Below are 72,089 nucleotides of genomic sequence, written 5' to 3'. Positions count from 1 at the left end.
ATCAAGGTTCACCGTTTACCGTTCGGATGGCAGGGTCTGGGTCTGGCGTCTACCTGAAGAACGTCTCCTGCCAGAATGCATTGTGCCAACAGTCAAGTTCGGCGAAGGTGGAATTATGGTCTGGGGGTGTTTCTCCTGGTATGGGCTGGGACCCTTGGTCCTCATTCATGATAAGCTCAACTCCGATGCCTACTGCACTATTTTGGATGACAATTTGCTTCCTACGTTGTGGCAGTTTTACGGGTTGGACCCCTGTTACTTTCAGGACGACAATGCCAGTTGTCATGTTTCGACGTTAGCCAAGGCTTGGTATGGTGCCAATGGAGTTCATCGAATGAACTGGCCTGCCCAGAGTCCAGACCTGAACCCTATCGAGAACCTCTGGGACGAGTTGCATCGCCGAATTCAGGGGTGAACTACCCCTGCGAAATCGGTGAGGGAACTTCTATGTCTTCTCCAAGCCGAGTGGAAGAAAATACCACTAGCTGTCATACAAAGACTTGTGGAAAGTATGCCCCGAAGGGTCCACGCTGTAATTACCTCTCGTGGAGACGCTACCAAATATTGATTTTGAATAAAGTTAGTTTTTCTTTCCTATCACAGGTGTCCAAATACTTATTGATAGTCAGTGTATTCCCAGCTATACATTATATTCTAACTATTTATTCAGGGCATGTAAAAGAATCCTGCAACACACAGCATTATTTTAAAAATCTATTCTAGATGTAAAAATATTGAATATTAGACAATCATGTAGAAATGTGCGATATGTTCCCATTAGGCCATACGCCACCAGATGTTTGAGGACGGAATTTAATTACAAACACTTAAAAAATGCGCTTGGTTGCTGATACCGTACTGTTATAGTGGACCTGCATTTAATAATTTTCGTAAACATTTACATTTTGAGTTACATCTACAATGAACAAAAATGCACATCATTTATATCTGCAACTGACAAACATTCATTTATAACTTCATATATTGCATACGCGGCTGCAGAAAAAATAGTTTTGCAAAATGAATATGCATACTCCCAGAAATTTTCTCCTTTAAGCTCTCGAGATCTCAAAAAATCTCCTGTTCAATTAAAACGAGTTACACATATTTGCAACTAAATAAAACTGTAAAAAAGAAGTACGTAAATGAAATGAAGTCAAGAATTGAAGGTTATGCAGCAAGAAGGGTCCAGTTCCACATTTTTAAATTTTCGGAAAATTTAAAACCAAAAACATTTTCAAGAATATGTTTTTTAGCTTATGTTCTAAACATCTGTGCTCATTTAAAAATGTTTTTATGGCTATTACCTTAGCAGACTGTGTGTTCAGTTAGGCTACATTATTATCTAAATCTAGAAGCTAGGCTCTTATTGCCCTATTGGTCATTAAATCGCCCATTTTAAGGTGATTAAAAATTCAAGAACCAATGCCTGTGAGATTAAGTTTACTAACAAATGAAAGAGAACTTTTATAACATATTAAAAAATAAAATAAGGAACATAATAGGGGAGAAAGGATGACACCAGTATATAGTTCCAAAAACTACGTATTCAGTTTCAGTACGTATTCTTGTCAATATTACATACAATCATTAACTCAATGATGATTATATAGCTATTCTTCATTATTCAGTTTCTTCAGCATCATTGCTTGTGAAGTTGCATTTTCTATGAACCAGTATTTCTACGAGGAGCAACTCTTTCTCAAGTTTAAATATAACGCTTACTTTCATTGTGGCTCATTTAATTCATTTTTCACAGAATCCGATTCAACACCTTTCTTTTCTTCAATTGAATGTTCTTTGCTATTGTTCGCGGATAGTATACATCAGATGAGCCCCAATATATATATTGTCAATATATATATTGTCTTGTTTAATTTATATATATATATATATGTATATTGTTTTGTTTAAAAAATATATATGTGTAATATTAGCACAATTTTGAAAGCATTGATGTAAGAACACTGAGATGTAGATGCGTAGCAATGTTGCTTAGCGAAGATAGTTGATGCTTAGAACGTCCATCCATTTTGAAGAATAAACAGTCGAGCCAAATTTCTCTTGGCACTCCAATCGTGTCTATTTCCAGAACATTTTTTATACTATGGCATGATTAATTTGACTGACGCAGTTTAGATTGATAGCGCAATTTTAAGTCAGAGAGAAATGAGTCCACAAATTAAGTAAATGATAAAAGAGGTTATAGCCAATTAAAATTAAAAGTTTGCTTTCATATTTTTTATCTGACATATATATATATATATATATATATATATATATATATATATAATTAAAGAAAGGAGAACAAACTAAAAAAGACCTTTGTGGTCAAGAATTTTGCGCATTAAAACTGCAAAAATTAGAAAACAAGGTAAAAAGAAAATTCTTAATGCTTCCGCTTAAAAGTGGCTGTGATACTGTGGTTCCGGAGAAAATATTTTTTAATATAAGTAAAACAATGTGGAATGAAAAGTGTAAATACTAAATAAACGAAATTATCACCAGAATGCTTACAAATAAAAACCTTATTTAAAACTCAAATCTAATTGGAAGTAATATGTTGATTAAAGTTAAGACAAGCTTTAAACATTTGAATAACTATACAATTGTTATATAAAACTTAAGCAAAAGTACCAAAAAACAAAAAAGCGGTAAATGGTAAATTATCCAAATTCGAATCTCATTATTGACTCTTCAGGGAAAATACATAATTATTTTCGAATCCAGCTAATTCCATATCGCGTTTTGTCAAAACAGACAATTGAAACTGTACACCTAAGCTTGCTACTGTTATAGCTGCTGTTATAGTGGTGCTACTGTTATATTGAAGAGGGGAGCATGTTCAAATTTCGCTATTGTTAATTTATTGTTAGAAAGGTAGATATTTTGTAGTTTATATATATATGTGTGTGTGTATATAAGATTAAAAGTATGTGAATCAAAATTATAATTTAAACTAACGGCAACTCTTTAATTCTCCCTCTCGGTTCTAAAACTCGTAATAACGTCCCTGGATTGCGTCATTTCTAGATCATTCCATTTTGCATGGCCTGCGCAGCGCTGATGACGTAACAATTGGGAACGGAAACTTTTTAACTCAAACCAAAACGTTTCTCTTCGTGTGCTTTCATTTTGCATAAAGACGCACTTCAGCTTCTGTCTCTGCTCTGCTTGGGCGTAATTTCGCTATGATGCTTCTTATTGCAGTAATATCAAAAATGTAAATGTTCTTGAATAGACAAAACTTGAGTGCCAAGTGAACTGTAGCCACAAATATGAATTGGAAAATAAAAATGGAATTAAAACTGCCTTGACAGCCGAGTTCTTTAGATTTTACCAAGTCAACATATTAGCATACGATGCAATTAGAATTCTTCCTCTTCAATATGTCATCTATGTACTTCATCATCAGTACTTTTTACTGCTTTTCCACGTCTCGGTGTTCCTACATCAGTATTTCTAAGTTTTGCATATATTACATATATATAGTCCATAAAGAATTTTTAAAATTTCCCAATTTGGTAAGTCTTAAGGAAATACTAAATGAAATAAATGTTAAACTTTCATATAAGAAGGCGCAAAAAATTTTTAATTTAGTTCCGATATTTCCTTTTTGATTTATATATATATTAATTAGCAAAATTCACAACATACCTAATTACTGATTTTATTCGTATTTTCTCCATTACTGAAAATTATAAATTATGTAGGTAACGTTGAATGATATTTAATTTCACTCCTGAATAACGGTTTGAGCGCCTCCTGCAACAAATTCATTTGATAATTTTCCCCCAATTGTAAAAATACGTTGTTTATTGATACAAAGCTATTTAAATATGTAAATATTTATCAATATCGCTATTATTAGTAATACTGAAGTTGGTACTATTCATTGGTGAATAAAATGTGTTTCTTTTAAAGCCATGTATTGTATTAAAACTGTAATTTTAATGTTTTTTCATAATTTTTTGCATTATTTTATTTTACTTTAAGAGCTTAATATAAAGAAAGAAAAACATTATTTTATTTCTGAATGAATTAACCGAGGAAGCAACTGAAGAATAAATCCAAATTGGAGAGCAATCTGGTATTGAATACTAATACACGTAACAGATACGAGTTCTTTTTCCTGACGGGACAGCATTCGACTTTGAAATTTAATAACAAATATAGAATTTCTTGGAATAGCTTTTATCATTTCCTCCTTTCTAAAGCGTGTCTGATATTTTATATTCTGAATCACAAACACCAGAAATGTACATTATTGGCTCAGAATCAGTCTATACACGTACTAAGTTCAGACGCTATAGTCTAGAGAAGATTCAATAACAATTTGTTTTCATCCTTTTCTTGATTTTGAATTCTGCAATCTAATAGAACACAGTAACTCATGTTTTCGAAATTTCAATTTCAGCACCACGGTATTTTGATAAAACTCCTTTCAAATACTTTAATAAAAATATTTGCTTTTGTAAATATGTCCAGTCTTATCAGAGCGGTTTTTATGAAGGCATAAAAACGAGAAAAGATTTTTCTTTGTTGTATTTTGTAATTCGTCTTCTAGTAAAATATTCTTTTTTTAATGTTCCTTTATAGCATCATACTGAAGTAAAACTATCCGCCTCTAAATTTATCCACACACAAAATGCGGATTTTAAGACATAGCATAAGTTTGCTTGATAAAGACATTCCCATTTCGTTGGATAATCAACGGATGTGACTGATGCGTACAAAACTTTCTTACAAATGTAAAGAATTACATATACTGTAGGGTTTCCTTTAGTTCACCTGACAATTGTTTTTGGTATATTTTATGATTTCTCTATTTCTTCTCATATTTCCTCACAAGGATGCAAATTAAACAAAGGGAAATATTTAAACGAGTGAAACGAATATTTTAGACACAGCGTGATTTCGCTAGTAGTGCGCACGATTGCTAATTTTATTCTTCAGCTGTTAACTTAGTAGCGACTACGCGATCTGGCCGTTTATTTAGTCTAGCGCCGGCGTAGTTATCTGAGTTAGCCTGTTAGGTTAAATTAAATTGTAAAATCTAGCATTACTTCTTATCTTTCGAATTTATTATTAAATTTAACTTCTTAAGTTCTCACCGCAAGTAGTCGTTGTTTTTGTGAACACGGAGTCCATTCCTTACTGTTAAAGAGTTGTGACAAATAAAAGGGCTATTTACACCCTTTCCCTGCTGTATTCTTTTTCAAGCCTGTCCGAGAAGTCCTCAGGTCGTACTCTGAGATGTAGACACTTTGTATGATAGCAAAAAAAAACATTAGATCTTATAACTGATGCTCGAAAAAATCAGAACCACTGGTTGAAAAATCAAGCAACATTTGAGCTGGCCCAGCAACATCGCAGGTACCACCGGCTCCATACTCAATGGTAGGGTTTAGCTTTCCGGTAGACACAAAGCAGGCCTCCATTAAACCCGCTGTGACAATCGACAGAAAGACGTCGATCACGAACTTCTTGAAACAGCTGGACAATAACTTTTTGCTTTTCTTGGTTCCGATGTAATATCTACATTTTTATCTTCTAAAGTGACTGCTGAAGTACGTGTAGGAGCCATACACGAGAACCAGAGTGTGGCCCTGTACCAGAAGGATCACGTCCTCCCATACAAGATTTGATAGAACCACAACTCCAGGACCAGTCCGAGAGTGCGCCATCCCTCCCGGCCGCTACAGACTGAAAGCTTCCCCCGTCAAATTAATTGAAATTAATTTCATCGGAGAAGAGACCGACGGGCGACCAATCACGTAGAGATCCACAGCGCCGATCTCAACTCCGACTACTAAACACACGTTAGATTCCCACGAGAGGGGTCACCAGTCCCCCTCGCAGTACCTTTATTTAATTCACAAGATCATATGTCCCTCCACACCAACCGAGAGGAGCCAATGCCTCTCAGACGGTCAACACCATCCACCATGTAACGTCCCCACCATCAAGGACACCGACAAGACAGTACCATTACGGTCCCTGCCAAGCCTGAGCCTACTATCGAATAAACGATGGTTCTAATCTATGTGAAGATTGGTTATATGCTCTGCAGGGCGGAGATGTCTAGTCACGAGTCTAGCCAGTGATCTGGAAGAACCCCGAGTCTCCTCACAAAAATGGTCGGTTCCGTAAATTCCGCCCAGCCGGACCACAGAGTTGATTGTCCAGCATCGTTAGCCTATGCCAGCTAGCCTATATCTAGCCTTTGCCGGCATAGTGTCCAGCGGGCGCAACGAGGAGGCTGATGCTGAACTGAGAGAGACGTGGCAAACCACCTCCCCTCAGCACCAGCACCCTTACATCAAACCCTGGATCTCCTACCGCCAGAGGTCGGTTCCGAAAATTTATCCTCAGGTACGGGCACTGCCGGTCACAGGAACCATACAGGAGAATGTTAAAAGGAAGCCTTTATTAACTCTTTAATTCGCCATGCGTCGACTTGACGCTAACACACTACGCCTCACACTCAACTCAAATAACAAGAACTAAACTAAAGATTCGAAGATACTTACAAGCAGAAGAATTACTCTACAAGGCTCAGGTAATCCTATTGCCTAAAGTCTCATGGTTGGCAAGTAATAACTGTTTCGCCACGTTAACCCACAATAAAAGCAAAATCTCACGCTACAAAAGTACAGCGCTTGCCTAATACTCACTAAATTTCCCAACCTTTTCTCCTCAAGATATAGTTTTCATTCCTTCAAACACGCTACCAAATTTAAATATTCTGCCATTGACAATGAGAAGAATGAAAGCTTTTAGGAAAGAAAATATAACTTTAACAGGTTATTTAAAATAAATATATATCCCTACACCGGAAAGGCAGAAGATAACAGCAACAACCGGCTTACGAGGACAGGCACTATAAAACACAAGAAAATTAATCGGTTGTAAAACGTTTAAGGTAAAAAAAAAAAAAAAAAAAAAATTTCGGCAATCGCCAAAGAAGGCCACAAGATTCTAAAAAAGGGGAGGAAAAACGGCAGTTAGTCTAATCCGGAGGGCTGAAGAAAGGAAGCTGCAGTGACTCCGCTCGTATGAGAATGCCTCTAAATTATATTTAAACATGGTGGTAATAAAAATTTCGCCTAACCAGACATTCAAATTTTGCTAAATAATGTACCATTTGAAGACCTATTAAACACGGAAGCTAAACAAATTTTATCTCTGAAAATATTTTTCGAAATAATATCTACTATTTGTCGTAGAAATTACCAAAGACATTGCAGCTCAGGGCAAATTATGCAAATCTGTATAGGCAAAAGAGACATATAATGACCAATTCAAAAATGAGTCTCAAATGTTTTTTAAACAAAAAATACAGTTTGTTTCAGATGCATTTTTTATATTTTATACATTATATATTTTTAGATTTTTACTTTTTATATTTTGCGACTCATTTTATAGAAATTTGCAGGCTTTGGTGATTCTAGGTACAGATTTCCTCAGGACAGATGGAGCAGACCTCAGCTTCCAACTAGAGACTCGGAAATTGAAAATTGAACCAGTATGAATGTTTGGGCGGGTATCGTCGATGACTTTTTACTTGGCCCATACCTACTGCTGCAGAGACTCAATGGTCAACGTTATTTTATTTTTCTGGAACAAGAGTTACCAAGCTGCAAGATACACATAAATGTGAACAAAATTTGATGAAATTCCTTAGGAAATGTTTAGATATTTTCACCCGGTGTTTATTTCCAATTAAACGATGGGTTTCTAAAAAGATTATACCTATTATATTTAATCTTTGAGCTATGATTTTAAACATCAGGAAATTCAACAATTTTACTTTATAATTTTAAACTTACAATTTTTTGCTACTTTAAATTCAAATTAAAAAGCCGTCTACTTTTAGTACTTTGTTACGATTAAAGATTTTCAGTCTTTTCTTCAAGAAAATTTAATAGAATTGAATTTCACCCTTATCACGCTTACTTTCTCAGTAATTTGCGCATTTCTTTCGAGATTACTTTATCAAAACCCTGAAACAAGTAAGAAATAATTTTATTTTATGGAAAAAGCCTGCAGGTGTTACAGGAATGCCTTGAAGATAGCATAAGCAATTACGCTGATATGTGGCGTATGTTTTAAACTTGCAGTATACTGAGAAAGTTTCTAGTTCTAATGCAAAATTTTGCATGTTAAAGTTAGTAACTTCAAAAATAAATTTATATATATATATATATATATATACTTATATCCTTATATATGTGGGAAATTATACCGTCCAATGCTGAATGAGAATTGCCCGTTATGACGTCATCAGTATAGCATCACCTAGCGCAGTAAGAATCATCCCAGACAGCGCTGAGACCTGGTGGAGAGTGGAGGGCAGACGTGAGCAGACGGCTCACACGTCTTCAAGAGTTTATGAACTTAGATTGTGCTTTCGACGTTATGCCTTTACATCATAATGTTAATCCTGCATACCGTTAACTTCATCTTTATATACTTTTCTTATTTACTTTTATTTCTTTCTATTAAATAAACCATTTAAATATTACTTCGTGTTCTCATGCTGTGAATTAAGTCAAATTCTACAAAAAAATATGGCGACCAATTGTGCGACCTCGAATTCCAAAATGTGCGAGTAGTAGAACTGTCCTTTGAACTACTGAGTGAAAGTTATTCGATTTATTGGATTACTCGTATAAAGTGTGGATTACCCAATTGACGACGATCATCTGTCGGGTACATGATAGTGATGTCCATTCAACAGACATCGAGGACGATGCCTCTTCAGGCTGGCCGAAGCTGTGGGAAATCATACCGCCCAATGCTGAATGAGAATTGCCCGTTATGACGTCATCAGTATAGCATCACCCAGCGCAGTAAGAATCGTCCCAGACAGCGCTGAGACCTGCTCGAGAGTGGAGGGCAGACGTGAGCAGACTGCTCACACGTCTTCAAGAGTTTATGAACTTAGATTGTGCTTTCGATGTTATGCCTTTACATCATTATGTTAATCCTGCATACCGTTAACTTCATCTTTATATACTTTTCTTATTTACTTTTATTTCTTTCTATTAAATAAACCATTTATACTTCGTGCTCTCATGCTGTGAATTAAGTCAAATTCTACATATATAAGTATATAAATATATATATACATGTGGTAAATCATACCGTCCAATGCTGAATGAGAATTGCCCGTTATGACGTCATCAGTATAGCATCACCCAGCGCAGTAAGAATCATCCCAGACAGCGTTGAGACCTGGTCGAGAGTGGAGGGCAGACGTGAGCAGACGGCTCACACGTCTTCAAGAGTTTATAAAAGGACTGTTGGTGCATCATTATGTTAATCCTGCATACCGTTAACTTCATCTTTATATACTTTTCTTAATTAATTTTATTTCTTTATATTAAATAAACCATTTAAATATTACTTCGTGCTCTCATGCTGTGAATCAAGTCAAATTCTACAAAAAAATATGGCGACCAACCGTGCGGCCTCGAATTCCAAAATGTGCGAGTACTAGAACTGTGCTTTGAACTGTGAACTGAGTGAACTGTTGTCACAAGTTATTCGATTTATTGGATTACTCGTATAAAGTGTGGATTACCCAATTGACGACGATCATCTGTCGGGTGAGTACAAAACTTTCTTTCCAATATGAAGTTAGTAGAAATTCCAGAATTGGAAGCAGCTTTAAAGAACAGTAAAAGTTCTGAAATCAAAAGTTTGCATAAGCTTATTTTTAATACTGATGGAGATCGAAATAACCGGAAACGATTACGTGAATTTTCTGGCTTTGTATTTAAACCAGATTCTGAAGAATATAATAAGAAAATAGATGCAGTGCAGAATAGTTTTACTTTGAATGAGTTAATTAAAATTTGCAATGTACTGTGCATAAATTCAGAAGGTTTAAAAACGGAAGTCGTAACCCGAATTGTCTCTTTCCTATGTGATTTATCTGTATTATTTGAAAATATTTTGCATGAAGAAAATAGTGATATTGAAGATGAAACTATTAATAAAATTTCTGAAGTAATGCTTGATGATAATCAAAGAGACAATCCTGGTTTTAACGAGTCTCAAGTAAATAACAGTATGCAGCTTCCAATTCAAGATCATTTTAAACCTCATCTTAGTTTTTCTGATATTGAAAGTATTGTTAATCATTTTTCTGCTAATGCATATGAAAATGTTGATAAATGGATTGATGAATTTGAAGATGTTAGAAATTCTTTGAAATTAAGTGATTTGCATAAATTAGTTTTTGCTAAAAGATCATTAAAAGGTAAAGCGAAACTATTTATTCAGAGTGAACCTAAAGTTAATGACTGGTGTAAGTTAAAAAAGCTTTTGAAATCTGAATATGGTAAAGCTTTTAATTCTGCTGAGTTGCATGAAATGTTATGTAAACGTAAGTTAATGCCTAATGAATCCTTAGATGAGTATTTTTTGAAAATGAAAGAAATGTGTTCGCGAGGTAACATTGAAGATGCTTCATTAATTAAATATGTTATTGATGGTATTCCCGATTCTGTGGTTAGGAAAACTATATTATATGGTTGCGAAACAATATCTGAATTTAAACAAAGGCTTAAAATTTATGATAAAATGAGATCGGACAATGATAAGTTTAAAAATCCGAAAACGAAAGTAGACACTCAAGTTAAAGATAGAAATAAGCTTTCGTCATCAAACCGAAATCAATCTAACGTTAATAAGGTCAAATGTTTTAATTGCCTGGAATTTGGGCATTATTCTAAGCATTGTGTAAACAAATCGAAGGGTGTAAAATGTATAAAATGTAAGAAGTTCGGGCATTATTCAACGAACTGTCCAGAGCAGACCCCCGAGACACATCAAGCAGCTTTATTACAACGAATTTGTGACAAGGATAGAATTATGAAGACTGTAGAGATAAATAATCATTTAGTTGATAGTTTAGTTGACACTGGTTCAGATGTAACGATATGCAGCGTAGAGTTATACAAGCAGATTGGTTCTCCTAATTTAAATTGTAGCGATATCACGTTAAACGGAATTGAATCAAAACAAACGTACCCTATCGGCTTTTTTATTTCTGATATTTCAATTGATAGTTTTTCACTGCGTACGAAAATTTATGTTGTTAAGTCATTATGTAATCAAATTGTATTAGGTTTAGATGTATTGAATCAGTTTAACTTCTCTTTTACCGAGAATGGCCTTCAAATAATTTCTCATCGGAATAAAAGTAATGTAAACTTGATAACTGCTGAGTCATCTCGAAATTCTAACGTGCGTTGCGTTATGGGAAATTTGAATATTGCTATCTCATTGAAGAATGCTTATGATCCTTCGCGATCGTCTGGCGTCTCTGTTAATGTAAACAAAAGTCCCGAAAGCGGAAGTAGCGCGACGTTTAATTACCTTTCACATCTGGTGGATGCTATTTCTGTCAACGAGATTGATTTATCGCATATTTCAAATGCAGAACATAAAGAAAGACTGTGTAATGTAATTCGTACCAACCACGGCAAAATAGACAATCTGACTTCAAGATGCAAATAAATTTATGCGATGATATTCCTGTCTGTAAAAATAGAAGATACATGTCTTTCGCGGAACAAAAAATTGTTGACGATCAAATTAAGGAATGGTTGAAAGAGGGCATAATAAAGCCTAGCAATTCTAATTATTCGGCGCCTATTGTTTTGTGTAACAAGCGTAATAATTCGAAACGTTTATGCGTGGACTATCGGAAATTAAATAAGAAGATTATTAAAGACAAATTTCCACTGCCTTTAATTCCGGAAGTACTTGATCGCTTAGAACAGTCAAAAGTCTTCACGACACTAGATTTGAAAAATGGCTTTTTCCATGTAGACATAGACGAAAATTGCACCAAATATACCGCATTTGTAACACATAATGGTATCTACGAATTTCTTAAAGCTCCTTTTGGTTTATGTATTAGTCCAAATGTTTTTCAAAGGTACATTTATTCAGTATTTCGTGACTTGTTAAATGAAGGTGTACTAATTATTTATATGGATGATATAGTCATACCGGCTAATGATGAAGTTGAATGTTTAGACAAATTAGAAAGAGTATTCAAAACTGCTTCGGAGTATGGGTTACAAATAAATTTCAAAAAGTGCCAATTCTTAAAACGCAAAATTGAATTTTTGGCACATGTAATTGAAAACGGAACTATTCGACCATCGCCTTCCAAAACTGTTGCTGTTCGAAACTTTCCACAACCGCGTAACTGTAAACAACTACAAAGCTTTTTAGGACTAACGGGATATTTTCGTAAATTCATTCCTCAGTATGCTAAAATAGCTAAACCTCTTAGTGACTTAGAAAAGGTATTGGTTTTAAGTTCGATTCCGAACAACAGGAAGCTTTTTGCAGATTAAAAGAAATTCTCTCTCAGGCACCTGTTCTACACATATTTAGGCAAGGATATCCATTAGAACTTCATACTGATGCTAGTAGTCAAGGCTTTGGTGCGGTATTACTCCAATTGTCTGATGATGGTAATTATCACCCAATCCAGTATATGAGTAAGAAGACTTCACCGCAGCAAGAGAAACTCTGTAGTTACGAATTAGAAGCCCTTGCAGTAATAGAAGCTCTGAAGAAATTTCGAAACTATTTGTTAGGGACTAAATTCAAAATTGTAACTGATTGTAGTGCTTTTCAGAAAACTTTAGATAAGAAAGATTTAACTCCTAAAATTGCGAGATGGGCAATGTTTATTGAAGAATTCGATTACGAAATTGTATATCGTTCAGGAAGCCAAATGAAACATGCTGATGCTTTAAGTAGAAATGCTTTAATTTTAACATCATACACATCCGATGTAACTGAGAAGATTCGGTTAGTACAACAACAGAATGAAGATGAACATGTGAAATTGATAAAGAATTTAGTTGAGAAGGGAGAAGAAAATGGATTCTTCGTGAGAAATGATATTTTGTACAAATTTGAAAATGGTAAAGATCTTCTAGTAGTGCCAGAATCCTTACAGAATGAAATCATACAGAAGGTACATACAAAAGGTCACTTTGCTGTAGATAAAACTGTGAATGCTGTAGAGCAAGAATTCTATATTCCCAGACTGAAATGTAAAGTTGAAAAAGTAATTGCTAACTGTATAGAATGTATACTGTACAACAAGAAGCAAGGAAAATCAGAAGGATTTCTTCATCCTGTACCGAAAGAAAACGTTCCCTTGAGTACGTATCATATCGACTTTATTGGACCTCTTCCATCGACGAACAAGAGATACCAACACATTCTAACTGTTGTCGACGCTTTTACGAAATTTACTTGGTTCTATCCAGTGAAATCACCAACTACGCAAGAAGTTATTTCAAAATTGAAGCAACAACAGACTGTATTTGGAAATCCAGCCAGAATCATTTCAGATCGAGGTAGTGCCTTTACATCGAAAGAATTTTCAGCGTATTGTACTGAAGAAGGAATAGAACATGTCAAAATTACTACCGGTATTCCAAGAGGTAACGGACAAATTGAGCGAATTCATAGAATTTTGATTCCTGTTTTGTCAAAATTATCACATGAAGATTCAACGAAATGGTTTAAATATGTTTCAGATGTTCAGAGAATAATCAACAGTACAACTACGAGAAGTACAAAATATTCACCGTTTGAGCTTCTCATAGGCACGAAAATGAAGAATAAAGAAGATTTGAGAATTAGTGAGATATTGAATGAAGAATATCTAAAACAATTGATGCAAGAACGTGATGAAATGAGAGAAGATGCGAAAAACAACATTTTGAAGATATAAGAAGAGAATCGTAAACAATTCAACAAGAAACGTAAGAAACCGAAACTATACAAGATTGGCGACTTGGTAGCCATTCAGAGAACTCAATATGGGACTGGTTTGAAACTACGACCTAAGTTTCATGGACCGTATAAAATCATAGCTGTTCGATTAAATGACAGATATGAAGTCGAGAAAGTAGGATGCCATGAAGGACCAAATTTGACATCTACTGCGGCTGACCATATGAAGCCATGGTCAAATTGATTTAATGCTTGTATCAGCTCAAAACCTAAGGACCTGATACTCTCTTTTTCTTTTTCTTTTTTTTTTTTTTTTTTGTTTTTTTTTTTTTATTATCTTTGCAGGTACATGATAGTGATGTCCATTCAACAGACATCGAGGACGATGCCTCTTCAGGCTGGCCGAAGCTGTGGGAAATCATACCGTCCAATGCTGAATGAGAATTGCCCGTTATGACGTCATCAGTATAGCATCACCCAGCGCAGTAAGAATCATCCCAGACAGCGCTGAGACCTGGTCGAGAGTGGAGGGCAGACGTGAGCAGACGGCTCACACGTCTTCAAGAGTTTATAAAAGGACTGTTGGTGCATCATTATGTTAATCCTGCATACCGTTAACTTCATCTTTATATACTTTTCTTAATTAATTTTATTTCTTTATATTAAATAAACCATTTAAATATTACTTCGTGCTCTCATGCTGTGAATCAAGTCAAATTCTACATACATATAATAAGTAAATAAATACTTGCGCAATAGCTGCAAAGTAAGATTATGAACACTTATTTACTAAAGAAAAATTGATTATATTATCTCCTAATACAAATTTAGTAGAATGCATCTAAATGAGGGAACCTATAAGAAGGAATTTAAATTCCGAAAATTGTTTTTTAAAGGAACTTGAATGTAAATCATGAAAACACTTTTTAACCCTTTTTCGGCCCGTTACCTTTTAAAGTTGGAGTTTTAATAAAAAAAAAAGTAGGCAGTTTAATTAGGCCTAGAGAAGTACACAAGTAACATTTTGTGAAGATAGCACTTGTCGTTTTAATTCTGTGGGTGTGCTCACACTGATTGAATAGAGCTTCGAAACGAACGCTGAAACGAGCATTGCTGTCGATAAACTGACCGATGAGATGCAGAGAAACAAAGAATACAGACTCTCAGTTGTCCTAGATCACCGGTGAGACTAGGACACACCTAGGGTTCGCCGTTTGATTTTAAGAAGATTTCAAAGTAAAAATTTAAAACTAATATAGAATAAGGAGATTAGCATAGAGCCAAAAAATAACATAGAAATTTCCTTTCAAACAATTCCTTTTATACCCTAAAAAACAAATGGAAGATTTCTTTGAAAAGTGAGGGTCTTAAAAAACTAAACATGGCTAAAATATATGGACTGGTTTGTGTTGAGCTGCCATCTACTATAAATAAAGAAGGTTCATAGTAACCTATAGTAACCAACAAATCCTTTTTCATTCAATTTTTCTGTGCGTACAGAAGGAAAATTTTAGGTGTGTCCAGACCGGACATACTGTGCCGAAAAGGGTTAAGGAGACTTGAATTTAAATCATGAATAACAAAATTTCAAACTTTTATAAAGAAATTAAAAAGTTTAAAAAATTTTAAAAACAAGTAATTATCGCTATTGATCGGAAATTAGTTGACTTTTCAAGAGAAACATTTATTAATTATTGTTCATTGAACGGGAGTTGGTTTGTTCCCTTTGAAAAATCTTCTAATTTCCGATCAATAGCGATAATTATTTGTGTTTTTAATTTATTACATTTTTTAATTCCTTTTTCAAAATCAGAAATTTTGTTATTCATGATTTATTATGATTTATTATTCATGAATTTTGTTATTCATTCATGGTACAGGGCTTGCCCATACTCACTAAATTTCCCAACCTGTTCTCCTCAAGATATAGTTTTCATTCCTTCCTGGCATTGACAATTAGAAGAATGAAAGCTTTTAGGAATGAAATTCAAGTTTTAGGAATGAAATTCAAGTTCAAATTTTAGGAATGAATTCATAAAATTCAAGTGCCCTCAAAATTTTTTTTTATGATTTACATTCTCAAGTTCCTTTAAAAAACAACTTTTGGAATTTACCTCATTTTGATACATTCTAATAAATTTATATTAGGAGATAATATAATCAATATTTCCTTTGTAAATAAATTATATATATATATATATACAGGGTTTATTTGTATTGCCATACTTGCCATATTTCACAAGATGCTAATAATGTTTTCAGTCTGAGACAATTTTATTCTAACAGTCTGAGACACTGGGCATTTAAAATTTTCATTTTCCTAATACCCCACTTTTGTGCCGTAAAATTCAGTACTTAACAATTCTAAATTTTAATACCAATTTTCGCGCACTATGAAATATTTCCAAACGCAATTAGCCAATTTTTAATTCCTACATCCGTGCTAGGTTTCACCTCCACAAGTTAGGTCTAAAATCTCATAAAATAAAGCATTCGAAAAATTTTAGACGTATTAAAACTAGCCTTTATCTGTCAGTATAGAAGATCTCGACTAGAAATGTAAATAGAGAGACTAGTGTAGAAGAGTCGCACTACTTTGGCAGGAGCGCAAAATGGCTTTAGAGAGTTCTTTTATCCTTTCTTCAAGAGTTCTAGGTTCAAAAACAGGTCCTCAAGTGGAGCCCACTAGACGGATGCCGCAAGAGTTTGTTTTATTGGTCACTCATACTCCTTCAAAGCTCTTTTCTTTCCCATCACCATCGCTGAAAAAAGCACAAATGTGTTGTGATGAAACTTTGCCTGCATAATTTTCCTATCATTGATCTATCGTTATAAAGCAGATCACTGTAGTTCTGAACGAAAATAAAACTGCGTCAGTGATGATCAAGGGGTCGAATGGGGCTCGATAACGAGATACGCATGGGCAATCGATAGACATTATAAAAAATTAATCAAACATTGACTAAAAAAATTATAAATTAAAATTGATTAATGATATAAAGCATCATGTAGTAAGAAAGACATCATATAAAATAATATAAGGAATGCACTAAAATTACTTCATATATTTTAAAACACATAATATTTATAGAATAAATACACCATAACAAAGTAAAATGCAACAGCACAAGAAAACACAATTAAAAAAAATCTGATGTGTACACCACATGACTTCCTTGTATTGGAATATTAAATTGGAATATTAAATTATACGCATTTTTTCTCGCATTTCATTTAAACTTATTGGAGTGAATTAAATCTACTTCGCCGATAGCGCATAAACCACAATAGATTAAATGCATTCTTTAAAATTCACTCTAGTATTTGTTTACCATAGCGAAACTCTGGCGCTAGATTCACTTAACAGTATTAATAATTATATAATAGTAAACTTATATAATAATTATATAACGGAAACTAAGTTAACTGTTATATAATCCAATAATTATATAACACTTAACTTATATATTTCGTTCATATTATAACTCATAATGCACAAAATTTATATCATTTAAAGAATAGAATTATCTAATCGTTGCCACATGTTCTATTCAAATACTGTAATAAAGCTAGAATGATGTATAAAAGAAATTAAGTAAACAAAACAAAAAAAGAAACAGTTTTTCACAGACGATTGAGTATTTCTCATTTAATTAATTCAGTTCTCACTTCGCGAGAAGGCAAAAATACATAAAAACTCAAAATATCTATATCAAAAATTACGAAGTAAATCTCAAACACTTATTTTCTCGAAAAAATTCCAGAAGGAATTAGACATGATTTAATTGGCAATAATAAATGAATGCGTTATCTTTGTTGTTGCGAAGCTAAGTTTCTCTAGATTGGCAACAAATCCACTAGTCTCCTGTTTCAAATGTAAACATCGATGGCCGCCATTAAAAAAGGCTTAGCGGCAATTAAACAGCTTTAAAATTGCTGATAATTCTAAAAATATTGCACACAGATTTACTGAAGACATAAAATCCTTAACCGGAAGATAAAAACAACATTATTCAATCATTTTTAAAGCAAAAAATATACAATTTACAAACATATAAGAGTAAAGAAATCACTGCGCCTGCGCCACTGAGATCACTGCGCTAGGTAACAGAGTGGATATATATATAAATATATTTATATACGTTTGGTGCGGCCGATTGCAACCAAAATACGAGATGCACATCTACATGTTATAGCAGTCCTATATACAAAATTCCAATGTTCTGAGGCTACGTTATGCGAGATACGTACGTACTTACGTACATACGTACGTACATACGTTCGTACAGACGTGACGAAAAATTCTCTTCAGAATTCATTTTAAAGCAGTTTTATAATTTTTTGAAAGAAAAGAGTATTTTATTCTGTCCTTACGTACAGATATCACGCAAAAACATCGTTAAATTGCATTCGATAGCGGTCAAAATGGGATATTTTCGTTGAAATATGCTGCCTAAACTTTTCATGATTACAATACTTCCTTTTTACTTCGTACAAGGAAGTAATAATACTAAGAATGCAAAAGTAAATTAGAAAACAAGATAGAGATTGAATATTTTTGAATGAGGGGGATTTAAAAATTCAACTAAGAAGTTTTACGCCAAATATTAAAAATATATATCAATACATCAATTCATTAATTTTGTACTTTTATGCAGTTAGAATCTGTAATTATGTTAATGAAAACTTCTTTATACTTGTAAAATTAATAATAATAATAATAATACAAAAAATAACTAAATAGAGATTTAAAAAATCATTATTTCAAACATTTGTTCACATTCTTAATCTAATTGTTATCCCTAAATTATTTATGTGCAATTATTTGCATTATTATTATGTTGTATGCTGGCCATTGGGGTTCGATGAAGAAAATATTTTTTTAAGAATTCTATGCAAGAAAACATTTGGAAATTAGTGATCTAACGGATATTTCCTGATAATGGTAAAAATGCTTTGTCCCGCTAGTGTTTGGTAGAGCGCACTTCGATTGTATTTTTGCATGATAAGAAACATTAGACAGAACACATTTGCGAGAAGTGCCGGTTTAAGCTCATTTTGGGCCCTGGGCCTCAGAAGATCTACGGCCCCTTTGCCACTGGCGGATCTAAGGAGGGCCTCTTGGATCCGTTAACAATTGAAACAAAATTTTAATTTTTAATTTTTATTGAAAAATATATATATAAATATAAAAAACAAAACAGTATTCTTTGAAAAAGAATTTTAAAGAAAAACAACTTTCTAAAATATAACATAAAAAAGGTTAAAATAAAAATAACATTCTAAGATATAACAAAAATTATAACATTCTTTCTCGTGACTTAATATTAGCAAACTGACGTATGATAATATCACTGTTAAGATTCTCCAGTGCGCTATGATCTATATATAATAGTGACAATGCATCAAGGTTTTCTTGACTCAAATTAGACCTTAAGTATGTTTTTATTCTTTTTAGGGCCGAAAAAGATCGTTCGCCTGACGCGTTAGAAATGGATATCGTTAAATAAATTTGCAGTAGTATTAGAATATTTGGAAAAGTTGCTCTCGCCGTCTGGACAACCTCAAGTTTTTCATAAATCGTACTTTTGTTTAAATTTATGCACAATTCTTAAAAATGAATAATTTCGTTTTGTAAATATTCTTTGGTTTCGTCAATAACATTCCTATATTTCTTACACCAAAATATCAATTGATATTTTGATTTCCTCCTTGTCTTGGGTGAAAAAATATTTAAACCCTGATGTTACTTTTTCGTAACATTTAATTCAGTTTTTAAGGTCTTGAGAAATATTGTCGCATATTACATTAAATACTTCAATTCTAAATCTTTCTTTCGCTTCTAAAGTGGTTACGTTTTCAGTTGTTTCATCAAAAAAATACTTTTCTCCTCTTTGCACTTTTAATTTCATCTATTTATAGTGTATGTTCGTGGTACCCTCGCCTTCGGATAAAAGTTTTTCGTTTCTAACTCGATTTCGTTAACGGGTATCAGAATCCCCGATACCAAAAATGTTAAATTGGCCATTTTCGATGTACCTTTTCTCAAAATCTTCTGTAGATACACGCTTGAATTTTTTTGTGTAATTAAACTATGCCTATCTAATTATACTGAAATGAGCTTTTGAAACATTTTAAATTTTAGAGTAATTTACAGAATATTTTCTTAGGCATAGTAAAATTTATCACTTTTCTCACACAAAAAACTTTTTAAAATTTTTATTACAAGTTTATCACAAAAAGCTCATTTCAGTAAATATTAGGAAACTTAATCAATAAGTCATAAAAATTTTAGATACCTGTAAGCAGTAGTTCCTGAGAAAAGGTACATCGAGTATAAAAAAATCACGTTCGGAGAAAAACGCGTTTTTATGTAAAAATCCTCATTGATCAAAGCAGTCGATGACATATTAAAACTAGATTTTTTTACAGTTCTAATTTTCATAGAGATTAAAGAATGGTATTTTTAGAAAGATAAAAGTGTAGAGAATTTGAAAATGCAAAATTCCGAAATCCCAATTTTTTTAAGATTATGGGGTTCCAACACCCCTTAAAGTGTTCTCTTATTTCTGCAACAAAGGTCAATAGAGACGTCATCAGTTCTACTCCAAATGATACGTTCAAGTCCACGGTTTCTAAAGTTTTGCTGGTTGCATTCACTCTCTCCAAAATCCTTGTGCAAATCAATCTTTATAGAGCTGTTTCGAAGGTGTCCATTTTATTGTACAAAGCCTTCGCTTCGTTTCTAATTGCAGGTTCTCTTCTGTATTATTGCTTAATTGAAAGAGAATATTATTTTATATTGCCTTGTAGTTTTTATGCAAAGAATTTACTGCTTCAAATCGGGCAGACCATTTAGTTTCAGCCAGTTGTTTTACAGAACATTTCCGGCTTTGCAGTAAGTTCCATCTTTGAGGAGAAGCCGAAAAGAACGTATAAATACTTTTAACAGTTGTAAAGTAGTCGTTTACTTCCAAGCTGAAATCGCATGCAAAGTTAACTACAAGATTTAATGAATGATTTGAACATGGCACATAAATAGAGTTAGGTGACAATTCTTGTATTCTTGCTTGTGCTCCTATGTAACCCCCCGACATATTTGCGGCATTATCATGCTTTTTATGCGTCGATAAATATCCGTTGATATCTAGATATCGACGCACAATGCAGAGATGGACCTGCAGGTGACAGGCGCGGATTATTTTCGCAAAATCATTTACTATTTTTTTAAAGAAGTTTTATCTTCAACTATGGACATTTATAACCAGAGATTCTGGTTGAGTCCATCTTATCCGGGCCCCTGGGCGCCTTCCCCAAGCGCCCAATGGATAAACTTGTACTGTTTGTGGGGAGTTGTAAGGTTTGGATTAAATTGGCGATATTTTACTCGCGATCAATTAAAGTATCGAATTCCATCCTATATTATTAGAATATTACGTACTGCATTTTATATTCTAAACGTATAATGATTAACAGGTGACCATTTTTTCCGAGCGTATTCCAGATTTTGACGGTAATTTCTTTCAATTTTCTTTCCTAGTACTTAATTATGTCCATCCTTTTCAGTATTACTGCCATTCGCTTTTATTTAACAAAATCAGTTTTTTAGATTTCCTTCAGAGGTGATAAACTACCCAAGTTTCCAATTAACTAAATTATTTTTCAGTGCAACACTTAGAAAGAATTTCTTTCCAACAACTGATCTAAAAGAAAGCAGAGTCCGAAACGAAGGAGTAAAAAAAGACTGCCAGCGACGCCATAACAAGATGTCAAGGAGAGTAATTTACAAAGCACCGAACCCATTAAATAAAAATTAAAGCCTCAAGACGGAAAGCTGTTCCAGAAGCAAAGTAATCACAACCTGCCGTGGGCAATTAGCAATTACAAAGGCGAGTAAACAAAGTGCTCAACGAGGTTTTATTAATGAAATGCAGGTCCACGTGCGGCCGCGAATTGCATAGCCCTTTAATGCTAGAGCCCAAAACGCCAGTGAATAATCACACAACAGTGTGGCACTTCAGAGCGCCGAGGAAATATCCCAATCAATCATCTTAAAGAGGCCATAAAAAGTCTTCCCTGTCTTATTTTCTTTTCAGAACTCAGCAATGAAGAGAACTTTTTTCTGGACAGGTCTAGTGCGTCCTGTCTTTCTTGACAGTTTCTCAGATCTTATCGGGCGATGATAAGCGTTCATTTGCTGGCTTTACCCCCGAAGTGATGATTACCTCTTTTACATCCGGGATAGAAAAGATCTGGGGGATGTTTCCCATAAAAAGAAAGTTCAAGTCTGTGTCTTATGCGTTTAGATGAGTAATGGTCTAAGGTTAGAAGACCAAAGAATGGATTTATAAGTGATTGCTGATACCCCCCAAAAAACTATCAGAATGTACCAGGTTTAAACTTCATCACAAGAAGCGTGATTGTAACATTAGCTGCTAAGAGAGCAAACCAACATTAAATGGTTCCATGACTAAACAGAATGCAAGAAATTTTTAAGAAAGCTTTCACATTTTTGAACGTGTGTTAAATATTATGTAGTTGTTTATCACTAGGAAGGAATATTTTAAGAAATTTAATTATTATGCATGATTTATGCCGAAGCTCAATATAAGTGATTACCGTTAATACTGAAAACAATCAGTATCAGTTGCTGAGAAAATACAACTAATATTTTACTTGCATTACAGCAGATGATAAAATTACAAATAACAGCATTGCTTAACATATTTTTCTGAAAAAAATGTTCAGCTTTTTTATCTCAAACAACTTTTTGTAATTCTAAAAAACATTCCTTTCTCTAATTCTTTTAATTAAGAGTATGTTTGATGTTTCATATTTCATTGCCGTTTCATATTTATATGTATGTATATTTATTTATTTAAAGCAATCAGAATTAAAATGGAATCAAAACAAGGCAATTTCCTAACAATATTAATAATTGCAACCGTGGTCTGACATTGTAGCTAAACATAATCAAATTAATAACAGAATTCAGCATAAGAATAAACCCGAATTTCGGTTTCAAGCTAATGACAAATCTTTTTATTAATTTGATTATGATTAGGTACAATGTTAGGCCTTTTCCACGGTTGCAATTATTAATATTGTTAGGGAATTGCCTTGATTTAATTCCAATTTAATTTTAATTTTAATTTTGATTAAGTTTAATTTACTTCAATCCAGCAGCTATTTCGCAGGACAGGTTTAATTTTTGTTTGTGACATATTACTATGTTTCTCTCTCTTTCTCTGTATATATATATATATATATATATATGTAAGATAAAAAATATGTAAATCAAAATTATAAAATCAATTATCAGTCTTTAATTTCCCTCTCTATGCTAAAAATTCAAAAAGCCGTAATAACGTATCAAGGCTGCGCTATGTCTAAATCAATCCATCTTGCATGGTTTGCGTAACGCTTATAACAGTAGCTAATTCGGAATCTGAACTCTTCGAGAACTGAAACATTTCTAACCTCAAAAAATAACTTCTCTTGATCAGCCTCCATACGAAATTATTGCACCTTTGCTTTGTCGTGCTGCTAACTACGCAATTATCTAAATTGTGATACTCCACATAAAATTCAGGGATGCGCATTGCGTCCATGATAATGTGTGATGAAGAACATGTTCCGATAATTAGTTTGTGCTCAGCAATAAAAATTATGTTCGATTCCATCACGTTTTGCTACAAATCTCCCCTTTCAACTATTATTTAGTAAAGTTTCTACAAATTATAACGCAGAGAACCGCGGCCAATCCTCAGCAGCTTTCTCCAAGTCATCGTTTTACATATATATATATATGTATTGCTACTTTTAGAATGAAGAGAGTAAGTGATCAAATTAAAATGAGGAATTAAGGGATTACTGCTAATTTAAATAATAATTTTGATATACGTATTTTTAACTTGCATGTATATCTGGAATGAAATACATATATATCGAAATCTAACGAAAAATACAAAATAAATGTAGTTCGAAACCTAATCCAGTTATACGCTGAAAGATGCAATAACTTGTGGTAGTATTAAGAAATAAAAGACATTTAAACCCATTACATATACAACCGAGATAAAGAAATAATTATAAAAATAATAAATAAATATATTAGCGTAAGCAGAAAGCACTGTAACTTAAATTTAAACATCACTGGAACCAGTAGTGAATAAATGCATAAATAATGCAAATAATGAAAGCAGAACAGTGCAAACTTAAGAAGTAATGTAGAAAATAAAACACATAATCAAAAGAATTTACTTCTCAATTGCATATCATCGTCAGGGGCTTGGTGTAGCGAGAAACGTTTCTAAACCGATAACGACAAAATTTTGCAAATTACATTATAATTTCGATAAACTACAGATATGTTTGTGTTGTTAAACCTCATACAAAGTGGTCTAACAAGAGCAAAAATAAGAGATTTTCCGTATGTTCTCAAAATCCAAAAGAAAACAGAATAAAAAAAGGCATCAAAATGACATATTGGATTAAAATTCGAAACAAATCGAGTACATTAAAAGAAATTCTAAATAAATAAAACAGTAGCACATAGCATACAACACAAGAAACATAAAAAAAGAGAAGATGAGTCAAGTCGTAATTTGTGGTAATCTAGTCAAGTTAAGCAAATTGCAACAACTTCAATAAACATTTTAGAACTTAATATTTAAAGGAAGAGAAGTTGAAATGTGAAGTGAATGCAGCAGTATCACAAAATCGTTAATATTTTATAATTCTTTCAGGAATGATATTCTATTTAATCAAAAGTTACACTGTTCTTTACTACCTAATCCTCTGTTTAAGCATCATTTTGCAGGAAAACTATTTTTGCCCGCACATCTTTTTTTATGCAATGAGAACTGGTAATAATCAACAAATAATTGGTCGTTTACTCTTTCTTGTAGTTCTTGACTCTGTTTTTCCTTTTACTGCCTGGTCAGAAATGTGTATTTTTGTAATAGTTTCTCCTGAACTTTATCTGAAAAATAATTTAAATTAAAAGGGAAAATAAAGGCAAGATCTGAGTAGACATCTTTGTGGATTTTAATGGACGTGTGGTGATGTCATTTATATCAACACTCTCAAGGCAGGATGCTGTTGCTCAATGTTGGGTCATTCGTTATCCAACTATCTTTATCTTTTCGTTCGAAACCAATCGCTATCGTTCGAAAAATCACATACTATGTAATTTACTCCAGGACAATTGGCTATCAAACAGTCGGGTTTATAATGGAGAAAAAACTAAATTCTCATAAGTATGTTCACACAACTATCTAAGAGCTGTGTAAAAAGAAATTTTATTCGCTTTTGTTATTTCTACTTCATTTTTCCTCTTTCATTAGTTACGAGAACATTATCGCTAAACATCGTCCTTGCTATTATGTCATCTGTTAAAAATAATATCTAAAATATCAAATGATTTCCTACCAAAAAACGGATATAAATATTAGGTAGATTAGAAACTGCCATAACTGATATTTTTGGGGGTATATCGGTAATTACCACCTCGTACATAGCTCACTCGACATTTGTCAATTAGTTGAAATTTCATTCTCTCGTGGGAGTTATCCTCCACAGTTGTCAAAATTGATTCTATAACTGGTCTCAAACTGAAATGTGATTATATTTCTCGCAAACGCCAATAATTAAAGCAATAGAACAAATTCTGCAGAAAAACATGCTCGCATAAATACATCTAAAGCTACTATAAATAAATGAATTTATTATTAAAATACAGTGGAACCTCGGATCATGAACACCTACTTTGCTTTACAGGCATTTCACTTTATGAAGAAATTATCTGAACCAAAAACGCTTAGATAATGAAAACTATCTCAAATTACGAACACTCATGTTGTCAACATAACATTTTCAAATGTGATTTTAGGTTATGTGTGCTCCATAATTAACATTCAGAGATATTTGGAAACAGCATTTTAAAATTTTCCTTTGCTTTATTCTCATTCAAAAGGTCTGTCAGTAAATGACTTCTAGGATCATGAGTGAGTGAGTGAGTGAGTGCACCGCTATGATGGCTTCCGACCACGGACATGAACCAAACGGAATTATATACCATCACGGCGGGGAAGACTCCAGAGTAACAAGGTTGAATATTATTATACTAATAACAGTTTTTACATATTGATAACTGCAAGGCACTAAGCGTTATTCTGGTTATCTGCTTTAAGTTCTGAACATTTGAAACATTATAATATTATCCACGGTTGTTTCTGCTTAGGCAGTGCCTTGAGATTTTCTCTATTTTATCAAGGGCTATTCTGTTTTTGAGTGTGTTATTCGTCCACATTGTCCAGGCACAGTCCGCTGGTTTCTTCAAGTGCCAGTTTCTTGTATGTACACAATGGAAGTAATAATGGTTCGTATCGCCTTCCTCTCCGCGTTCGCAGAAAGGAGTATCCCTAAGTCTGAATCTGTTCAGGTATACTGGGAATGGTCCATGACCTGTCAATAACTGTGTTAGGCTAGCACAGTGGGTCTTTATTTCCATGTTAACTTTTGGCAGTAAGCGAAATGTCCTTCGTCCTACCTCTGCCTCTGTCCATCTACTTTGCCAATTTTGTAGCAGACTTGTCAAAATTGTTCTCTTAATATGAGACCAAGGAATTCCAGGAACATGAATTCTGTCTTAAGGAAATTAGGCAAGATTGGATTGCAGTCAGGGCTTTGGTACTTAAGACCATTTTTGTTACCTTTTATGTTGTCGCTTTAGCCAGAATCAAGAGCTAGAAAGGTAACAATGAAGGCATGCTACAAGAGGATCATAAAACTGACTTCAACATTAAAAGCATACAAATACCCTAGAGGCTGCAACAAAAGGCGATTCTTGAAAGGAATGACTTCAGAAGGAATGGAAAGAAGAAGAATCGTGTTAATTCTCCGAGATATTTGGGCAGTTGATCCGAGATATTTGGGCAAAATATAATAAAATGCAATGTTCTCATGTAAGAATTTCATCTTAATGATGCTCTAACAAGCTCCAGCATAAGCGTTTTCAATGACAATGCCATCCCTCACTCTAGAAAAATTTTAAACTAGAAAACCTCTAGAAAAACGTAAGCAACAATTAAGTATATTTGGCGTAATTTGGGTGAAACAGACTTCCACTAAGTCTCAAGCAGAGTCTAGTGGAGGTTAGAGATGAAGAAAATATAAAAGACGATACCTTCTAGACTGTAACAGGATGTTTTTATTGAAGGGAATCGGCATCCAATCAATACATCACCATCATTATTTTTCACTTATGCCATCCACCCTACTTTGTACTTGTACAAAGAAAAATGATATTTATCTGTCTGATATTGTGCTTATATTTTTAATAATAATGATAATATATATAATGTTATATTAATATAATATCATTAGTATTAAAAAACAAAAGATAAACATAATATCAGACAGATAAAATATACAAAAATTTATTTTATTTTAATTAATATTATATATCTATTTGTTAAGAAACCCAATTTCTTTCTTGTCATGGCACCAAATGTTAACCGCAGTATTCCCAGAATAAAAGAATATTACGATAAGATAACGAGCGTTATGTCCGCAGTAACCCAAGTAGAAGAATACTAAGATAATATTCTAGTGTGTCTTAACATTTTAAGATTTACAAAAATGAAATTGGCTTACCCATGTATAGTACCAAAATGAACTCAATACATATTTTACCTGTGAAACATGTTTATTTCGACACTAGAACTGCGGCAGAAATATTGAGAAAAATTTGGTCACAATGAACGTACATAAAACCAGTTACAATCACATACGCGAGTTCTTTCTAGAGCTTCACAAAAAGGATAAATGAAAATCTTGGAACATCACAGAATTCAGTAGTTCAATTTCTATGTTATGCTAGCAGAAGAAGTTAGTACTTGATATGAATAAAAATGCTCGGATATTTTTTACATAGTTTGCCATTCTCGTACACAGGTATGAAGGATAAAAATCAGATGAAGACGATAGAGGACATGTCAGTGGCAATGGATGCCTTTGAAAAAAAAATTCTGATTGGATGAAAATACAAAATTCACTAATTAAATTTCGCTGCTATGGTAGTAGGAAATTATAGGACTTGATAACGATGAAAAATATCCGGCCATTTTTATAGAACTGCCATACTCATTCGCAGATACAAAAATAAAATTCACATGAAGAAGCACGAGGTTTCTCAGTAGACATAGCAGTGCCGAATGGCCTCGGAAGAAACATTACCCGACGTGTCTTGCGACTTTCATTCGCGCTTCCGTTAAACACACCTCAAGGTGAAAAGAAGGAAAACAGAGAACGAACTTCAAATCGGTCTTATTATTTTCTCTTTGGCCAACGTCCGTAGCTGCTGTCGAAATGGAATTTAGAGTGAAAAATGTCAGTGCTTGCCATCACAATAGTTTCAATGATATCCATTGGTGTTGGCTATGAACTTGTGTACCAGTACCGTTGTAAGGTTTAAATAAGCAACTATCTGCAGTACAGGGTAGAAACAGGTAGTACAGGAAAGAAATGATTAATTTTACATTAATTCCTATCAGGAATCTTGTTGTTTGTTTTACAGATACTTAGAATAATGACCGGTCTTCAGAAAAAATAATTCTTAATACAGTGAACCAAAATTTCACTGAATGAAAACTTTTTCATGTTGCAAATTTCTTTACTAAATTGTCCTTTTTAATTCTTACCTTCTTAAACCTGAACAGGTTTCCTTACTACTGGCTTGAGAAGCTTAAAACAGGTAGCTTATCAGGACTTGTGTTCCTCTTGACCTGCTTTGGAAACATGAACTGTACTGACTCGGAACAGGGAGCTTACTCAAGCTATGTTCAATAAATTGTGAAGTAGACAATACACACAGAAAGGGTATACGAAACCCTTTATTTTTCTATCTATACAGAGATTTCCGGAAATTCGGAATACAGAGACCAGCCACTTGTGGTCTGAACGTAAGAAAATAAAACTACTAACTAAAACTAACTTTGGATTAATATACAAGTGCCTAGCTTTAAGATTGGCCGTTATTTAACAAAGTCCGTATGTAGTACTCCGAGCTGCTAAAACTACGATACGTTTTGCAATTATCAAGAGGACTAAACCTCTGGCCTTGAAGGCAACCAGCAACCGAGTGAAAACTCGTAACACTAAAATGGCAAGCGGTTTGCTTCCAATAACTCCTTCCTCCATCTTGCTTGGCAAAAAGCCACAACTTAAGTACTTGGCGTTATCAAGACAAATTTGCATAAATAAGTTAAAGCTTTTAATTCTGCCGGAAGTAGAAAATAAGAAGTGATAGTAAAGGTTTAAAATAAAATAAATGTTAGTAAAACTTAGGATCCTTACAAGCTAACTCCTAAGTCTTGATCTCAGAAATGATGGCACAGCAAATCTGATTGCGCTTTTAATTTAGTTTACATTTTTTACGTTTTTGTTTAACATATTTTTGAAACTTTCCTTTCCACAAGTTAGAGAAAAATTAAAAAATCCCAAAAATTGCGTCAAACAAGGAAAAATTCAAACGGTTATCCTATAGAAGCATAACTCAAAATCTATCCTTTCGCAACAAAAGCATTTTTCTTCTTATTTTATGCAAAATTTATATAAAATTTCTGGAGACTGCAATCATGTCTCAAAAATGAAAGAATTAACAACAATTTATATAAATATCTATTTGCTTGGTTAACATTTTAAAAAAATGCCTACATGGCAAAACTTTAGCTGTTGCTCTAATAAAACAAGAAAAGTTTTATAAAGCACGTAAGTGTCTTTATGGTTGCAAAGAGCTTTCGTAAACTTATTTAAGAGAGTCGAGTACTGTTTATTGCTTTTCTTAAACTAATTTACTCAAACCATTATTTCATTTTAAAAGTACGTCCTTTATCATTCCTCTTGCTACGCAAATATGCTATTATAATTATTTAAAAAATGGAAGTTGCTGTATTTTTCTTCAAATAATTACTCATTAATTAATCGACTAAAAATTGCTATATCTATAACTTTTAAAAGTATTCTTTGGTCCAAAAATAATTATTTATTGCATAACCCAGATACGTATCATGAAAGAAAACAGGAAAAGAAGTATAAAAAAATATAATGAATGTTATTGAAGTAATTTTCATTAGCAGCATTTGGAAAGATGCTTCATTGTCCTTAATGTTCAAAGTGGGCCTTTATTAACTGACATCCATTTCAAACAGAAATATTCGGTTATAAGTCATCTTTCAGATTGTAACTGCGTGTCACTTTGTCATTGTGATAAAGAATAATATTTAAAGACGAAACATATTTCCTAATGAAATTATCTTGAAACAGCATTAACATAAATTGAACTTTGTAAAAAATAATGGCAATTTTCTTGAAGTCATTTTAAAGCGACATTTATGAAGCAATGCAAAAATTTATAAAACGAAAACACATTTTTTATTCTTTCCACAGTCGAAGATTTATTTATTGCTGAGCATTGACATCAGCTTTTTTGTTCATCTATTTCTCCTCATAAAATAAGCTTTACGCTTAGTTCGACATGTATGATACTTTGCTGTTGCCTGTAATATATACGAAGTTGTATGTGTTATATGTATCATACGAAGTTAAAGACTAAGCAGGTAGATTGTTATAGTTGAAAGCTAGATTGCTATAGTTAACAGATAGATTGTTAGCAGGTGAAGTTAGAAACTAGGCAGGTAGATTAACTGAGTAGTAAGATTTACTGAATGCACTATGTGCATTCAGTAAATTTGAAAGAAAATAAATTAACTTTTAAGAAACCGTTGTAACAGCTTTAAATAATATTAAAATCTTGTTATTTAAATAATTTAAATAGATGAACATTAAGGTATTTGTGAATGGCAATATTTGAAACCAGACTCGAGTGCCTCGTGCGACTCTCGCACGAAGAATGTAATTTATTTTTAAATGTTAGAATATGATTTCTTTTATTGTTTGTATGTAGCCATTTTTTGAGTGTTAAATAAAAGTTATTGCTGTGTTCCATCATTGGAGTTGCTTCATTTCGCCAAAGAAGTATTACAGTCATAATTATTTTGGAGGCACCGACCGAGATCGAATAATCGTGCGTATTTTTATTTTATTAGTTCATCACTGAACGCAATATTAGTGATACCAGATTATTACTTCCTGTTGATATTAAATTGCCTTATTTTATTAGTTCATTACTGAACGTAATTTCCTGTTGATATTGAATTGTCTTATTTTATTAGTTCATCACTGAACATAATATTAGTGATACCAGGTTATTACTTCCTGTTAATATTGAATTACTTTATTTTATTAGTTCATCACTGAACGTAATATTAGTGATATCAGGTTATTACTTCCTTTTAACACTGAACTGCCTTATTTTATTAGTTTATCACTTGAACGTAAACTTAGTGTTACCATTTTAATGCCGTTTCTACTAGAGCTCAAAGGAAAACAAAAATAGCTGAAGAGCAGATCTTGGAACCGATGAAGGAAGGAAATAAAGCATCCAGAGATGTATTTGAAGAAGAAGTTAAATCACCAGAATTAAACGTGGAAGATGTTCACGAAAATTTGGAAAACGATAAAGAAATTAATATTGAGAATCATTTTGCAATGCAGCGTTATCATCATCTTTCGGCTTTTGATTTAATATCAAATCCGCTACTAATAGACGAAGAAAACAATTGTCGAAAGCGAATGACAATTGAATATTTTCCGAAAGGCACAGATGAACTGAGGAAAGGTTTTGCTGTGAATTATAGCCGAGGAACTGGTCCAACATGGAAGAGATCTAGGCGCCGTCAAGGAAAAAAAGGAAGACTAATTTGAACACTGTCCATTTTCTTCCTATTTAAATGTGGTGTAAAAATATTTGTTTAAAACTTAAAAATTTTGGCTTGAAGTTTGGAAACTTATTAAAGAAGTTACATTTTCTCTTTAAGCAAATGAGCAAGCCGAGCTTATAAACTTTCGAAATTTACAGAACTTTTCCCTTCGGTAAAAGTTTCTCCGTTGGGGAAGAGGTTGTAACAGCTTTAAATAATATTAAAATCTTGTAGTTTAAATAATTTAAATAGATGAACATTAAGGTATTTGTGAATGGGAATATTTGAAACCAAACTCGAGTGCCTCGTGCGACACTCGCACGAAGAATGTAATTTATTTTTAAATGTTAGAATATGTTTTCTTTTCTTGTTTGTATGTCGCCATTTTTTTAGTGTTAAATAAAAGTTATTGCTGTGTTCCATCATTGGAGTTGCTTCATTTCGCCAAAGAAGTATTACACCGTTCTAAGGAAGTATATTCACAATTATCTAAGAAAAAAATGTACGAAAGGTAAACTAGAACAATGAAATTTATTATAAATATAAAAAACCTGACACTGTAATAATCATCAAAGCACAAGGATAAATATTTTAAGAAGAGTATAGGATGGTATAGACGTATATTCGGTAAGAAGAGTATAGGATGGTATGGACGTAAATGTTAAATGTTTAATTTCCGTTTAAATCAGTTAATTAAATTAAAGCGTTTAATTGAGTTAGTTAGAAAAGATAGATATGTAATGTACGGACAAACGCTAAACTTCTATCTTAAATCCATTAAAAATTTCACAAATTTGTTTAATTAATTTGATTGTTTTCAATTATATGCGAATTTTTTAATGGAATTAAAACACAATTTTAGCGTTTAGCTGTATCTTACTGCTTATTAAGTTTCAATTATGAGGAATGAGGGTAGATTTCTATGTAATGTTGAATTGAAATTATTAATTTATCTGTTTTACATATTTACACAATATGACTAAAACTTTAATATATTAGAAAATAAGATAATTGGATTTAATTATCTTTCTTAATGAATAGACTTGCCAAATCAGATTCGTATTGCGAAAATTTTAAGTTGTTTTCTTTGGTCAGGCCAGCAAAGTTGCTTTCATAACGTTCGTTTTATGCAAAACGTAGGGTACTATCTTTTCTTTTTCAGCTTGTTTTGTTAGAGTATCAGGTTCAATGTTTCTTCTAACCTTCTTCGGAAACATACAATGACCTGACTAGAACAGAGAGCTTACTAAAGCTATGTTCACTAATTGTAGTAAGTAGACAGGATACAGACGAAGGGTATACAAAACCCTTTATTTTTTTCTTTATATACAATGACTTCCGTACTTCGGAATACAATGACCCTTCACTCGGGGTCTAACTTAAAAGATATCAAAATAAAACTAAACTCTAATTTAACTTTAGAATAAGATTGGCCTTATAATAACAGAAAGCGTATGTAGCACAGAGACTGTGAACACTACAATACGTTTAATTTATCAAGAGGATTAAAACCTCTGGCCTGGAAGGCAAAGTAGCAACTGCGTAACTTCTAAGGTAAGCGGCCTGCTTCGAACTCACGGCTTCCTCTCTTCTGCTTGGCAAAAAGGCCACACTTAAATACTTGGCGTTCGCCAGACAACTTTGCATAAACTCCTTCACGCTTATAATTCTGGCCGGAAGTAGAAAATAAGAAGTGATAGTAAAGATTTAAAATAAAATAAACGTTAGTAAAACTTAAGATCCTTACAAGAGTAAAGGGTTAAAATGCTTCACTTGTGCTGACTGTTAATGACGCAAATTTTCTGTTTCATTTACATCTCTGAAGCGAAAGCAGAGTAATATGGAAACTCTTTTGTCTTTTAAAACGAGATTTTTTCACTTTTCCTGATATTAATAAACGTAATTTGTGTGATAATTCCTTTTCATTAGATCAATTTTAGCTCTATTCCAAGTTTTGGCATGAAAGCGCTTACGTGATCATGCAAAACAGTAGCATGCTGCACCAATGAAAAGGTCACCTATGCCGGCAAATTAACATCTTTCCGGCAGAACCTGTACGAAGACATCCACAGGCTCCATAAAAGACGCATAAGATGAATAGCAGTAGAATTAATTATAAAAGCTATTTTTTTCCTAATTTCACTTGTTAATTAATTTAGTCCTAAGTTTTGCAGACACACTATGTGTACTATGTTAGGTTTAATATTTGCCAAATTTTGGACTTTGAATTTTAAATACACGGCTTAATCTTTACCACTTGGATCATCTTTTTAAATTTAAAGTAGCCTGCCTGGGGGTTGATCTATATCAAGCAACGTTAGTTACAAATATGTTAATTTACTTTTGCTTTCTGTAATTTTTTAATTATTTTTTATATTTTTAGTCTAATACTTTTTATGTCTTAGCAGTAGTGGAAGATTAAATATTCATTTTTATTTCAATTTATATTTGTGGCCATAATTCACTTGGCAGTCTAATCGTGCCTATTCCCAGAATATTTGCATTTTTAAAAACATCGCGATAGGAAGAAAGCAGCAGGTAGCAGTTCAGCTAGAACGAAGCGTAGAAAGGCAATAGTGCCAATCTTTCTCAAGGGAAAGCCAAACTTTTTCAATGGAGCCATGTGTTTCTGAATTATATCATCAAGATACTAGTAAATTCTTGTATTATTTCTAAATAAAAATAAAAATTGAGAGTTAACTGTCATTCTTAACTATTAAAATCTTCGGTTGCTTCTTGAGAAAGACCAAGACATTTTCAACAGTTATGCACTGTATATTTTGTACAATTTTTTTTGTATTTTTTGGTTTTGTTAAATTGTTTTCGCTTCTGTTTTGAATTATTTTTATTTTTATTTGGATTTAAATGCTTCCTGTTTGAGAGCTGATTCCTTACATAATTTAATTATTTTCTCTTATTTATGCATAGGTATATATTGGGTTGTAGTGACATTAGGATTTTTTGGAAGCATGAAAGATGAAAAATACGCCTGGAATACGCGCCAGCGTGCAGACCACCACACAACGAAGGCATGCTAAAACAGCGAGAGAAATACCTTTATTTAGATACTACATAAAGTAAATTTCAATACATAGGAGTCTTGATTGCCTGTTTTATGATCCAAGTGCGTACGTGCATGCGTAATGTGTGTTAATGCATTAAATGTAAAGGGTGGTGGCAGGAGACCTTTATACGTAACTATGGTTTCATATTAACAGTCACTAGCCTTTCAGAACAATATCTTATTTACTCAATGGTCTTCGTTATATTCTATTGTTAAGTAATATTTTGAACTCACAAACATTAAATTGATGTAAATCTAAAATTTATGAGTTGCATTAAAGTATAATTCACATAGGCTTAAGTTCTGTCTTATCAATGCTGACTGCCTACTGCTTTCCAAATATGAATGAATCTCCAAATAATATCGGCTTATTTTGGAGTCGTGTTACTTCGCACTGTCAAAAAAGATTCTTGAGCAATATTTCAAAACTAGAAATTGAATTGCATCCATTTCTCGTGAAATATTTTCTCCCCATATATTTCAACAAAAGTAAAATATACAAAGAAAATTCTAGGAAAACTTTTAAGAAATATCACTTTTCTTTCGTCTGTCTTTAACTCACTTTTAATTTCAACTTACATTTGATATTGAGTTTGACATCAAAAAAAGAGTTTGAAACTTTTATTGAAAAATTATATATATTTGTCTGGATATCTTATACTATTTTACGCTTGGATTTTTCAATTTGTCTACTTCAGCAGCTTTTAAAAATCAGTGTTCTAAATATATAATAAAAGTGATTTCCAGTGCAGTTATTAAATTCTTTCATTTTTACTTATTTAATTATATACCTGTGAATCATTTTGTAAAACTGGATAATTTGAAATATGGAAAAGCAAATATAGATTACGTACACCAAATTAGAGATGCTTTCTATTGAATTTTTAGTGGAACCTGGCTTACTTCAGATAATGTGTGAGAATGGTTCGTATAACTCAGCGTTATTCCGGTCTTTTGAAAAATATTTTGAATAGCGTCTGGAAATCTAATATTATTGACATTTTGACGCTGTTGCCATCATTGGCAATATGAGTCTGAAATGTGAATAATTTGTAAATCTTACTTTCTGAATTATTGAATACTTTTTAGCAGCCTTTAAGGCTTTTTAAATCCAATTTGAGTTCAATGTTTTCAGTTATTGGAATTCAGTTACTCAGAAACTAATATTATTTTATTCAAAGATTTTTGATATGGCTCAACTTTTATACTTTTTAAAAAAAATTACTGATTTTTGAAGAATTGTGTTGTCGTCTCAGAGCAAAACGGAAATGCTTTCTTTGATGCTCATGTGATTTACGAAACTGAATTAGTAGCTGTTAGTTAAATAGTTCTACTGAACAGTCGAATGCTATGCTGCTGATAACCGACACAGCAAGTAATGACCTTGATCCTGTAAAATGTTTCCTAACAAGACGACAGTTGTTCTATAAGTGTCCGCTTAGTTCGTAGATTATTTTTTAAAGAACAAAAATAGTTTGTGTGCTAGAAATATGCCTAGAATTCACCTAAATTCAAAAAAGGAAAAATCGTGAAGCAACATAAATACATATTGTTACGAAATGTACAGGCGCGGTAAGATGGCTTCCCCACAAAGCAGTTTTAGGGTTGCCATAAAATGGCAAGGGAAGGCAGGGTTGCCACATTTGGCGAGAAATTGCCCATTTGGCGACAAAACTGGCGATATGCCATGGACGGATGGAGAACCTTTTGGAACGAATTCTTACCGGTTTAGCCCAGAATGTTCTGCTGGTTATATAAACCCTCGTGGTCCGCAGTCGGTGTGTGTGCCTCGTCGAGAGGGCGTCTTAGAGAGTGTTCCTCGTAGAGTGCGAGTTAGTCGATCTCATCTAGTTAGTCCGTGCGGAGACGATCGAGTTGACAGCCGGGCAGCGAGTGCCGAGTGGGTCGTCGAGTGCACCGAAAGAGTCTCGTAGTGTATCGCGGTTAGTGTATCGTCGAAAAAGCGTGCTGAGCTCCGGGAATGACTGAACCGAAGAGTCGGGAGCTGTGCTCTGTGTGTCGTCGAGTGCATCGCGAGTTGTATCGTGTATAGCCTCGAGAGAACGTGGAGTTCCGAGAACGACCAAGCACAGTCGGGAGCTGTACTATAGTGCTTTGCCGTGAAGCTGTCTCCACCGTTATAGCCTGATAGTGTAAAGGCTGTGTCGCTGATTGCGTCAGCGTGTTTATAGTAGTTCTTCTACAACTGAAAAACGTGATTTTGGAGCTGTCCTGATTAATATTGGCTAAATAAAGTGTGTTTCGATACTTCGTCAAGTGTCGTCGTTATTCACTCCAAATCTACGAACCCCGTACGAACGTGAAGGAAGAAAATAACGTAACAACTGGTGTCAGGAAAAAAAAACGCAACAGTATGATGTGCAATGAGCCGAAAAAATGTCACAGTTCTATATCGCCCATTCTATTGGCCGATTGACGAAATTCATCTTGCGTTTTTCATGTCTCGAAAGCGCGACTTAAGAGATGTATTACATTTATGTAGAACTTTCTTCTAATATAGGTATTTTGACACAAAATCCGACTTTTTCTGAAATGACATGCTATTTGTTTTCTAAATTTTGATTCTAAGACTCAAACTGTGCCAAGCTGCCAAGTTCTGTAAACATTAGCTTTAAAACATTAGCTTTCAAAATTTTAGCTCCTCAATGTTAATTGAAATTGATATATATTTATTAATATTTCTGTTTTTATTAAACTCATTTGATTCCTTTCTCATTTGATTCATTTGATTCTGATTTTTCCCCACTCGTTTACAATGAAAAAAAGAAAGGAAAACACATTGCTATAAATTAAGAAGTTCGCCAAGGGAATTATTAATGGCGCAAACTGAAAAATGTGCGCCAAGATAAATTTTTAAATTTCCTTATATATTTAGAACCAAATTTTACAAAATTTAATATTTAGGCGTAATTTGAAACGTAGACTCGAAATATAAAGAAAACTTTATATTCAAGTTATTTCAGAAAAGTCCGATTTTGTGTCAAAATACGTATGTTAGAACAATGGCTATATATTAATCTGATATGTATCCTAAGTCGCGATTTCGATACATTAAAAACGCAGTTTGAATTTCGTCAATCAGCCCAGTAGACGGAGAGATATATAACTGTCCCTATGGTGTGTGTGTGTGTGTGTGTATAGACCTCAGTCATTGCATACAAGCATAACCATAAAGAATCTACTAAACAATATGAATTTGAAATTTTTAACACCAATCAATTTGTTGGAAATATGTTTCTTTACATACCTACATATAGAACGTGTATAAATATAATGTGATTACAAATTTAAAACAATAAAATATAGTTACAATTAATACATTTATATAAAATTTATACCTTTGAGTTTTTAAATATTTAAAATGACTACATTGAATCTCAACGGCAAATTAACTGCTTCATAAAGTTTAAGAATGTACAAAATCCGATAAGAAATAAAAATTGGATAATTAGTTAAAAGTTTTTTATTAATAAACACATACAGTGTAACATAGAAACGTCCACTTTCCTCGTTAACAAGTGTTGATGGAAACGTGCGAAGCCATCGATCTGCATACACCTCAGAGTAACTTTCTCCATTTTGTATATGCAGTTTCAGCACTCTGGGCTTGATCGTTTCTAAATTATGACCGATTTGTATGTGCAGAATCACACATCATTCATTTTAGTTTTGTGTTTACGGAATGTTCTGGAACTTGGAAGCGAATGGTTCTTTTTTGTTGCCTCTTTAGAAAGCAGAATTGATGACTGTTAATTCTTTTTTCATGCGTTAATATGATCTGACACCTATCAATAAAGGATATCATATCCGATGTTCTCTGGCTTTGGCTGTGTAATTTGAGTATGTCGACATTCAAAGGATTGGCATAATTGGCAACATATTCTAGTCTCACAAGTCATTTTAGATTCACTGAGTATGCACGGATTTGTTTCCTGATTTTTTTCAATACAGTAATAACTTTTGTATTGAAAACCCTGCACCAAATGTGTAGAAACACATTTGGTGTAGTTTTAAGCCTTCAGTTTTCTTCGGCTCACAAAAGTTGCATAGACGGATGAGGGACATTATTTAACTGTCCAAGTACGTTTATGGGTAAAATCGCTATTAAACCTCGATATGCCACCCAACCGGGATAATGGTTAGCGACACTGACTGCCGTACCCAAGGGCCTGGGTTCTAATTCCGGAGACGTCATGGGCCTTCGTTTGTAAATGTATAGTGTCCGTGCGGGCATGGGGGCATTCTAAATATGCGGCGAGCCGAAAGTCTTCTTGAGAGGTTGATGTAAGAGAAAGAGGGTGAGAGACCCTTAGACCCGTTCTCCTACGGTGCTTTGCTTAAAAATTGGGGTGGGGGGGTGGGCAGAAATGAGCAAAGTCGTACTGTCACCTGTATGGTGCTCAAGGCTCTTGCCAACGACAGGCGCCATCTTGCACTCCTCGCCACGAGGAATTTCTTATGCCTTGTTCTGATGTTGCTTTCAGACAAGTGAGATAAGTCACAATGACAACAAAGCCCGATATTACTTATGTTACTCTTCACACTCACACAATTCATTCAACACTTACACCTTGCTGGGAATACCGCTATATAATGCTAGGACACGCCACCAGAGGCAGGATATCAAGAAACACTTAAATTCAAATAATAGCTGGATCATGACTGTGAAGCAGAAAAATCCAAACAAGTTGATAAGCTGTGACATTGTATTGAAAACCAATAAGAGAAAAACATTTTAAAACCTCATTTGGAATGTTTAAAATGCCTTAAGTTTACCAGAAAAATACCCTGTATAAAAGAACTGTATTCAGTCCCGGAATCTGAATGCTTTTGAAAGGTTTGTAGAGATAATTGACGAATAGAATCACCTCTCGACTAAGTTTTATCATAAACAACGAATCCATTTACTACTGAAGAATTTTTGATCGAGCATGAAATGTATAAATGTGTGCCATGGAAATTTATGCATTTCATGCTCGATTTTTTTCCCGAAAATGCGTTTAATATTTTCACGAGATTTCAAGATTTTGGAGCATTTGTCCTTCAGGTTTGGACACGCGGCAAAAGAAGCTCGGGATTTGGATAGAGACTTTTTCGTAGCAAAAGTATATGCAAAAAAAATTAGCATGAAGATCAAAACCTTGATGTATTTCTTTTCGACCATCTATTCATGCTTTATGCAGTTTATATATATATATATTATGTTATAACACATGACCGTGCATTGGCGTTTTTTTTTTTCCACAAAATATTGTGCAGTGTTTTCCTACAGTTGCATTTTGAGACTAAAACCAGTCATACTTATCACGTATCATAACGATTTTTTCTGGTTTTGTTGGAACAAGCAAGAGCAGAAAACAGCTGTTATTATTTCAATTATTGTACTCTTTAAGAAATTAGGGATGAAACCCAAAAGTTTTCCCACAAAAAGTTTTCCACAAGTTAAAATGATAGAGATCTGAAAATTTCCTTAACTCCAGATTCTATCACATCCTTCGTTATATCGAAAAATATAGATACTACGTTAGCCCTCTTAGAAAAGTCGTAGCAGTCTCAGATGAAGGGTATTATCAATAGCCGGCGTGCTTCTTTGGAAATTGCTCTAGTTGTGGGACAGATGCCTGTTTTCTTTTCAAATTATACACAAGACATTTTGCTACATTCTCCAGAATGTAATACAAGCAATCACTAGGAAGAAAATTTCACATACCTTTCGGGTTTAGCTGTTACAAATATTACAACATTATAGAGGTATCAAGGAAAATTTGTTTCTGCTAAATCTGTTATATGAAAACAGACTGGTATCCAAGGGCTTAAGTAATAAAGCTTCAACTTGTTGCTTGTGCTAACATCAAGCCTACGAGAAATTCTGAAACATCAGCTAAATATCCATTCGTCTTCAATGTAAGGAAATCACTATTATACACATGCACACTGAGAGAGTCAAAACAAGCAGATCTCACATCGTGATTAAGCAGAAAGTGTGTGTGTGTGTGTGTGATTATGGCAAAGCCTCGAGGGCTATCTGCCTAAGAGGAGGGATGCCTTCGTGGAGGACTTCCAAGGGATACACGTTACACATGGGGAAAATCATGAAAAGGCCCATGCAGCCAGCCTGTTCGCGGGATTCGAACCTCGGACCGAACTACCAGTGTTCAGCGATTTTACCGCTCGGCCGCTGGTGGGCCGATTAAGCAGAAAGAAACGCTAGTGTTATAACTAGTGTCAGTAAACGCGGCTATTAATGATTCAAAGATTGTAACAGTTATTGAAGAATATAATTGCTTTGGTGAAACTACCACTATTAACTAACCCCTTTTTGCTACTAATATTAAATTTTTCTTTTACAAAATGAAAAATGCTGTATATATGTACATATGAAGGTCCTAGATATGCTTGCTCGGAGCTTAATTTAGTCGGTGGCATACAAAGGGCATCTAAATCATTTTTGCTAGGCTGATATACGTTTTCTGGCCTTTTGTACTACACAGCTGTGTGAGAACTAAATGAAACATATCCAGGAACTTTCGATTATAGTCTATGGTCCTCTTAATGTTTACGTTTCACCAAAATTTTGGATTAAGAAGTGTGTTCAGTCTGTGTTGAATGAACATTCCAGTTCTTTGAATAAGCCTAAGAATAATGCACTTTCTTCAAGTAGCACATTTTACAATGTCGTTCGATACAACCTGGCACAAAAAGTAGCTCCCAGGCTGCTTTTATAAGAAATGATATCCGAAAGTAATATATTTTCAACTGCTGTAAATGTTACAAACCTTGAAACGCAATCATACAGAAGAAAGATACTTTTCTATACTATTTGCTCTGAGTGATAGTTATGATGCTAAACAAATAGCAAGATCAATTAAGGTGAGGTCAGTAAGTAGGATTTAAATTAACGTGAATGTCTTGGATAAGCCAATACTTTAGAAGTTTGATAAAGGCCTTGGATACTTTAATGGCAAGAACTGTTGCCCCTGAAAGCTGTGAGATCCCTCCCCCCCCACCGCGTGCTTACATGACGTGACATCATAAAAGCACTCGGTTGGCTAACAGTCGGAAGGTTGGAAGTTTCATTCTCCATGAAGGCATCGCACATTTTTTTATCTCCTATTCCGAAATAAAATACTTAAGGTAGCCTGTGTGGTGCCCACAATGTAGCCTGTGTTCGATTTCCCAGACTGATCCAAGGCTTAACAATAGCTCCCGGCTCAAATCTTAGAGGCATAGGGATTCTTTTGAGTGGAGGTAATACGTCCAAGTACGAGTACTATTCGGTTTTGAGGGCGTAAGAAAAACTGCCAAACTAATTGTTGATACCAGTGCTGCTAAAAATAATTGTAATAATTGTAACCCTAACGCAAGAAAGGAAGTATAATAGTAAATAACTATCTAAGATTGATGTTTTAATTTAGATGAAAGGTTAATTTCATATAACATTTTTTATTATTATAATTTATATAAAAGAGGCTAAACATGACTAAATGGAAGCATAAGAGTAAATACCTATTTCAGATCATTATTCTAATTTATATATAAATTGCTAAACAGAACTGAAGGGATGTCTCCATCGCTATTTCGCTACCGAGTTATCGCTAAAGCATAATTTCATCTCGTTGGTTGTTCAAACATAATTTTCTATAATGAATAATGCATTTCTTTGAACAAATTCTCGGTAAAGTGCAGACTCGCCCACTTATGTGTTTGCCGCTTTTTACAAGGGTAAAAACAGTTGGATTTTTGTCAATTTTCTTTTACTTTTTAAGTGAAAGTAGGTCGATGTGTACATAGATAAAGTCAAGGATGTGCGCAGTGCCATTTTTGTGCAATTCTGGGATTTTTTTTTAATGAAAATAGATCGATATGTAGTACATGGATACCGAGTATGTGCAATTCTTAAAAACGCGTCAAGCAATGAGTGATTCTGCACTTTACCTAAAATTCTATTGCAGACTTTCCTGCATGGGCAATTCCCAAATTGTTAAATCCATAGGATATCAAAAAAGGATTTAAAATCAAAAAAGGATTTAAAAATTAAACTAGTATTTCAATTGGCGTCTTAATAAATATAGAACTATATAAACTTACACAACCTGAAATCAGCGCGTACGCTAGATTTCGCGCGCTGTTAAATGGGAGCTTTTGCTAGATTTAGCGGTTTCGCGCATACATTTTCGCTGCATTTTTTTTTTTTTTCAATCCTTGAAACGGAATAGTACCTACGTCCATTCTCAAATAAGTCGTGGGTAGAAGAATGTACCCTGTCATAAAACCTAGCAGAAGTTACATGCCGGTTAGATCACTTAGTAAATATTACATATATTTCGTGGTCGATATAGAAACTGAATGAATCAGGTTAACGAGTGCGAATAGCTGATCTGATAAAACCATTTCGATTCCATTCCGGGGCGAGACTAATGTTTTTCTTTATTATAAAATTTAAGCCTTTTCTTAAATAAATACTTTTACTTTTTACCTCATATCTTTTACTTGGAAAATGAGCTACAAAAATTACACTATACTGCGAAAGAAAAATTTACAAGCACTAAGATACATTTATACATTTTTGTAAAATGACGTTAATTTAACTTTAGCACATAATAAATTTAATTCTTTCTTGCTACATTTTACAGAATACACGTGATAAAACAAATTCTAAAGTAACTATTCAATCTCAAATAAGGATTGCATAAGAATTTATATCTGCTTTTTGAATTAATCAGCAAACTAGTTCTTCCTTCATTAAAAATAACAGCTTTTAATGAAGCCTATGAGGCATCTGTTTTTACATCTATCTACTTAATTGTAAATTGAAGCGTTCTTTATAAATGAATAAAGATTCTCATTAGAAAGCTGCATTATCTCTAATGTTACAGAATAAAGCGGAAGTTTATTTTTTAATCACAAATTCTCTTGCAATCATGACAACGAAGTTAATATAATTAAACTAGCAAATATACGCCATTTGAAAGATTATATCTTATGAATAGAAACTGCTAAAGTATTTCTCAGATATTCCGAAGCATTCTGTAATTGTAATTATTTTCTGATGAAGAATTTTTCACATTACATTTTTCATCCGAAAATAATTACGATTACTTAATTTGTTAAATAGCATGGTAATGCATTTAAGGGAATATTTTATAAAATACGAATTAATTTTCTTACTTGAATTAGATTGTCGCATATATAACAATTTTTTTGTCTACTGGCCAACTAGTAAAATTCTTTCAGTTTTATATTTCACACAATGTGCATTCGCAAAGTATTATATCCCCTTTTGCAAAGCAAATGTAACTCATAAGTATATTTTATGATACCTGTCATGCTTATTTAAAAGCAAAAGGAGTATAGTGTTTATGAAGTATTCGCTATATTTAAAGAAATTGGCCTCAGATTTAGTAATAATATGTAATGGATAATATGTAATTTGAAACATGTAGTATGTTATGTTGTACTGAATATTCATGTCTGTGTGTGAACAAATAAGGCTTCATTTCTTCAATATATCTTCGCACATGTCCTCCATAACAATTAAGCTATACTGCTATTTTCCATGTATAATTGTCATGATGCTCTGTAGACTGTGCTTCTTAACATGCATATCTTTAAACAATTCGCAGTTTTGAAGATTTTAAAGTCAGACAAGGTTAAGTGAATATCTGAGTTTTTCAAAATGTATTTGCTGCATAAATTAGTATGTGTTTTATTTCGGAGCTACTTCTTTCTGTGTCTATTGACATTCATTTGTCCCATTCCATTACCCGGACTTTCCTGCAGCAAATATTTATATGGAATTAATTAAGAGCTCGAGGTCTCAACTCATATTCTGTCCAACTTTAACAGCATTTAAAATTCAATCCTTCATGAATTTTTGAATTTTTCTGCGACATGCAATCTCTATATGATGTTGGTACCCAAAATATGGCACCAATGTCTTTATTATCATGAACTGTAGCTTTAGTATGTTGAATGAAAGAAATGAGGCCTGTTTTTTAAACCTAAAAAACACTGACTTTACAACCTCATTCAGTTGTATTTATTGTTATATACAATAATTTGATAACCATTTTTGAAAATGACATTAAATGCTTCATTCTACATAGACACAAATGTAAAATTCCTATTTCATTTTGCATTGTATCAGGAGCCTTTTATTCTGAACTTCGTTTGCATCTTTTGTGATAAAAACAATATCAAACATTGTGATATTGTTATATCACAATGTTTGTGATAAATACATATTTGTGATAAAAACATATTTGATTTGCAGTTCTGTGATACTTTTTGAAAGCTGAACGCCTGCGTTAGTATGTCAGTTGCCAACATGTTGGTGCAAAAATAATGCAAATAAGATTAAGAAAATTAACATTTACCTGTATATGATAAAATTTGTGAATTATTGTGTGACTGTAATGGAAGATTTAGGCTATTGTAAAACGTTAAGTAAAAAAATGGTTTTACATATAAACTATTCTGTGGGATATGTAAGCAAACACGTGCATCCAAGACATCAAAAACACTTAAAAAAAAAGAAGAATTACTCCTCCTTATAAAAAATTTCCTTTTTATATCAAAATAAAACTATATTATCTAAAGGTATATAAAGAACCACTCCCAATTCCGTTTTTAAATGCCTTATTAAAACTTATTCCGTTTTTAAATGCCTTACTAAAGTCAGTAGGCAGAAAAAAGCTATGAGCTTTCTAACGATCGAATTAAATGACTTCACTTGCCTTACAAAAGTAGGAGAAATGAAACCCTAAAAAAGTAGTTGCTTTCGTGCAAACTATGAGTCAGTGACATACATAAACAGTACATAGGAACCTTTATTAAAACACGATATTCTTATAAGGCAGCAGAAACTGTGGTCATTGTTTTACGCATATTGCAATGACGGCATCAGATACGTCAACAAGCCTCAGGTAATCCTTGAAGTTCCATATCATCAGAAAGAAATTACTTTACTGTGATGGCAAGCCCTCACATTTTTTTCTTTCCGAATTTCATCTTGCAATGGACGTTCGCTAAAGAAGTTATAAATAGATGGCTCTGATGATCTGACGGATCTGACTTCCTCGAATGTGATGGCAAGCCCTCATGTTTTGCCACTGTCGAAATGGAATTCGTAGTGAACAAAAATGAGGGCTTGCCATCACATTTACAAAGGCAATTTTTTATAGTTCTTCCTTAGTACGGTGCTGAACCTTTGCAATGATAGATAGTCAGCATGATGCAGCTGACCTATAACCAGCTTTCTGGAAGCCTCATGATCTTTTTGTTAAACTATGCTATCTAATCTATGAAGTAGCTTTCTGCTAATAGCTAAAACATTATAGAAACAAACCAGCAAAGTTGATGTTACCATACTTTTTATCGGATGCATCATGATATTTACGCATTTACCACACTTTTTACGGATACATCATAATGATGATGAGATCATATCTTTTGCAGTTTCAAAGCGTAAAGTGCTCTTTTACTGCATTTGTCTTGAGTTTTTCCAGGAAAAAAAGGCCATGAAGTTTTTTATCAGATCATGAAGCTGTTCGGAGCTGATGAGGAAGCAAAGATTCTATTGGCCCTTGATCTATTAGCCAGTAATGGAGAGAGGGATACGTATATAAATAATTAAAGCAAGATTTTTATTAATTATTTTAAATAATATTTATGGGCAATGCGATGCTTAACTTAATTTATATGAGCTGTGGAGAAATAAGTGATGTCTCTCAAAATTGATATTTGTATGAACATATGAAAATAGCTTATCTGAGAGGTAACAGTTGTAGGATTCCCCCACTGTGTAATCGCTTGATTTTGTGAGACAATGAATAAACTTGGAAAGTGTTAAAAGACCCTTTGTTTTTCAAATAAGATTTAACAGAACTCCGTTCTGGAGTTGTACAATAAAGCCGACAGTCGGGCTTCAAATTAAGAGACTAAGAATTAATCTAAAGTGATCTTAACTAAAGAGAGATAGCCGAAGCTATCAAGATGCTAACGGAGTTCGCCTCTTAACGCTAATTGACTGCGAAGCTATCAAGAGCCTATCAAACTGAAGAAGACAGCTTAACAGATCAGAGACTTGTATTAAATGTGGCATTAGTGTGGCATTAGTACAAGATTTTCGAATGATTGTTTTGCACTGGTCATGAGCATCAGATAAAAATGCATCGCTACCTACATCGAACTGATGAGAAGCTACTTGAGTTTCTCATATTTATGTGATAGTATATACAATCTCTTAATACCGCATTGTAATAATTTTGTGGTGTTAGGACATGGTATAGTGACCAACGATAAAATCATCAGAAGTATTGCATGGCAAACTTGATTCTAGATTTGATGTTGGTTTCAACATTTCAGACATGCTTACAGTGTTTCTGAAGTAGGAGGAATATATGTACCATGGGATGCTCTTGAGCAAAGACCTCATTTTTGCAGCCTTATATCTTTCCATGCATCCCTAAAGTAAACTCGAACATTATTGTTTGTGTTATCATCCCAATAAAACCACAAAGTGATTCTCTGACGTAGATGGATTTACCATGGATCACAGTGCAGTTCTGTTTGTTTATCTAACTTGCTACTTCCCTGTTGGTACAGTGATGGCATTGCCGGCTGCCATATCATTTACCCCTGGTATTTCGCTGTTATTCTCATGGTATATTTGTGTACATACTATTTACTGCTTCACGTGCTTGCACAGAAAATCTAATCTCTTCAACAATGCTTTTAAATATTCGGTTCTGAAACCAGAGATCTTAACAAAAATATTTGTATTTTCTTGGACCATTTAATGAGTGTATAAGATATTTTCTCCCTCCTTTCTTCATGCCTTCGTGGTGTAAAGGTAGTACGCTCAACGTGTATTCGTGGGGTCAAGGTTCGAGTCCTGGCAAGTGCATTGCACATTGTGTCTTTACTCCAAAAAATTCTTAATGATTCCACAGTTGCGCACCAACTAAAAGGTGGGGGATGCTGATTCCTGACCACCAGGATTTGGCGACTGGGTCCCCTAAGCCCCAGCAGCCCTTCAAACAGGGGAATGTATAAGATGTTTTCTTCATCGTTTCTTCGTACCTTCGTGGTGTAACGGTAGCACACTCGGCGTATTCTAAATGTTCAGGTTTGAGTCCCGACGAGAGCACTGCACACTTCTGCTTCAAAAATCCTAATGACTCACAAGTGTAAGCGATACTTTAAAATGCCCAGAAATATTTAGAACAAATGGCATTAAGTTAAACAGAAAACATCCAGGTTAAGTTAAACAGAAAACATCACACATTCTTCCCTTTAAAATTGAAAGGGAAGAATGCGTGAAAGTTATGAATACTCCCTTGTACAAAATATATACATATTTACAATAACAATGTCACAAAGATGATACGGTAAAATTATGAATTATTTATGTATAGTTTTCCATTACAGCATATATTGGTACTTTTTGGTATTTTAGGTGAAAGACCATCATAACTATATTTCACTACAGTTAAATTATTTCTCTATGCACTTTTCATCTTTGGAGACACATTTTTATAACCAGAGTAATTAAAAATAAAAAAGGGAATAAAGAAAAGACAAACTATACAGAATACTTCTGTAATAAAATTAACTATGCAGAATAATAGTATAATAAATAAACTATACTACAACATTCAAATTCACAAATTATGTAGCAGAGTGAAGTATTTAAATGTAGAACTGAAATGTACTAAGTCTTTCTATTAAAAAATTCCTCTAAAAATTCATTTAATCTTTTTCATTCAAACTTTCTCTAAATGGCATTATTTAGTGATCACGGAAGATATATTAGTACAAATGTAAGCAAGAATAATGGACAAATTGCTGGTATTGAGATTGTAATAGGAAACAACTGAAATACTAAAATTTCAAAAGGAAATACATGACAGAAAATATTTCTGAAATTCACCAGGCGTCTAGATTCGTTCATACATTATAACTAAATTTTAAAATTCTACTTCTTAAACAGCATATGGTTGGTTCAGAATTGTTTAACATAACAAAACTATATTAGAAGATCCTAAAGCTGCTTTCAATCCCACTGCGCAATTAATTAAACGAAAAGGTTCGAGCAGTGAAAAGCAAAAAAAAAAAAAAAAAAACTTTCATCGACCTCCTGGAAGGATCTCATAAATAATCCGGAATAAGCCGACGCAAGCGGGTTGCCAACCAAAACAAAAATGGGCAGTTTTTCCTCATTTTTTGTCTACTTCGTCTCATCCCAGGAGGACATCGTAATTACAGTAACCAGCTGCTATCACGTTATGTGTGTTGACATTGGATGATGCCTCAGTATAAACGTCTGTAGGGACTTGGCATCATCTTCATGGAATGAAAAGGGTTCTGAGTGCAAGGGCGTCCAATTTCGCTAGTCATCCCCTTGATAGATCTCTCTCTAATGACACGAAATATAGAATCGTCTTCTCGGGATTATATGTCATACGAAGAGAAGAGCAAATTGGCAAACACAAGTATAAAATATTTTGCAGAATTTAAGAGCTAAAGCAAAATGTGAATTGGCAAATTTCGTAAGCTATTAAATTGAATAACTTCCATTTTTTACGGTTACATTAGGGAGTCCCCATTCAATTTTTAACCCCAAACATTAGGAATAATTGTTACTCGAACCCAGAGCCACACCTACATATTTCTTCATCTCATGTAAAGAGGAAAATGTTTTTCCCTATACACGTCTAACCAATCTCACAAGGTATTTCTTCCGCCTTCCTGGCATGCCTTCGTAGTGTGGTGGTCTGCATGCTGGATGCGTATTCCAGAGGTCCGCGGTTCGATTCCCGGCGAAGGCGGAAACATGTAAATCATGTAACAGACGCCTCTAATGAGAGTATGTACATTATGTATTATGGATATTGAGCATATTTCCGCATAGTGCTTCTGCTTTACGCACACTTTACTATGTCTCATATGTTCCTTATGTGTGCAATATTTGCATTTATGTGCTCTATGTGTTTCCGTATGTATTCTATGTATCATGTTATGTATTCTCGTGTGTGTTTTTACGTCTTTATGTTGTGTAATTATGAGTGTGTTTTTATGCTTTTATGTTTAATTTTGTATATCTATGTGTTTCAGCTTATATGTGTGTTTTAGTGTTTTAATGCTATCCTTTATATTCTTTTTAAGTTACTTTGTTTTATAAACAACGTCCTATGTAAAATCTACTTGCCATCTAGCCCCTGTATGGCCATGTAAACTCCCGGTGCAGCCTCACGGGGCTCCAGCGAATTGTTTCTTCTAGATAGAGGAGGAGGTGGGACATATGCCTGTTTACCTATGTTATACGCCAGGCGTCCCCGTCCTCCGTCACCCGTCACCTGCTATTTTTTCTTCTTGCCTGCTTCCAAAAATACCTAATGTCTCTACTGTGGCGCCCGAACTAAAAGGGTGTTGCATGATGATTCTTCACACCCGGGATTTGGCGATTGGGTCCCCCTAAAATCCCTAGTCGCCTTTTAAAAGGAGGATTATATACGGTATTTCTCCCGCCTTTTTTTTTCATGCCTTCATGGTGTGGTGGTCTGCGGTTTGGTTCCCGGCGAAGGCGTTGCTAATTTTTCATCTTGCCTGCCGTCAAAAATACCTAATCTACAATCTGAAAAAAAAAAAAAAATGTAAAGTGCTAATTTTTTCTAAAACTTTTTAAATTTCAGTGATTTAATTTTAGATTAGAAATGAAACAAAGAAAAGAACCAAAAATGCAAAATAACGTTTGGATCACGTGTATAGTGTATAGTGATTCACCTCCTTCCTATTGTGCAGTGACAGAATGGATAAAACAATTTTGCATGGATCGAGAATCAGTAGCAGATTAATTTTGTGAAGGTCGGCCATTGGTAGCATTGACATCAGGTTTGTTGGTGTATGGTGTATTTTAATTATGGCAAAGCACACGAGGGCTATCTGCCTAAGGGGAGGGATGCCTTCGTGAAGGACTTTCTAAGGGAAACTGGCTCGTATACACGTTACACATGGGAAAAACCACGAAAACACCTATGCAGCCAGCCCGTTCGCGGGATTCGAACCTCGAACCGAACTACCAGTGTTCAGCGACTTTACCGCTCGGCCGCTGGTGAGCCTGCATTGACATCAGAAAACTATTGCGCGTGTCTAGGGGAAAATGTTTAAGTGATAGGAAATTAAAAGTCAAGCAAAACAGTAGCAAGATTTCACCTAACTAAAACAACTGTCTTGCGCATTTTATATTGACATTTCACATGCACTTCCCAAACTCTCTGCGACATGGGTACACCGGCTTCTTTCTGCAATTCAAAACTAGCAGCATCTCAGTGCTGTTCAAAAGCAATGTAGGTTTAAGGAGATTGATCTATCTATATATCCCAAATTTAGCTTCAAGTGATTATGAGCGGTTTCCTAAACTAAAATCTGACCTTCGTGGAAATCATGGTGATTGCGTGAAAAAAAACAATTATGAAGCGTTTTAAGGACAATTTTTCAGATGTCTTTTCTCAGTGCAAACAAAATAACGTGAAATATGTATCGACAACGATATCATTCTGAAAAAGATCATGATAAAATTTTTGTGTTCCTTTTAACAACATATTAGGTCAAAAACCGTTAGATAATAAAGGGTAATTAAACCCTTCTCAAATTTAAGTGTCCGTTTCCTGAATTTTATTCGCTAACTTTATTTACGGAACGATTATTCGCTTACTATTTCTCAAGGTTCTGCACACATAGCTGTGAATTCTAGGTAAGAGCTTTATAGGCTTATCAATTACTAAAAATAACTATTACTGTCATGCATTGACTGTGATAACTGTGCACTGTGCGACATGATAACTATTACTGTCATGCTGGTGAGGCTCCGGATGAAGTTGGATTCTATACAGAGAGCTTGGGGTCTTGCAATTACTCGCTGTTTTAGGACAGTCCTCACGGAGGTGGTTTGTGTATTGGCCGGACTGCCTCCCCTCTCAGTTTATTACGAATTTTATTACAAGAAACATCTTTTACGTTCTGGAAATACTGATATGATTTGTTTTGATTCTAATATTATTACTAAATATGTTTTTGGAAACTTAAATGTACATTTATTACACCCTGTAAATAGAATCAGTTATGGGTTTGATAGAGAAATTCTAAAAATTGGAATATATGATATTTATACGGATGGTTCGCGGCTAGGAGGGTGTACTGGAGCTGCTTTTGTTGTATATTTCTATCATGTTGAAATTGGTTATGGTTTATATAGATTGAATTCTTATAATTCAGTACTTCAAGCGGAATGTATTGCTGTTTTGAAGGCCTTGAAATGGATTAAAATGAATATAAAACATCTGTTGCTATAAATTTGTATACTGATTGTTTTTCTTTGCTCCAGTCGCTCTCTTACCCCGATAATGTTAGCTGTATTATTATAAATATTAAATTTCTGTTGCGATTTATCAGTTCTACGATTTCTTTTCATTGGATTAATGCCCATGTGGGGTTTTTTGGTAATGAGAGGTCTGACAGTCTGGCCAAAGAGGCATGTATTTCACTTAATGCAACCATTGTTGAAATTTCTGGTTCTATACAAATTGCCATTATGAGTATGAAGAAATATTATATAAATATATGAAAAGATGTGTGGAGAAGTTCAACAAAGAAAAATAATTTGTTGATTAATATTGAAATTACAGATAAAGTTTTAATCTATGATGACATTGATATGAATCAGATTATCACCGGACATGGTAGGTTTCCTCATTATTTAAAGAGATTCCATGTACAAGATAATGATCTATATCCAAATTGTAATGTTTCGGGTGATGCCAAACACTTCGTGGTGGATTGCCAATTGACTGATTTTATTAGACGAAGTTTTAGTGATATACATTTTGATTTATTGAATTTTGATTTTAAACATTTGAAATTATATGCAAGAGAATTGATGGCCTTTATTAATGGCAAAAGACATACGATTGGGATTTTTAACTAAGTTCGTTTTTTTTTCAATGTGTGTATTTTAGGATGTCTTTTTCGTCGTGTTTTGAGGATATGTGTGACTGTATGTCATATTTTCGTTGTGTGTTTTTATGTGTGTTTTCCTTCCTTATTTTGCCCACCAGCGGCCGAGCGGTAAAGTCGCTGAACACTGGTAGTTCGGTCTGAGGTTCGAATCCCGCGAACGGGCTGGCTGCATGGGTGTTTTCGTGGTTTTCCCCATGTGTAACGTGTATACGAGCCAGTTTCCCTTAGAAAGTCCTCCACGAAGGCATCCCTCCTCTTAGGCAGATAGCCCTAGTGTGCTTTGCCATAATTAAATACACACACACACTCTTCCTTATTTTATGTTACCCTTTTTACTAATACAGTTTTCTTGATTTAGTTATTTTTGGTTTTCTTCTTTCCTATTGTGTCGTTAATCCAGCCATTTAAAAAAAATAAAATTATGTAATTGTATGGCAACCTTGCTGGATGTATAATTATTATTTTCTTTAGTTGATTATACTAACATTTTTAGTTACTCGGAATACCGGGCTTGGTTTCTTGGAGCTTTGAATTTTAAGTTAAATGCTAAAGTTGCTTCGTATCTTGGATTAGTTGTTCTTTTTTATTAATCTGGCGTTTTAACTTTTGTTGGGGGACTCTCTGGGTCGCTGGCTGCATTCGCTTGTGGTGTGAATGGGACGCCCTTTTTTGGACCATAAAATCACCTTGTGATCAGGCGGGTTGGGGCGTTCTAGCAAAAACAAAACAAAAACTGTCATGCACTGTTTAGCTGTACGTTGAAGATTTAGGCACAATAAATTAACACTGCATCTTTTACATTCGTACATTTATTTAAAATGTTAATTTAAATTTTAAGTAGGTTTCAAGATGATAAATCAGTAAAACGTATTTGAGTCAGATTTAGAATTTATAAAAAGAAAAGAACCCCTTTACAAATACATAAATAAAAACTTGAAAATGTCCATGATTAAACGTACCAATTTTACTTCTGTTGTAAAGGATTCTAGCTTCTGAAATTGATCATATACTAAATGCAAAGCATTCCACATAAAGTTTGGTAACACATTGTAAAAGCTACTGCTCGGTTTGGATATTTTTATATTCCTTAAGAGTCTCAAACTAAGAAACAATACATTTTTATTTGCCTTTCCAAAATCTTTCTACAAAATGTTTTAAGTTTGAAAGAATAAAGTGCACACGTCTGTAATGGCAAGAAGTTGAAATGACTATCACTTTCACTACGGAAGGTTTCCACAGTCTTTTGGAAAGTTTCTTTGATTTGTGATTGTCAAAAAGAAGTAGTTTAGCTCTATCATTGACTCGTGGGACCTCTTCTTTCCTCTCTCTGTCTAATCTGCTTCAGTATCAGGCAGGCCAGACATTTCTTCACATCTTCTAGGAGAAAAAACATCCGCTACAGTGGACACCGGGGATTTCACTATCACATCCGCAAGTATTCCTTATTCTTTTAGTGTATTAATATCCTTTTAGATTTAGCCGTGATACTTTAAATCTTTGATCTATTCCGTGAAATTCATCGCTCTTATAACAACGCTAAGAAGGTATCTTATAAAAACACCAGTCACTTAGGAAAAAACTTCAATTTCTGATTGAAATTATCTCTGTTTGTTATTATCATTTGTAGAAACATTAGGATAATTTTTGAAAGCAGAAGACTTGAAAAATGAGAAATGCCCTCGCCTGGAATCGAACCACGGAACTCTGGAATACGCGCCCAGTCTGCAGAGAACTACACTACGAAGGCATGGCTAAAAAGACGGGAGAAAATTCTTATATACTCCCCCTTTTATAGGGCGACTGGGGTTTTCAGGGGACCCAGTCGCCAAATCCTGGGTTGGAGAAACATCATCCACCACACTTTTAGTTCGGGCGCCAGTGTAGAGACATTAGTTATTTTTTGAAAGCAGGAAGGATGAAAATTGAGCAACGCCCTCGCCGGGAATCGAACCACGGACATCTGGAATATGCGCCCAGCGTGCAGACAACTACATTACGAAGGCGTGCTAAGAAGGCGGCAGAAATACCTTTAACATTTTTATTACATTTATGAGGGCTTTACTGTATTTATATTCCCTTCTCAATTGAAAAATATTATGAGATACACTCAGCGAGAGAAGAAGAGGAAAAATGATCCTCTTCGTTTACATTAGCTACACATTAACCTTTTGAAGAAGGGATGGCCATTATAGTGGCCATAGAGTCCTCTCTTTGAAAAGACGGGGTTGTCCACTTTAGTGGCCATGTCTTTTTCCCCCATTTTACAGGCTGAAAAGTGGGGTGAAATGTCAAATTTGACGTCCCTGGGGTTTTAACCACTTATCTCTTTCAAAGGTCTTCCTTTTGCGACATAGATGCACCCCTCTGAGAATTCATTAAACTACACACAAGAATCTTTGCTGCAAATAGGAGGTGATTTCTTAAAGGGGGGAAATCATTCGGTTCAAGATTCCCCGTTCTTTGGTAGCTTTTACTGCTACCAAAGCCCCGACCTCAAAAGGTTAAGCCAAGTGATCTCTGAGGTCATCTACCTTGTTTGTTTACATTAGCTGTACATAAATCATGGGATCTCTGAGGTTATGGGAATATATCTCATTCTCAGCACTTGGCCACTTCAAATGAAAGAGTTAAACTACAAATAAACAGGACAGTTTTTATCAAACAGCTTAATTCTAGTTTAATCTCATGTTCAGTTTTACAAATATAGCATAGGCTGTCTCACAACACTGATATTATAGGTAAGGTAAATATTTACGTTAATTAATAACACCTCACCATGAACCTGTAAGGAAAATTATAAGCAATAGTATTTATTGGTATAGGTGCATTTCATTATAAATTCAACTGCGAAAATGATAGATTGCATGCATTAATGAAGATTGTTTCTTATCACTTCTATAAGATTCTAATAAATGTAAAAAATAAGAAATCTTTTTTAATTAACAGTTCTAAACAAATACAGTAAAAACGCAAAAAAAAAAAAAACATTATTTATCTATCATAATGGCATGCTTTTATGTACCTAAAAGTAAAATCCCGGGCCTTCTAACAATGGCGGATGTTAAATGCAAATTGGCAAAGGTAATTATAATAAACGAACTGAATGCAATCATTCATATTATAAGATATTTCTCCCGCCTTCCTAGCATGCCTTCGTGGTGTAGTGGTCTGCATGCTGGGCACGTATTCCAGAGGTCCGTGGTTCAATTCCCGGCAAAGGCGTTGCTCATTTTTCATCTCTTCGGCGTTCAAAAATTATCTAATGTCTCTACAGTAGCTCCCGAACTAAAAGGGTGGTGGATAATGATTCTCCACGCCCAGGATTTCGCGACTGGTTTTCCCTAAAAACCCCAGTCGCCCTTTAAAAAGGGGAGAATATAAGGTATTTCTCCCGCCTTCTTATCGTGCCTTTGTTGTGTGGTGGTCTGCATGTTGGGTGCGTATTAAAGAGATCCGTGGTTCGATACCCGGAGAGGGCGTGGCTCATTTTTTATCTCCCCTGCTTCCAAATATAAAATAATGTCTCTACTCTCTCTATATATACATATATATGTATTTTTCATTTTATTAATTTTAATGTTTATTAAATTTCTGTTAGCTACCCTTATATAATTCATATATGAAAGCAGCACGATTTTTGCCTCATATTTGTAATTTTTAGTCAAATATGATTAAGAATATTATATTTTTTGTGTGTTCTAGAACTTTTGATAAAACTCGTGTAATTTAAAATAGATCCTCTGTGTATTTTATTTCATGCATTTCAATCTAGAGAATAATCATAAGTCACAAAAGAAAACACTGGCTCTGAAAGTAAGTACAAATCTTTCTTCTTGTTAACGTAACTGCAAAGTATATATAATATCAACTTAATGTGATATTTCGATCTATCCGATTATTAATAACCGCTCCGTTCATTTATAAATATGCTTGATTTAAAAACTTTCCGTTTCATGACAACTAAAAAAAGAAGATACTAACAAAGAAATTTCCATCTTTTGCTTTCAAAATCTTGTTGTTGTTAGCAGTTTCAAATAACTAAAAAAATCTGATGTGTACACCACATGACTTCCTTGTACGGAATATTAAATTATACGCATTTTTTCTTGCATTTCATTTAAACTTATTAGATTGAATTAAACCTACTTCGCCGACAGCGCATAAACCACAATAAAATAAATGCACTCTTTAAAATTCACTTTGTTTACCATAGCGACACTCTGGCGCTAGGTTTACTTAACAGTATTATATTTCGTTCATATTATAACTCAGAATGCACAAAATTTATATCATTTAAAGAATTATTTAATCGTTGCCACATGTTCTATTCAAATACTATAATAAAGCTAGAACTATGCATAAAAGAAATTAAGCAAACAAAACAAAAAAGAAAACGATTGAGTATTTCTAATTCAATTAATTCAGTTTTCACTTCGCGAGAAGGCAAAAATACATAAAAACTCAAAATATCTGCATTAAAAATTACGAAGTAAATCTTAAACGCTTATTTCCGCGAAAAAATTCCAGAAAGGATTAAGCATGATTTAAATAATAAACGAAGGCGTTATCTTTGTTGTTGCGAAAATAGGTTCCTCTAGATTGGCAATAAATCCCCTACTCATCTGTTCCAAATGTAAACAAGAGTAATGGCCGCCATCAAATTAAGCTTAGCGGTTTAAACAATTTTAAAATTGTTGATAATTCTAAAAATATTGCATACAGATTTACTAAAGGCATAAAACCCTTAACCGGAAGATAAAAACGACATAATTCAATCATTTTTAAAGCACAAAATTTACAATTTACAAACATATAAGAGTAAAGAAACTGAGATTACTGAGCCGGGTAACAGAGTGGATATATTTATAAATAAATTTTTATACGTTTGGCGCGGCCGATTGAAACCAAAATACGAGGTGCGCATCTACATGTTATAGTAGTCTTATATACAAAATTTCAACGTTCTGAGGCTACTCGTTTTTGAGCTATGCGAGATACGTTCGTACAGACGCCACGAAAAATTCTCTTCAGAATTCATTTTAAAACAGTTTTTTAGTTTTTTTGGATTAAACGAGTCTTTTATTCTATCCTTACGTACAGATATCACGCAAAAACATCGTTAAATTGCATTCGAAAGCGGTCAAAGTGGATATTTTCGTTGAAATATGCTGCCTGAAGCTTTTCACGATTACAATACTTCCTTTTTGCTTCGTACAAGGAAGTAAAAAATGAAACAATGTTTCAAAATTCGTGAACATTTGCTTTATTATTTTGTAAATTTCGAAAAATTCTCATTTGTTAGATTCTTTTCAGATCTATCCGATATTGTTAAAATCGAATCTACACCAATACAGTACTATACTTGATAGCATATTTGTATATTTCAAATTCCTATGTATGAAATAATTAATAAACATTGAGGCGATATTTACTCTCTCCTTTCTGCATGTGCTCGTGGTGCAACGGTAACACACTCGGCGCGTATTCAAGAGGTCTAGGTTCGATTCCCGCGGAAGGGATTTCTCAGTTTTCGTGTTTCCTTCTTCAAAAATCCTAATGATTCTCCAGTGGCGCCCGAACTAAAAACGTGATGAATGATGATTCTTTACCACCAGAAATTGGCGAATGGATCTTCTAATCCCCAATCGCCCTTAAAAATGGAGAATATGTAAGGCATTTTCTCTCTCCTTTCTGCATGCCTTCGCGATGTAATGGTAACACCATCGGCGCGTATTCGAGAGATCTAGGTTCGAGGTCCGGGAAAGGAATTGTTCAATTTTCATGTCTCCAAAAAAACCTAATTACTCTACAAGGAAATCAAAAATTATATTTAAAATTTGATTCAAGCAAACGTAGAAATCAGTTTAAATGAAACGTATCTATTTTTATACACGAGTTTCTTTAAACTTATGTAAACTGTTAGAATACTTAATTTATATTTATTTTATTCCTAGCAGATATTTTATTCCTAGTTTACGATGCTATATGATATTCTATTAATTTTCTAAAAATTCTTTTATATTAAATATGTGCAAGAATAAACATTTTATTTTCTGAATTTATAAAACTAAGAATCCAGGTAATCAGTATAATTTCAAAGAACATTTTGTAATAAAAGTGGTATGATTCAAAACCTATATCCTTTAATTAACTTACAGTTTCATATTGAACGAAATTATATTGAATAATACACTGACACGATTAAATTCTAAACAGCATGTCATTGCAAACCCGAGATCCGAAAAAATAAATATTTCAGGTTTACGCTTTGAAACATTGCTCTAAGAAACGATGAAATAATCGTTATTTTTAATATTTAGTAAAAAAGCAGAATTTTCTTGGACAGATGTTACACAATTTTCTTTTTGAAAACTCTGCCGAGAAATTACGTTTTCCTCTAAAAGATTGGAATGAAAATGTATGTTATTGAACTATTTTTGAAAAGTTTCCTTTAATACTTTGTGAGTATAATTTGATTTTTTTTCCTTTGCAAGGATTCCTAAGAATTTCTCAAAGAAAGGAAGCTCTTTTGCTTATGAATTTGGGAAAATGTGTGCTGTGCATTAAATAAAGACGTGAACAAAGAAATTTGCAACTGTGTTGCTATAGAAAAGTCTTCCAACAACTATTGTCTAGTAGGTTAACGTGTTCTGAGCTCTACAAACTGTCGTTTTAAGGAAACAAGCAACTTTTTTAATATTTTTTATAGATTTTCATTGTCACTCAATACTGAAATGTTTTATTTTTGGGGTCTTTCGCCCAAAGCATTGTTAAATACGACAATATTTTATTATATAATGTAATATCTTCAAGTTACCGTAAAAGAAGTTATAATTTAGCGCCTTCTTTTTACTCTAATTTATGATTTACATTTCAACTAGAAACAAAATTTTTATGTTTAAGTATAATAGAACTCTAGATTTCTGGAATAACTTATCCAATCAAATCCAATCAAATATAATCCAATCAACTCTTAAAATTTTCTGGAGCCCACCAGTGGCCAAGCGGTAAAGTCGCTGAACACTGGTAGTTCGGTCCGAGGTTCGAATCCCGCGAACAGGCTGGCTGCATGGGCGTTTTCGTGGTTTTCCTCATGTGTAACGTGTATACTAGCCAGTTTCCCTTCGAAAGTCCTTAACGAAGGCATCCCTCCCCTTAGGCAGATAGCCCTCGAGGCTTTGCCATAATCACACACACCACACCTTAAAATTTTCTTGATATCAGGTTCATTTCTCCACTTTAAGATAAATATATACTGGGTACGCTCAAAAAAATGATACAACTTCCGAAAATTAATAATAAACTTATTTTTCACTTTACAAAAGAGAACTAAACCTTCAAAATCTGGATATTCTCAATTCTGCATTTTGTTTCTCATGGTTGCTGAAAGAAAGCAGGTAATTATCTAAAAGGCGCCCTAGAAGGCTTTCTCTGTGATCTCTTTTAAGGTGCCCCCAGTTCTGTGATTGCAGTAAGGTACACAGGGCTTAAAAAGGATGCTTTTGCAAAGATACATATTTTCCCCACTGGCGGGTCTAAGCCGTCTATAGAATTACTACAAAGGCCGAAAGCGGTGACCACTTGATTATGGAGGCACCTAATAGGTGGACTACTATTGCCTTCTACGAGGAGACGAACAAATCATTTCCATCCCTTCTCCGGCATTCGGTACCATTTCCGGCCATTTCGGTACGGAAATCAGTCATTAACTTTTTTTTTAACATTCTAGGCAGCATGGATACAGAGAGTTAAAATGTTTGAAGCAGGAAAAGTAAAATACCAATCGTGCATTACTACGATTTGAGCTACTGATCTTTAATTTGCAATGTGCGGTGATACACTTGTAGACTCATTAGTTTTTTGAAGCAGAAGACATGATAATGAGCAATACCCTTGACGGGACTCGAACCTGGACCTCTTGAATATGCGGCGAGTGTGCTAGGTGTGCTGGAAAGGAGGAAGAAAATATCTTATATACTCCCCCTTTTAAAGGGCGACCTTAGGAGACCCAATTTCCAGATCCTGGTGGGGACGAATGATCATCCAACAGCTTTTCGCTCGAGCGCCACTGTAGTGTCATTAGATGTTTTTAAATAGGAGACATAAAATGTGAGCAGTGCCCTCCCAGGAACTCGAACTTAGACCTCTCGAATACGGCCCGAATGTTCTACCATTACACCACGAAGGAATGCTGGAAAACAGGGAGAAAATACCTTATAACCTCTTGTACCACAAGAAGGAACTCAGGGAAAGGAGATAGTTTCTTACATCCCCTCACATATAAAAAAAAGATGACGTGGGTACGAACCCAAGCTGAACAAATCGAGTTGGTGAAACATTACCACCAACCACATTTAAATATTTGACGCCGTTGTAGAGATGGCATTGGATGTTTCGGAATAAGAAGCATGATAAATCAGCTATACCTGTAAGAAGATTCGAATCACGGATGCCGCGAATGACACCGGACATGCTAATTCACTTATGCTACAATGTGCGCAGGAGATCTGGATATTTATTTAAATGTAACTTTCAAAAATTCAATGCTTTCCATACATTGGGATATCAGAAGCCCTCTAGCAACTGTGACTTGTGGCTCTTTCTAGATAGGTGTGGTTCGATTCCTGGCGAAGACGTTGCTAATTTTTCATCTCTTATGCTTTTAAAGTAACTTAATGACTAACTAAAAGAACGTCCGAGATAAAAGAGTCGTGGATGATGATTCTCCACACCCAGGATTTTTTTCACTTCTTCCTGTTTCAAAAATTACCTAATGTCTCTATAGTGGCAGCCGAACGAAAAGGGTGGTGGAACATGATTCTCCTCACCCAGGATTTGGCGACTGGTTCCCCTAAAAGGACCCCAGTCACACTTTAAAAGGAGGAGTTTATAAGGTATTTCTCCCGCCTTCTTAGCATGCCTTCGTGGCTGCACATCCACGGTTCAATTCCAGGCGAAGGCGTCGCTAATTTTTAATCTCTCCTGCTTCGAAAAATACCTAATGTCTCAATACATTTCAATGAAATATGTAAATACTTTACCCATGTCTTTCTTTCATAATGCTGAATTAAACTTGCTGTAGATGTACACAATCAATTTCCCTCTTGACTATCCTGTTCGCCAGACTTTTTATTGCATTAATTCTTTCATTGGGAGTTCGTTGAAGAATATATTTACGTATCACCGATGTTCCCATCTATTCTTGTGCTTTATGATCGGGTAATACATAAAGACTACCAGAGATGTATACTCTAGGAAGAATCTGATTACCATATGGCCATATATCGTTTGACTCATAGTGACTCACTAAAGAAGTGTAATATAAAAATTAAACAACTGCTGCTGGTGGTAATACAGCGAGGTGAGAAATGATATTTCATTATCTTTCAAAACTGCACCATTCTTTTGCGAATCCTGTGCGTTTACTATAGTGCAAGTGAAGAAATTTTTATCCTTTTTTATTGTTATTATTATTTTTATTTTATTTAGAAAATGTTCTTCAGAAAAGAAAATCATATTTTTAATTCCATGAAATAAAATACACAGCAACCATTTTCAATAGAAATTAAGTTTCTTTTACTTGCCTAAAGATGCAACTCGTTTCCAATTGGTCAAATAATAATGTAACGAAATTCAAAATAAAATGTTTTTACTTGCCTTAATAATAAGCCAAAGCACATAATCTTATTTTATCGTACTGAAATAAAATAAAGGAATTATTTTTATTTGTGTAATGCAAAACAAGCTATCTATTTTTTTAACTTAGAACTAAATGCAGACTTTGCTTTTATTAAACAACATAATAGAATTTTTATGTAATGATATCATCATAGTTTTGCATGTTCTACTGCGATATGTTCCTTATTTTAACGTGAAAAGTTAAAAACCTTCGCCTGATCTATTACCATCTTCCATAAATTAGTTTGTCAAATTAATAGAGAAGAATAATATTACTACTTTTCACTGACATAATATGGATACAGAAAACAAGCCTGTACACTATGTGTCAATAACGGTTTATAGAGACGTTAGGTATTTTGTTATTAGATATTTAGATATTTCCAAAGTTGTTTAAATTATCCTTCAATGTTGGTGGCCTCCGTTAGGTTTACCGCAGCTGCATAGACTAAATTTCTTAAAATTTTCTGCGAGGAAAAATTCTGCGCGATACTAATTTTCAAACTGATGTGCGCTTTTTACGTCTATTTACAGCAAAATCTTTGTAAACTATTTAAATAACAAGCATTATATTGATTATGTTATTTGTTACATGATTTTAAATTTTCAATACTTGTTGGAAAACCATATAAAAGTGCAAAAGATTACAGCTAAGCCAGCCTTTTTAAACTTTTGCTAAAAAAATTTAACCTTCTTTTCACTTGCCTCTGAAACAGCCAAAACTTTTATAAAAGCAACAAAGAGAAATCTTCGTCTTCTTAATCTTCCTGATCCTGCTATTTTTTCCCAAAACTTTATTATTTGAAGAAATATAACAACATCTCTATTCTTAGCTGACCCTTTCAGATACTGAAAACATCACTTTTACCATAATTTTCTCAAAACATACCAGCGCAAAAAGAAAAATAAATTGAAAGAGGAATAAGATGAAACCTAAGATGTAATAAAACTTGCAATTTTTTTAAATTCTGTTCCTGTTCGGGAAAAAACTGACAAATAACCGATGGATATACGAAATGCTCCAAAGTTTTTATCTGTTTTGAAAAATGAAACATTTCCATCGGTCAATTGGAATAAAGAAAAATTTTTACTTTTGCCTTAACTCACAGATATTTTTCCAATGACTAATATTTTTAAAATGTTATTAGGTTCAGGATTTCTTTCTTGCTTACACGTGAGATCAGAAATCTTCAGCAGTATTGAACACTATCTTCTGCTGAAAATCTCTTATAAAAGAACTGGTATAACATAACATAACATTAGTGGCACTTCCTTCTTATGAAAAGAAGGAAAAGAGCTTAGGCAATGTTGCCCATTGCTCTTCCGCCATTTGATCAATCAAAGGTTTTTAAATGGTAATAATAAATAAACAGATAAGATCCCAAACTGACACCAATTATATAGTATCATCAAAAGATCCCATCTCTAAATTCAGGGTGTCGGTTAAATCGTTAAAACTTCCCAATTGGATGAAGAGCCGATTCAATCCCTTCGAAACCACCAAACACAAACTCTTGACCAAACAAGGGTACGATGGTGAGTCTAAAATAAAAAATAAATAAATAAATAAGTAAAAATAAATTAATTAATTAATTAATTAAGGAGGGCAGAGGTGCTTTCTCAAGCCAAATGGCCAGGTGGTGTACTATAAAGATTTGATATCTATTTCCAAATTATATTCCAAAACACAGCTATGAGAGGCAAATCCCTGCATAGTTAAAAAAAAGAAAAGACTTACAGGGCTTCTCAATGCTTGTTTCTTGTGGTTTCAAATTCACCTTATCTGTAGGTGTTTAGTATACATCAGAAACCCTATTATGCCAGAGAGCCCTTTGTATAGAAGGGCTTGATCAAAGCTAATATAGGGAAACCCAAGGAATTTGTTTCTAGGAACAGACAACACCGGACATCGTCCCAGGAAGTGAAAAAGTGTTTCCTCTTCTTCTCCAGAAGCTGGGCAGAGAGGAGATTCGACAAGACCCCATTTGTGGAGATGCTTGGCCAGATAAGCATGTCCGGTAACAATTTGAATCTGGCGTAAGTTAGTTCTACTGAGGTGTATGAGTTTACCTGATAAGTTAAGTGTACTGAGCACCAATTTAGAATGAGCACAATCTGGTAGTTTAGACCACATATCATCATGTTTGTTCTTTATCTAGCTTCTTATTTCTTTTTTAACAGTTTGACATGAAACTGGGTGAAATGGTTCTGGGCCAGACATGGATAGTTGCGAAGCATCTTTAGCTACTTTATCAGCTAGTTCATTTCCAGCAAAATCACAATGACCTGGGACCCAGACAAAACTAATGGTGTTATGGGCCTGAGCCAGCAAATTGAGATCTTGAGTACAGTTCGAAACACAGTTTTGTAATTTGAGACGATTAGCGAAGGCAAGGATAACTGATTAAAGAACTGGTTTAAAACGATGCAATATTTTGCGAAAACTTTATGAACTCCTTCTGTGAATGTTTAGTTCAATACGAGATTAAATCCAATTTCATTTAATTTTTCGTATCTCACCTGAATTCTGTCCAGCAGAAGAAAATATCTTGTTCCAATCATTAAACTGCTCACGAAAAACGCATATGGAGAAGTTCTTTTCGAAATGTAAAAACATGATTATCTGTTCATCTTGTAACAAAACGCGTATTTGCTTTTTCTCTTTTCACATTCTCAAACGAATTGGTACAATATTTCTTTTTGTATCTCTTAAAAACTGGACATTGTGCCTTTTTGAATAGTTTGAATTGTCTAAAATCGTTGATCTTACAGAACGATTTTGATGAAAGAAGGTCAAAGGTCAGAAACCTGAACCATAATATGGTCGTAGAAAAGATTGAGATTTGTCACTGATTAAGAATCTTAATCTGTTTTTTGCTCAAAATAGTGTATTGCAAACACATGCTTTATCTCCTTTTGACCTACAACACGAATATACTATGCGAAAAAAATTCAATTCTTGAAAGTTTCATGAGTGTGACATGAATTTTTGATATGCTTTTAACAAAGCGCATAAATCTGAGGACAACAATTATATAGGAAGAAATGTATGCTCATTTTGTTGTGTTAGCGATATATCACCTCTGTGGTGAACAAAATCTGTTTTAATCCAAAAGTATAAATTTAAGCTTCGGCTGGAGAGAACTTCTTATTAAGTCTTACCCATCATATTTATTTAAAGAAATCTGGTATTCCAAATATTTACATTCAACTCGAATTTTTAGAGTGGTGTTGCAAATCATATTGATTTAATTTTTTTCTTAATTTGAAATTTTATCAGCAGTAGTTTCAAATACAATAAATTAAATTGTATTTTAATTTTACGTTTTTATTTCAAATAAATGACGTTGGTATAAGAGAGGTTTTGAGTTCCGGAAATGATGCTTAAGAAAATGTCAGTTATTTATTTTTGAGCCACGAAGTGCAGTTAAAATATTATTTTATTTTTTGATTATTTGTTGACTAATTCGCTAATAGACATGGAAAATTATTCTCATCTGCGTTTTATAAGTTTCTCAGACACATCCTTTGTTAACATCTGAACGTTACTATACTAAATAAATTATTTCCGATGTTGACTATATCTCATAATTCATGTAAAATGAAGAAAGCACATGATTCGAATCAAAAACCCTACACATCATAACTAAAGTTTTTCATATCTTAAAATATTTTGCTTTAAGCATTAATGATTTTTTTCCTCGAATATAAGAAGTTCATTTAACAAATTCATTCTAAGTCAAACAATTTTCAGTACTTTATGAGGGCAAAAGTGGAAAAATACAGGTAAAAGAAAACAAAAATATGTAAAATTATCCCCATATGCTCATTCTTTAAAGAAATTCAGTATAAATATTCAATATAAATGAAAATAATAAAAAATAAATTAATGAATGAAACATAATATCTGAAAGCTTTCAGATTTGATAAAATACGCCCAAATAGGCGCTTTTTTTTCACGTTTTGTGTGCTAGCTTTATTTATTAAATATCATGTTCTTTGCACTAAAACCATAAAATTCAATTCAACAGCAATATCGCAAAATAATTTTAAAAGGAGCATATCTTTAGAATTTCCGATATATAATCTCGTGCGCTGGATATAAAAATGTTTTCTTTTTCCGTAGAGTGTTGCCATTGCTCGCTTTGAAATCGTTGAGTTTGTTAATAAAAAATTCGTTAAAGTTTTACAAAATATGAAATTGATAGTAAAACAAATTCCATATTTGGGCTTCTATATGCCTATATTCGAATGGAGGACTACACTATTCAAAATTGGATGGCTTTAGGTACCGTTGTTTTATCACAGTGTGAGAAACATGCATATATCTATGCATATTTTTCATTATTTAATTTCTCTAAATATAATATATCATAATTAAATGATTTTATGCATTACTTCGCAATGCCTAAATTTGGTTATAATGCCTTCTTTTGTTAGTGATTACAACATTTTATTCATTTATTTAACAACATTGAAACTAAAGTTGCTGAACAGTGGTAGTCCAGAACTGGTTAAACACCCAGCGAATCGGCTGGCTGTATAGGCGTTTTCATGGTTTTCCCCATGGGTACTGAGTATACGATCCAGTTTCCCTCAGAATCTCCTCCACGAAGGCGTCTCACCCCTTAAACAGATAGCCCTCCTGTGCCATGCCATGACTAAATAAACCAAACGATCCTTTGAAATTATTTTTCATTAAGAGCCATTTTGTAATTTCCAGATTCTTAAAACATTCTGTGATGTCGAATTTTAGATTAACTCTGCTCTTTTAATACTTCAAATAGGATTGGTTTACAAGCAAGTCTGAAGCTCGATGTACAAACATCGTATCACAAGATGTACAAGATGTACAAACTTCGTATCGTAATGTTTTCAAGTAATGGCTTGCGACATCTTTCAAATTAATACCAATATTTCTAACTAAAAGTGTTGCAAGAAATTTCACACTCTTTCAGCGTTTTGTTGAGGCGTAATACTTCAATGAATTAACCAGGTAATTCGTAGGCATCGGATTCAACTCCTAACAAGGGCAATTTTTAATTTTAGCTATCGCTTAATCTCCGATTTCAGCAGCTTCTTAATGTTTTTAATATTAATATTTCAGTTTAGGTACTTTAAAAACACCCTTCATCTATTTGAAAAGCTTTAATTCTTTCACACTTTTAATCATAGCTTTGATAAAAATTCCTAAGCATATTTTGTCAAATTATCAGTTCCGAAAATCAAAAGATCTGGAATGGAAATTCTTTTATCGTTCACTTAACATTAACAAGAAGGAACATTTATAAAAAATTTAAACAAATAACTTGATTAAAACATTATCTGGAGACTAAATGATAAAAAATAAAATTACAATTCTCGATCAAATTACCGTTGAGAATTTTCGCAGATGAGTATAAGTACTTTTTTTTTCATTTTTTAACCGTAAAAGTGAAGATTACTGTTGTAATTAGAGCAAATAAATCTGTAATTAGAAGGATTAACGAGCGATCGGTGCATGCTTAATGATTAGTCAAAGCAACAGAACATAAAAAAAAATTTGATAAAATGGAAAGAATTACAGCAGAGTTAAAGAGTATGAAATTAGAAATACTATTATCCTCCGTGCGTTCGCAAAGAGGGAAACTTAATTACACGCACGAAGAAGAAAAGAAATATTTTACATGATTCATTGTGACATCTTGGTTTCCTTAAAAAACTTCATCTAAAAACAGAAGCTGAAGAAAAACAGAGCTTCTCTGTAGAGGATCTTATGCTTTACAGAGGAAAACAAAATTTCTGAAAGTAAATTATAAAGTCCGGCTACGAATACACTTACAAAAAAAGGAGAGCAGAAAATTAAATCTTCTCCGCTGCCATCCGAGAGAAGCAAATACCTAAAATAAATAAAGGATGTCATATTCGTATAAGCATTTTTTAGCATAGAATGTAATAATACAGGATGTAAGAAATGCCCAAGTGATTCAGGAAATTCTTTGTTTTTGGTTAATTTAGGAAGCAATAACACCCCAATTATCCAAGATAACGTACGCTGAAGTTACCTCGTATGATAGAAAACTCGAGTAAAACGGAAAGAATACTTCAAATTAAGAATTACAAACATGAAAATTTCCCTAATTTGCATAGGAAGATACGTAATTTTGCAACATTTTCATAAAGGACTGTTTTTAATGCATAATACAAAGCAAAGGAAAATATACTTCAGCTTTTATTCATTCTTTATTTTCAAAATTTAATTTTCTTGTTTTCGAATTTTTATGTACCCGAAATGGCAACATAGGAACCATAGAATGAAGTTTTGTTTCAAATATTTTTAACAACCTAAATTTTTCACAAGAAGAAATTTAAATTGTACACAAATAATAACTCTCATTTCAATGCGCACTTGAAAAGAGATTTACATAAAGTAACGTAGCTTAAATTAAGACCCAATTAATTAATTAATAAACTGTCCAATACACAGCAAGTGGCTCTTCATTTACATAAAATTCAGAACCGAAATTCAAAAGAAACTAATTTTGTTTAATGTCATAACATGGCCTGCATTACCTTAGAATATCAATTAAGAAACGGTGTTTCAAAGGTTGAACAATAATGATTTATTTATTCTGGAGTAAATATGTAAAAATTAAAAATTATTTTTTAAATATCTGAAAGCTTTCAGATTTCAAATTACACCCAAAGAGGCATTTGTTTCACTTGGGATTCAAAACGGGATTTCAAAAGTGATACAGACATTCAAAGTCATTCGACGCGAAATACCTACATTGTAACGTCTTTGCGTTGCCAGTCTACCAACATAATACCAGTAAAAATGTAAAGAAACCTCGTACATAAAATATCTAGGCTTGAAGATGTTAATGTTAATGGAACGCTTTGAGGGGAAAGTGCAGAATCGCCCACTGCTTGGCGCGTTTTTAAGAATTGCACGTTCTCGGTATCCATGTACACATCGACTATATTCACACAAAAAATATCCCAGAATTGCACAAAAATGGCATTGCGCACTTCCTTGACTTTATCCATCTTTGAGTTTGTTAATTAAATATTCGAACTCAAAACGAATCTTTGAGTTTGTTAATTAAAATTTCATTAAAGTGTTACAAAATATTAAATAGATAATAAGATACATTCCACATTTGGGCTTTCAGATGCCTATATTCGAGTGAAGGACTACGGTGTTTAAATTTTGATGCCTCTAGTTATCGTTGTTTTTTCAGAATTCGAGAAACATACGTACACAGGTGTGCAAAAATTAAGGACGAAGTCGAAAATTTAGCATATCAGCTGAACGATGAGGCAGAGCGGACAGAAACACCAATCAGGAGATTAAGTAAGGTGATGTACGGTAGCACATGCGCAGATATGCAGTTAGACGTAATGGGGGAGTGTCTGAGTAGTATAAAGCATGTTGTCGGTGTAAGATCAGTATTTCTGGGAAAGAGATTGCACGCCGTATAGCAATTAAAATCACATCAAGTTGCTGCCTCAGCGAAAAATGACGAATAATCAATCTGTAAGACGACATCTGGATGCTTTTACCCGAGGTCGAATCATTGGGAAGTTGGAGGAAGGCCGCAGTGTGACAAGTGTGGCTGCAGAGTTCGGAATTGCTCACAGCATCGTTTCACGACTTTGGAGACAATTTCAAACTACAGGAACACCTATCCGGGGGGTTTAGTAATGGTCGTCCACGAGGAACCCCACCCGCAGATGACCGGTATATCGCCTTACAGGCCAGAAGAAACAGGCGGCAGACAGCGGGAGAAATCGCTAGACACACGACACAGGCGACTGGACGACCGATATCGCGTTTTACCGTGGCCAAAAGACTGCACGGTGGTGGTCTGTTTGCACGACGCCCTGTACGGTGTGTACCTCTAACGCCTGGCCATTGGAGAAGGCGTTCTCTGTGGTGCCGGGAACACCGGAATTGGAGAGACAATGAATGGGGACGAGTACTCTTTACAGATGAGAGCAGGTTCAGTCTGAGTAGCGATTCTCATTGCATACCCATCTGGAGAGAGCGGGGAAGCCGCAATCATCCCTCGAACATCATTGAAAGGGACAGGTATGGAGGTGACGGTGTTCTCATTTGGGGAGGCATCATGCTTGGTAGTCGTACAGACCTTTACATCTTCGACGCAGGTTCAGTCAACGAGACCCGTTATTGTAACGAGATTCTTCTTCTATATGTGCGTCTTTTTAGAGGCGCTATGGGTCCGCAGTTCCTTTTCATGGACGACAATGCACCATGTCATCGCACAGTAGCTGCCGAACAGCTCTTAGAGAGTGAGGATATTGAACGTATGGATTGGCCGGCACGATCTCCGGATCTCAATTCCATCGAGCATGTATGGGATTTTCTAGGCAGACGCTTGGCAGCTAGTGCCTTACCACCAGTAACGATTCCGGAGCTTCGATTGACGCTGCAAGACGAATGGGCAGCAATGCCTCAACAACTCATTGATACCCTCATTCTCAGCATGGGCAGACGCTGTGAAACCTGCCTAGCAGTCAGGGGAGATCATATCTCCTAATAAAGACCGGATGTTTCTTGCTGGACACCCACCACAGGGATGTTTCGGCCTTCAGTCGCATTGCGCTCCATGCTACTTTTTCAATAAAGCTTCTTTTTATCCCTCTGATTTCTCTTTTAGTAAGTGTTGCTTACATTACTCATGTCCTTACGTATTGGGGATCTTACGGTATTAAATGTGTTGATTTGGACAGCTTTTGTACAAAGTTATATTGAAAAAACTGTCTCGTCCTTAATTTTTGCATACCAGTGTACATTCAAGCAGATTCTTTATTATTTAATTTCTTTAAATACAATGCAGGGCTGTAATATTTTGTGGTAACAATTTGAAAGTTTATTTAGACTATTTTAGTGAACAAACGCAAAATTCCAAAAAGAAATTAATAGCATTTCCGGGCAAATTGCCTCTTTAGGCTAATAACTTTTTAAAAAATTAATATTTCCATTTTTGTAACTGCATTGCAATATCATTTATTGCATATTAGAAGGTTAAAAATGAAATGACAAAAGGTAGAAAAAGCTTCTCCTTTTCCTATTCTTTTCTTAAAATTATAATTATTTTCTTAAAATGATAATAAAATAAAATGCTAAAGCGATGCTAAAGTTTTAACAGACTGTTATGTAGTCGCTTTAGCATCATACCGTTAGCAGCAGTTTTTTCTTCTTGTCATTTAGTAAGTGAAAATATTATATAAATCACACTTAAATTATTATTAATCTTGTATGGAATTCTGTACACTTATTACACCCTTCTGTGCACAATTATATAAATCTTTCGAAAAATGAACATCAGATTTATCTTTCACTTCAGAGTGCACTGCATTTTAAAAATGTAACTCTGAATTTGTTTATAAAAGAAATATTTTAAAACTTAAATGGAAGTGTTAAATGTTTCTTAACACAGCTACGCCCAACCAAGAAAATAAGTCAATTATTTAGATTGATGTGTGGTTCGTTAAGCAGAAAAGAAACGAATTATCTTTACATATGTCCAGAATTTTGTAACGAGATTATGATAGCATTCTCTAAAATGATGCCAAAAAATCTAGTTGTGTTGAACACAATAACGAAATGTAAAAGTTTTGCCTAAGAAACTATTTCTCCTTGTTTCAAAAATAATCTATTTTTCAGTATCCTATTTTCTCCCTACAAATCT

Source organism: Stegodyphus dumicola, chromosome 10 (assembly GCF_044657685.1).
Source record: "Stegodyphus dumicola isolate Sdum_Otavi_A_Nest chromosome 10, ASM4465768v1".
Classification (NCBI taxonomy): Eukaryota; Metazoa; Arthropoda; class Arachnida; order Araneae; family Eresidae; genus Stegodyphus; species Stegodyphus dumicola.
Note: the sequence above shows the minus strand (reverse complement) of the source record.